Source organism: Hippoglossus hippoglossus, chromosome 3 (assembly GCF_009819705.1).
Source record: "Hippoglossus hippoglossus isolate fHipHip1 chromosome 3, fHipHip1.pri, whole genome shotgun sequence".
In the NCBI taxonomy this organism is placed as follows: Eukaryota; Metazoa; Chordata; class Actinopteri; order Pleuronectiformes; family Pleuronectidae; genus Hippoglossus; species Hippoglossus hippoglossus.
Genome location: NC_047153.1, coordinates 17,662,019 through 17,725,773, shown reverse-complemented (window position 1 = coordinate 17,725,773; position 63,755 = coordinate 17,662,019). Strand labels below are relative to the sequence as shown.

The 63,755-nt window shown below is 40.4% G+C and overlaps 3 protein-coding genes across 7 annotated transcripts; 1 reads left to right on the top strand and 2 right to left on the bottom strand.

Moving 5' to 3' along the window:
* Positions 1-4,459: 4,459 nt before the first annotated feature.
* On the bottom strand, positions 4,460-29,323 carry tspan15 (tetraspanin 15). Its single transcript, XM_034581861.1, has 8 exons — positions 28,942-29,323; positions 21,606-21,791; positions 21,057-21,131; positions 18,487-18,582; positions 10,498-10,614; positions 8,149-8,199; positions 7,278-7,394; positions 4,460-5,826 (listed from the first exon to the last, which is right to left on the bottom strand). The coding sequence occupies exons 1-8, from the start codon at positions 29,029-29,031 to the stop codon at positions 5,665-5,667; spliced, it is 894 nt and encodes a 297-aa protein (XP_034437752.1). The 5' UTR covers positions 29,032-29,323; the 3' UTR covers positions 4,460-5,664.
* Positions 29,324-32,734: 3,411 nt separating this feature from the next.
* tacr2 (tachykinin receptor 2) lies at positions 32,735-44,393 on the top strand. 5 transcript variants are annotated; one of them, XM_034575267.1, is made up of 10 exons: positions 32,735-33,093; positions 34,929-35,221; positions 35,858-36,013; positions 36,401-36,696; positions 39,159-39,353; positions 40,323-40,473; positions 40,676-40,795; positions 40,882-40,958; positions 41,044-41,369; positions 41,410-44,393. In XM_034575267.1, exons 3-9 carry the CDS (start codon positions 35,879-35,881, stop codon positions 41,354-41,356), a joined length of 1,287 nt encoding a protein of 428 aa, XP_034431158.1. In that variant the 5' UTR covers positions 32,735-33,093; positions 34,929-35,221; positions 35,858-35,878; the 3' UTR covers positions 41,357-41,369; positions 41,410-44,393. The 5 variants fall into 5 exon arrangements, with proteins under 5 accessions (XP_034431158.1, XP_034431140.1, XP_034431120.1 ...); XM_034575249.1 differs by having other exon boundaries at positions 35,861-36,013; positions 41,044-44,393; XM_034575229.1 differs by having other exon boundaries at positions 41,044-44,393.
* LOC117755419 (hexokinase-1) lies at positions 42,954-62,813 on the bottom strand. Its single transcript, XM_034575220.1, has 21 exons — positions 62,438-62,813; positions 55,110-55,272; positions 52,160-52,308; positions 51,943-52,062; positions 51,585-51,680; positions 51,367-51,466; positions 51,041-51,224; positions 50,330-50,485; positions 50,085-50,172; positions 49,737-49,882; positions 49,342-49,534; positions 49,135-49,246; positions 48,885-49,033; positions 48,249-48,368; positions 48,045-48,140; positions 47,851-47,950; positions 47,570-47,753; positions 47,295-47,450; positions 46,978-47,065; positions 46,354-46,499; positions 42,954-44,802 (listed from the first exon to the last, which is right to left on the bottom strand). Exons 1-21 carry the CDS (start codon positions 62,498-62,500, stop codon positions 44,655-44,657), a joined length of 2,757 nt encoding a protein of 918 aa, XP_034431111.1. The 5' UTR covers positions 62,501-62,813; the 3' UTR covers positions 42,954-44,654.
* Positions 62,814-63,755: the final 942 nt, after the last annotated feature.

Below are 63,755 nucleotides of genomic sequence, written 5' to 3'. Positions count from 1 at the left end.
TTTTTTGACTGCCTGACCATTTCAATTCGTGTAGGTTCACAGGAGAAGGATGTAGGTACAAGACCAGACTGGACAAATAATGTCTTTATCTTCTGAAAGCAAAGCTGAAGATGCATCTCTGATTACATGATTATTTGTTGTGGGCCCTGAGACTGTTGTTGCATCTGAGACTCAATCTATTCCCACGGTTGGTTTATTGAGTGCTGTCGTCGGTGTTAAATGCCAGCATCAGATCCCACTGATTGCCAGACGAATAAATGAGTCGCACATGATATTGGTTGTTGTTGTGCAGTCATCTGGTTGATACATTCAAAACAGTGTGATTGTATCTACTGTGCACGTGGCGTTCACACATTCACCGCCACGCTCCACTGGATGTTATTCCTAATGTGGTGTTTGTATGTATTTGTTGGCGCTGACTGAAACCGTTCACTACTGAGGGGAATAAAGAGGAATGAGTAACATCAGGATGTGTGGTTCTAAAGATCGTCCTCTGTGCTCCTGCTGCCGTCCACGCTGAGTGATTAGGTTCGTTTGTTGGGTTGTGCAGGGCTAAATGTCAGCATCCGACCAGACACAGGACTGATGAAGGACCGGGATCCTCCCACACAATATTGGATCTGCGACATAGTCACTGTGTGTGTGTGTGTGTGTGTGTGTGTGTGAGGTGAGAAAAGAAGCGCAGATAATATATCTGTGCAGACTGAGGAGGCTAATGGATTTACTAATAATCTGAATGCACCGTGGTTTCTGATATTGAAAATTGAATATTTATAGTTACACACACACACACACACAAGACTCCGTGTTTTTCAATGGTGAATCTGAGTGTTTTGTTTTTCTTTTCTCCTTGAATATGTGTTGAACCCCCCCCAAAAAAATCCTCTCCTGTCACTGGATAGTTTAGTTTTTATCAGGCACAAGCAAATAGTTAAACAACATATATACAAATATATACATTTCTGTGAATGTATGTGTAACTGAATTTAGATCCCAACACCACAACCAGGTTGGTGACACATTGGTCATCTGATGTATAGCTCAGCTGTGTGTACATTACCTAAACATAAAGGTGTGGTACATTATACATCCGAAATGTGATTATTACTGAGCTTGATGTTTTTGGTCCCTGTCACCAAACTAATGTGAAATGTTGTCGGGTCGATGTGGTGTGTAGTGCTTCTTAATTCAACAGTTTTGTAGTGATGTGAGGATCATTAACTTTTAATAAGATGCCCATTAGTAGAGGTTAAATGGGTATTAGAGGACATACAGTTCTCTGTGTGTGTGATGTTTGCTTGTTTGGCCCCATGGAAAATACTTCACGACATTTTCCGTTTGTTTGTTGTTGTTTTGTTTGTAACACTGCAGTAGCTGCACTAATGAACCATTGCAAACTGAACGGCCCACGGTCTGCAAGCCCGATTAAAGAGATGCAAAAAGCAGGAAATGGAACCGACACACTGAATAAAAATCTGAAGATTTGATATGTGATAGAATCTCAGAGGACAAACTTGTGCTGAAAGAAAAGGTGCGACACATCCGTACACTCGGCAGCACGGCCGTTCACTGGTGAATTGTGGGACTTGTGAGGAAACACTGCTTCCACATGACCAACTGCACTACGTGTGTCATTTGTTTTCATCGTGCAGAGCAGCAGCCCTGTTGCACTCCATTAGCTGCACTGCTTATCCTCTGAGGGTCGCGATAGGAGTCGGTCCCACCTGCAGCAGCGACTCTCCAAGTGACATTACAATTAAGGAGGCAAGTAGCACGCTCTGTTTGAAATGTCAACATGGGACACGAGTAGTACATGTGTTTGTAGGGCTGATCTCACACAACTGTGACACTAATTACTTAGGCCTGATGGTGATAATAATATTTCTTTTCTGGTTGTGGAGTTGCCGGAGTAAGAGCTGGTGGGTTGAGCACGAACCAGTGTCGTGTTGGAGCAACATAAGGAGGAAAATCCTGTTCTCCTCTCTGGTGGTGGTAGGAGTAAATTATTAATAGGTTCCGTTCAGCAGGAAGTCCTGGAAGCAGCAGGAGAAGCACGAGTAAGAGCAGGAAAGAGAATACGACAAGTACATAATAATCTGCTGGTTCCACATTAACCTGCATTGCAAATATGTTCAGTTGCATTTGTTTACTTTTCATTTCCTGGAACCAGCCAACAAATTCCTGAAGGAGATTTGCAAACTCGCCAGCGTAGTCAGACGAACAAGGCTCCATCTGAATGTTTCAGCTTCTCATCCCTCTCAGCACATTCACAGGCCTGCACCCCACTGTCTCTGTCAGAATGCAGCCAACAAACTCAGATGAAAAGCATCAACTTCCAAACATATTTGTCTTAGTATTTCATCCAGATGTTTGGATAACGATGCTTGAGATCACCGTTCGTCTTAATCGCAGAAAAAATCAATTGCTGTCATGACTTTTTTTTTTTTTTTTGTATGTCTGAGATGTTTAAAAAAATATATATTTATTGATTGCCTCATATTTGGCCTAAAGGCTAGTGGTTCCCCACCCCCTGGTGTATATTGTAAATTTCTTTTCTTTTTTTAAATATGGAAACACAAACAAATAAACATACACTAAATGTATGAATTTAAAAAAGATCACAGAAGAAAATGTTTTTTTTTTACATTTTATACAGATTTTCTTTTGCTACATTTAAGCTTTTGAGTTTCAAAAAAACAAACTATAATGAAATCCTTCATTCAATTGTCATTCATATTGTCCTAATTTAATGACTTAAACAAAATACTAATTATATTGAATTCTTGCAAAAAAAAAAAAAAAAAAATACAGATAAAATATAACTATCATGTGACTAAAAAAAGGTATATGCTGATAATTATTCAATAATAACCATCACTACTTATGTTGTGCAAACACCATGTCACTACTTTCACTTTAAACTAGTTTGCTTTGTTTAAATGATGTTAGCAGAGATAATTCGAAGATGTAACTCTACCATGGTTGGAGCTTTCACATACTTCACTAACATACTGTAGCATGAAAGATTTAGACTCTGCTTGTGACTCAGGTTGAAGCATGTCGTTGGAAACGCACAGTGTGAGATCAGCCATCAATTATTTAACAGCCCCCCCAACCTCTAAATTCCTCTTAACAGGAAGATCTATGCTACAGTCAGCTCATATATAAACAACAAAACGCCTCTACAACAGAATTACATCTTTATTTTCCATCCCCCACAAAAAGGCAAAATGTATAGACAACATACTTCTTTCGATAAATGTGGTTTTGTGCAACTCTGACAACAAACTTTTTCTTCTCCGTGAATTTGAAAGTTCGCAATTACAACAATGTTCTACATCTATTCTTCTAAAAAGAAAACACTGGCACATTAATGTTTAGACCCTGTGAAAATAGACTGTAGTTACTACATCAAAATCATTACTCAAGTCTCATTTTTAAACATTCTTTATGTAATGTAATATTTGGTACGTCTTTCATGCTGCACACTAAATGTATCAAATATGGAATATCTTTTGTCATCGGTATTACAGTTTGCATAAGATTCAGAAAAGGTTGAAAAAGAGCGAGGCTGCTTAATGTGTCTGACGCCTCGTTAAATAGTAAAAATGCTCCATTTAACTCATCACATTTGCATTAATGAGGCACTGTGTTTGTTTTATAAAGTCGTTTTTAATTTCAAATTAATTATGTCACAAAGCATAAAACACATTTTCGTCTCACTACAGTGAAATCAGTACAGTGTGTTGAATCTTTGTCACTGTTTATTGGGAGTGTGTGAACTCAGCTTTACTGTGAGAAGCAGGTAGTAAAAGTTAATTTAGTTAATATAGTTAATTCCCTTTCATGGAAATTTACTCTTTTCGTGCAGCCAGTCGAGTATGAACTTTATTAACCAGTTCAATTAACCTGGATTATTAGATTTGGTCTTAAAATGCTAAATATGCCAATAAGAATAAAGTGATAACGCTCCTTCAACCCTACAAAGCAAAGTGGGCTCCTATGTAAACCTCTGTAAGTCCTATTTCAGCTAATGTCCTGTAAAAAATTAAAAAAAATTAAAAAAATTAAAAAAGGCAATCATTTAAACTTGAAATGCTTGTAATTGTGTTTGAGCAGTGATGTAAGTGAAGTATTAGACATATCATTAAGAGGTGGTGGTGCAGTCGTGTGCAGCCACAAAAGGAGGAAAAGGCGGGGAGATGTGAAATTAAAATTCACTTCAAGATGGATGAGCTCTTTGGTCTCAGTTTGCAACTTCACAACAAACCTAAATTCAGAAGCACATTCATTTCACATTATTCACATAAGTCATGACAAATATGTGTCTGAAAATCTTAAAACCACTCTGGAGCTTACAGGAAGTTGTAACATGTTCTAAGGCACATGTTTCATATGGGTTTAAAGCATAATAAGGATAATGATTTGTCCTGGGAATTACTCATCTCATTCTGTTTTGGAGACCAACGTAATAACTGCCTGGATTATTTTCAGTGCAACATGTTTTCAAATTAAGAAACTTTTGCAGGAACAAGTAGTGATGAGGGGGTCTGGTACTGTAGCACTCAGACAGCATATATACGGTTGTTCCTCTGATTGGTCAGGTTTCAGGGAACAAAGCCAGTTTGAACGTGTCATACTGTGAGGTTCAAGTCGAATGTCACGAGTCACAAGGTTTTGCATTTTAAAGCACGTCATGTCTGACCAATGTAGACTTATTCCCTAAACTCCTCCCCTCACGTTGACACTCAAAGTGTGCACTCTATTAGCGTGGCAAATCAGCACACACAGCATCTGGGGAAACTTAACTAAACCCTGAGCTTCTGTCTTGTTATGGCAAAGGCACTACATTAGCATCTATCTCTTTAAAATCAACTCACAATGGATAATGTTGAGCCCTTTCTCAACATTCAGCAGGGAGCCATTGTTAAGACATCTTGAAGGTTCAGAAGGTTCAGTATGGTCATAGAGGAATATGCAGGCAGGGTATGATGCAGAGTTCCATTTCAAACCTCAGGGTGTGTTCAAACATACAACCAAGGAAAGGAGTCCTACTTTCAGATGACAGACAATGTGTATTTAGCACTACAGTGTTGCAGTGTAAACAGTGGTGTTAGTATTAACGGAGCAGAGTTTGTATAAAGCAGTCACAAAGAGTTTAACTGGTGGTAGAAAACCATCAGTGAACACAGTTAGTGCTGTAGACTGTGTTTGTGTAACTGAACAGATACATTTCAGGATATATAATAACACTAAGAGCAAAAGTGGTTATGTTGGTTTCTGTGTTTATCCCTGAGATTGTCTGTGGCACAGTGCAGCTCATCACTTAATGAGCTCTTATTTCCCACTCAGGCATCAGTACACTGCATGTTAACAAAGTCATTCAAAACGATTCACTTTCTTGGATATATACACTCAATTTACAGTAAAACTGAAAAAAAAAAAAAACATGAATATTAAATTCCAAACAATGAGGATGCAAAACAATTCCTTCTTCCCAATAAAAAAAAAAAACATTCCACATGCTGACGTGCACTTGTATTGAGCCGGCAGTTCGAGGGCAGACTCCTGCCAGTGGTTGCAACAGTCTCTGCGTCGACTCCAGTGCTTTAACCAGCTGTGAGCGTTGACTGGAGTCCATTAGCTGCCCTCTGCTCAGCTCCATCAGTCGAAGTCGGGCATACACTTAAACCATTTGGACACACGGCCATGACTCTTGGCTGTTCTCCCCTGTGGGCCCAGTAGCCCGTCCACGGAGTGACCGTACTCACTGATGGAATCTTCAACACGCGTGATGTACAGCCAGCTGATTATCACACCAAAGAACTAGAGAGAGAGAGAGACAGAGAGATAAGCCAAGTGCCGGAAAGGAAGGAAGGAATGTCACCGTTGGTGCTTGTCATTTGTTGATGTTTCCCTCACTTGAATCCTACCCCCAGGTCTTAGTCGTTTCCAAAAGGGACGCGAGGAAGAGATATGACATGGATGCAAAGAACTGGAGACATCCACATTAAAATCATCACCCAGATCTGGCTGATTTAAACAGACAACAGAATCTTCCTATGACTATATTATTATCCATGACAGGGATAATAATATGGGAAAATGATCCACAATGAAAAGAATCTATCTCATGAATGATGAACGGGAACTGCAGACATCTTTAACGATGGTGAACCAGATACATTTTTTGTGTGAGGAGACATGAAATTGGCCAATGAAGCCTGTTATGCTTGTTAAAGTCCTGTATGTATGTAGATACCCTCTTAGATTCATTGATAGCTGCCAGTGAGTGTGTGTGTGTGTGTGTGTGTGTGTGTGTGTGTGTGTGTGTGTGTGTGTTATGTGAATTTAAATGAGAGGGCTGAGACAGAAGTGACAAGATGATGGAAACTAGCTTTCGTGTCTCTCATTCCCACATCCTCTAATGGATCTTATGCAGGTTTGGAAGTGTCACAATATCTTCTGGAAAATGTTTTTAACGCTAGAAAAACAAAAATTTTCAAAAATCACATCGCTTAAATGTAAGATATATTTTTCTCAATCAGTTTATGTATCGAGAATTTCGCCTGCTTTATTTGAAACTTCAATGAAAAGACCAGCATGCAAAACGTTTTGTGAAAATTGCACTGCTTATTTTCTCCCTGGGAACGTGGAGCATGGAGTTGTCAGATGAACCCGAGGTAAAGCAATTTACAGTTACTGGTGCGTCAGAGTTGTTTTCATCAGACAGGCTGTTGAATATGGATAAAGGTTTTTCGTGCTTCTGATATTCACAAACATTCTGGAACTAAAGATGCACCTGTTCCGTCATTGTGAGACTTTTAGCAAATATTTCGGTGAGTCTTTGATACCTATGACGGTTCCCTTCTTAAATGTTTGCTATAATTATCCACCCAGGGACACAACAGAGGAGAGTAGCCCTTACACCAGTACAATAAATCTTGAGATGGACTTAATCCCTTTCTCCTCAGGCAGACCAGTAAACCTGCCTGTTTCTGTAACTAATGGTCTTGTATGTAACAATGCACTCAGGGATTAGTGGCTCCTCAGTGTGTGTGTGTGTGTGTGTGTGTGTGTGTGTGTGTGTGTGTTTGACAGAAAACAATGACTGGTGCTCCTCAGGCATACCCATGAGCCAATGTGCTACCGCTTTTGTGCTTGCATGCATGACACATGCACTGGACCCCAGATGAAAAATTAAAGCAATAGCCCTGTAGTCTCACATGGTTCCTCAGCGTGCGTGCGTGCGCGTGTGTGTGTGCGTGCGTGAATACCTGCGGCAGTAGGATCCCTAACAGCACTCCAGCCATGATCTTATAGTTGTCTAACAGCCAGATGAAGAAAGCATCAGTGCAGCCTCTGATGTGAATGACTTCAATCAAGTCCAAACGCTACGAGAAACACAACACTTCTTATCAGCTAGGTCCATTTTCACAGTTTTATAACATTTACACCTGAGAAAACACAACAATAATATATTTTACCTGTGTGCTGAGTTATCAAACCCCAACAGCTGCACAAATATGATGGGTAATGTGTTCTGTGTGGTTTGGTTTGTATTTTTATTTTCAAATTCTATTTCACATTTTGTGTATACTTGTAGAATAACTGAAGGCGAAAATGGCCTGGGGGGGGGGCGGCGGCTTTTCTCGGCTAAAACAGAAAACCTTGAATTACATCCTGCTTCCAGTAATATTAAAAGCTTTATTTCCTCTGCTATTTTTTTTATATATCTGTGCTTAAATCAATCATGAAATGCTTTTATTTGTGAGTTGCTGAAAGGCTTTGCTGCAGAAATGGTGAGAACCACAAAGTGCACATAACAGCCACAGACGCACTGTGTCACTGCAGGGAAAACATCCTGCTGCCAGAGAAAAACAACCACCACCATCACATAAATCTACATAAATACACAGCATGTGTCCGACGTTCTGACACTGCCAGCGAACATTATTATGATCTGGCTTTTAAAGCAAGCGCCATAATTTAAACTGACTTTAAAACAGAGGGGCACCTGTGACACTTTTTAACTCTGAAATCGTGTGAATATCCACACAATTATATGTAAACTTATATAACCTGTATGACAATAAACATGTCCAAACATCTATCTTGTCTTAATTCAGTCATGTAAATCAGTCTTACCTCTTGTTTGAGCACATTGCAGCCACACATAGTGTTGGCCACTTCATTAGGCTGCAGGAGAGAGAGGCAGAGAGAGAAAGACAAGAGTTAGAAATAAAAAGACAGTGAGAGACAGACAGTAAAAACACTGAATAGTCATGAGCATCAGGAGTCCACAGCAAACAGAGGGAAATATGCAGGGTTGCAATCAAAAGCTGAAAACATCATAGACTAAACAACTGAAGTTTTAAGCAACTATTGCAAGACTTTGATTCGTCACTGGAGCTCATGCTGTTAGGTCAATGATAATGAACAATGCACTTGCACATGGACCTCATACATGAACTAAATATGATTTAAATGAGAATTGAAGTGACCCTTTTACCAGAATGACTATGAAACTCAATATGTGAAAGACGTCACTGGTATCTATTTTACATTTGTACCAATTGACTACAGTCTAAAGAGTGCACATGCATTTTACTGTTCATATAAGAACATAAAGACTGTGTGTAATTCCAGTATTTTCCTATGTTAATAGAATAAGCATTATAAATAAATCACAGTTGTCAATCAGCTGCAACAAGATGTGATCAGTTTGAGCTTCTGTCCCCGCCATGTGTCGTCTCTGGCACACAGAGCTGTGTCATTTGCCAGATTTTCCCTCCATCACCACATGTCAAGAGCAAATTGAACTTCTGTGATCTGTGAGACACTTTTTCTCAATATGAGTTTTTTTTTCTGGATACATTTATGTAGAAATGACAAACGCTGCTGGCAGTGGATCTACATATTTTAATAGTAATGACGGATAAATTAAACTCAATGTGAATAAAAAAGTTAATAAAGAGAACCCCCTCTAAAAATGTATTATTGCTTCACCACTGTCCAATATCTTGACTGTGATAAAAGCAGGCCTGACTACAGTAAAAATATTATTGGCAGCCATTAGGTAGCTGAACATTGTTTGAGCCCAAGCAGCAAGAACTGCAACTTCATTAGACACAATACGATACTTAAATAACGGAAGGAAAAACAAATTACAAGCACTGACAGGATAAAAACAATTATAGACATAACATGTAGGGTAATAGGAAATCAAATCACTTTATTAATTAAACTTTTCATTTCAACTGACGTAATAATGTCTGTTGTAATAGACCAAAAGACTCAATAATGCAGCATTGTGAGTCAGTTGAGTTAAAATCTTAATGCATAGCTCTGGTAACTGAATTAAATATTGAGGACACAGGATAAAGGATTGGTGAGTTCAGTTATGAGGGATTATTCATCAATTTAGTTGTCTGAATAAAACCTTTTTGTTTGTTCTCTATGAACTCTGGGAGAGTGTAGGTGTATAAATTACAGGGGAACATGTGATGTTTTGTGTGGGAGAAAATCATCTGTCTTTGTGTGTGTGTGTGTGTGTGTGTGTGTGTGTGTGTGTGTGTGTGTGTGTGTGTGTGTGTGTGTGTGTGTGTGTGTGTCAGCGCACAGATTTAATCACCATCATCGATATGGATGGTATTCACAGCTACAGTTAATGCGGATTACAACAGTATTTATTTAGTAAGTAAGAACCATACCAACCAAAGGAAAACTACAACATTCAATATGCATGAATAAGTGAATAATGAATAAGACACTGAAATAAAAAGCATTTTCTGATTACCTTAACCTGAATAAGGTTATACTCTGAATAAGAAATAATCTTATTAGGACTCGTAAAGTATTTTGACATTAGTCACATTACGTAGACATTTAAACATCTTCATCACATTATAGAAATTACAGCAGTTACCAACTGCTTGACCAATCATGCTCTAGGTTTGAGTGTAAACAGGATGGAAAAATATGAGGAGATGAAGCTTTTGCAAAATTGTGCATTTAAAATTCTGTTGATGTGAGTCATAATCAGATGTACGGAATATGAATGTAATATTCTATAAGTAACTCATGTCCAGATAGATAATAAAAAAATTGTCAGAATAAGGTTAATAGCAAGATTATTTGTGTCCATGTAAACATAAGTGAAATATAAAAATCTGGACATTAGTGTGCATGTAAACATTCAAACCCATCGAGCTCATGATGATGTTCAGGCCTTGTTTTCTAGGTTTCTAGTGCTGTGTTGAGAGGTACATGTATAAGTACAATATAGTTGTACCACCTACTATGATTGTGTACTAGCAGCAGTAGTAAAATAACTGGTTTAGTTGTGATAGCTGAACCCAAGCTGAAACGGAACAGATAACACTGGGATTCTATATTAGTAGTTTAGCAGTAATAGTGCCAGGAATGGTGTCAGATATTGTCAGCAGCAGTTAGTGTTGTGATAGTAGTAAGAGTTAAAGTAATTGTGGTACCTACCTTAGTAGTAATGCAGCAGGTATACGGGACACCGCAGGCCATTGGACCAGGTGCAGAACAGTTGTGGTACATGTTGACCTCCCAGTCGTTGTACTCCTGAGCTCCACAACACTTAAACTGCCAGAGATGAGACAAATGCAGAGATGAGACAAGTGCAGGGATGAGACAAGTGCAGAGATGAGACAAGTGCAGGGATGAGACAAGTGCAGGGATGAGACAAGTGCAGGGATTGGAAGAAGGAAGGAAAAACAGAGATAAAGAACGAGATGGAGAAAAATGTATAAGGTGAGGAGGAGATAAGAGTAGAGATGGGGTGGGCAGGAATGAGGGGAGGGATAAAAAGTAAACAACTTTCTATTTCTTATTATTTCTGCTGTGCTCAGGCAATGCCAGTAACATTTTGCAATGATATGAACCATAATTAATGATGATTTGCATGTAATTACGAGTCTGTTTTTCAAAGTGTGCGTTTGTCTCCCTCCTACTTTACCTCAATCTGTGGACAGGTGGTGGTAAGGCTTAATATTTGCTCTGAATCACTAATTTAGACAATATCAGTTTGGAAATGATATATGATAATCATAATAAGAAAATTATATATATATATAAGTTATATTGTTTGGTGCATCATGAAGCATTTGGGTAATTACATGCAAATCAATAGATTTGAGAACATTTTCCTTCATGATTGTTTTGGATTCGCTTCATACTTTATGTAAGTAATGGAATCATATCCAACGAGCAATGTGCAAAGATTTCAGATTGTATTTTCTTTAGATTTTTAGATACAACCGGAATATTGATCAACCTGATCTATATAACACATTTCATGACACAGTTACAAAGAGCTTTACAGGAACAAAAATGTTAACTAGAAGGGCCCTCAGAGAGCATCTACCTCCAACAAGGTTAACGTCCTATCTCACTGTGGTAAAGAAAAAAGGGAATCAATAATTCTGGATCTTGCGGTTTATCAAGATCCATTCCACAATGTCATGGGTTCTTCCTTGGGTCGTAACCCCCCCCCCCCCCCCCCACAAACTTTCAGTGCAGTAGTTTGAGTAATCCAGCTGACAGACCGACGGCATGAAACCATGACCTCCTTGGCAGAGGTAAAATGATGAGTTGAAGGCAAACAATAGGAAACAATGAAAAGCAATTTGAAGATCACAGATAGAAATGTCATAAAGTAAAAATCCTACAGATGAGATAAGAGTAAAATAAGATAAATGTTACTGCAAATTGATGAATGTTAAATTCTTTAAAATTTGAGGGGAATGTTCGACACAATAGACGGCTTTCACCTCTAAAATGGTTGGCCAACAGTTACACTGAACCACGAAAGACCATTTCAAATCATTATTTATAGTTGTCATATATAGTATAATTAAAGCCCTTTCTTAGCAAGGACATCAAATAATTAAATAAAGTTTCTCACCTATATAAGTGCATAGTGCTCTTGCATGACAAAGTGCACCTTAAAACAATACTAATCATCAATGACCAACTAATAAACAGGATAAGTTGAGGGAATTTGGGATAACTTTTGAAAATATTTGCATTGTTGGGTGCAATATCATCAAGTATGACACAAATCCAACATGGTCAGTCAGGAGGCCTCCGTCAATTTGACCAATGATTAACTTTGTCCCCCCCTCTTCAGGGATAAAATACATAAATAATTAGCATGTTATGAAGATCAAGACCACATCGCTCTATGTTCTCTTACTCACATTAACAAATAATAAAATCCAAAATTCATATTTTTTTCCAATACACAGGCTCTCTAACTTATCGTAAACACTCAGGCAGCATTTGAAAGCGGCAGCCTCAAAGACCAAAGTGTTTCCCCCAGAATCAATCTCACCTAGGGACTCCACTGATTCGTGCCAACCTCCTGCTGTTGGTTTACGGGCACAAAATAATGTGACAGCAACCAATTACATTTATTGTCCTCTATTCCAGCCATTACTGAACAAACCTTAAAAAAATAAAAAAAAACATTATTTCAAAGGGCCAATAAACGAGGCTGGAGCAGCTATCTATAGAAAGATAATTATTTTTGCTTTCGGTTGAGAACTTCTGAGTCACAATGACTGAAACATGGTTTCAAACAACTTCATTATTTGGTATAATTGACTGTTTCTGACAAATCGTGCTGTTTGTAAAAACTGCTCTGTCCAGCATCCCTGATTATTTCATTTTTATTGAATAAATAAAAACTGAGATAATTCATTCTGATGCAAAACACAAAGACATTTGTCATGGTCAACAGAACTCCTCAGGGCAGTTAAGGCAAAGCTGTAACAAAGAACTCTAATAGGATGCAGCTGTTACTGATGTTATTAGTGATGTAGAGGTGGGGAGATTTCTCGACTCTCAGATGCGTCGCGCTGCGGACATGGAGGACTCTGCATCGATGCAGAAACAGGACAAAATTGATTCATGTTTTGCGCTACTTTCATTTCTTTAGCGATGTCCTATAACAAGGCTGGTTTAAACTTAATGAATGTCAAATCAATGTGGAGAGCACTAACCACTGTTACAGACTGACTGGTGTTGTCTGATTTTTTAATTGAAAACCTTATTTTGCAAATTACAGCACAATTGTAATAACAGTAACATCTGAAATGTTTTAATCTGGAATCAGTTCCATTTCTATTTGATTTGTATTTTCACTGGGGAGAGAGCAGCTGCAGAGCTGCTGCAGAGAGTAAAGACTAAAAAACCCAAGAGTCACCATAAGCTGTGCTCTGCGGTCATTTAGTGAGACAGATACTTTCTTGGGAGGGAGGAAGTGAGTCCAAAAGGCAGTAAAAGAGAAAAAGAGGACAAACAGGACAAAGGGTCAGACTCAAGAGAGACAGTAAGAGAGGATGAGACAAGAGATAAAGAGGAAAGGTGAATAAATGAATAACAATGAGTTGGCTCTTTGGCAGACAGTGTGATCATGATGTCAGGCTGCCAGGAAGTAAATATTTCCTCCCGATGGTGTGACAGCAGAGAACGCCAACTCTGGGTCAGGACCCACACAAAGGTCGCAGTGAGGCAAAGCAATTATGATGTGATTCATATCTGTAACTGTAAGGTATTAAATCAACAAAACATTACAAGTTCACACAGGCAGAGTAACAAGTAGGTGCAGCTGTACAGTACAATGCAATTCATCAGTCATGCAGTTAATAATCACTTTGGGAAGAGTCATGTCGAGTGCAGTTTTTAAGATCAACCTGAAGCTCCGATCTCTCAAAACACCGGCCAACACCAACGAGACTGCAGAAGATGACTGAAGTACCTCTCACACTATAAACTCTCCCTGCAGTCACTTTGCAGACGACTGTTGACTAATATTAAAGCAAAATATAAAGTACGTAAAGAATTGTGACCAGTTATTCTAGTGTTTTCCTTTATTTTCATCTCTGTCTTAATCAAACACTATTTCTGTTAGACCCTAAAACAAAGGGTAATGCCTTATATCACAGCCCGGAGTAATTACTCCAGAGTTACAGTGCATACATGTAGTATATCTGAGAGCTGAAGTTATGGATTAAGGGGGTAACAATTTTGGGATTCTAAAAACAATTATTTATACTGCAGTTATATTTGAAGTACTGGGTACCTATTCTATTACTACAGGATTTGTGGCTCAGGAGGTCGACTGGGTTGTCCACTAATCGGAATGTCAGTGGTTCGATCACAAACTCCTTCAGATTGCATGTTGAAGTGGCCTTGTGCAAGATACTGATCCCCAGACTTTACCAGTGTGTGAATATATGTGTGATAGAGACTCACTGTACCAATGTGTGTATAAGTGTGTATGTGTTTAAAATTTGTCTTTAACATTATTGCATGCTGATTGAAGCTAAATTAACAATAATGATATCGATGGGGAGTTTTTGATGCTGACCTGTTACGTTTCGATACCTGATGAAGTTCCTGTTTTCAGTAAACAAGGTTTTACCGGCACAATGGTCCACTGTGGGGGTATTAACTCTGCAGCAACTGCTTCAGCATTCAAATCAGCCTGACATTATTTGATTTGCATGAAGCGTGACTTTCATATTGAAATGTTCTGTAAAAGTTTAATATGTTAGTATTTTATTTTCATTGTGTTAAAAGTTAAAATGTCATATAAACAACCTCTACCGTTCCTAGAGTAGTAAGACGTTAAGTTAATAATCAGCCTCTTGTTTACAGCTGAAGGTGTTAGCATCCCTCCATGATTGAAAAGGACACAGTGGACAACAACAACAACCAGGAGGTAATCAGTCAGTGAAACACTGGCAGACAGCTAGTGGCCACGTGATGATAAGGAGGAACTCTTATCTTGTTGTAAAGCAGCAGAGGATCTGGAGTAACACAACCTGACCGAACAATCAATGGCTCCAAACGAGAATGGACTGTTCCTGCCGATGTTAAGCCAGCCTCCTATCTGATGGATGGATACAGTCTTAAAACTGAGCAATCATCAATCAATAGATAGATGGACAGGCGGAGTTACCGATTGGTCAGTTTTGACAGGGCATCATTGACTGGATATTTTAAATAGCTTCACTACCACTACACTTTGATCGCCTCTTCATTTCATAGGTTTTGTTAATACATTTTTTTCCTAAGGTTGCATGGTTCAACTAAATATATTTAATACTCACGTGACAGTCCGGTGGAAAGAAGAAGCTGTTTTACCTCATTTTAGGGTGTGACTGTTTAGTTTAATAAGACATGAAGCCCAAGCATATGCTCCTCTCTGACTGTTAGTTTGTTTATGGTTTTATATGGTTTTTAAGGAATATTTATGGACAGGATTTGTGAAAATCACGTGAAACATTAGATTTATTATTTATCTTTATACTAACATTGTAAATATGACATTCTGATTCTGTATAATCAAATCAGAGTTTGTTATTTAATGGTTTGAAGACCCTCAGCTCCATCTCTACTGCACTGTTTAACTGTAAAGGCCCTTGAGAAAGAAAGAGTCTACCCAGTAGCAAACAGGGGATGGAGCCGTGGTAGAGAGGTGTTTATATATACACATTTTAAAAAAGTTAGTTGCACTTCGACAGAAAATGTGCGATGTAAATAAAATGGCCTTGACTTGCTTTGACAAAATGGCTCTCGTGATGAATCCAGAATGAACTTATAAATATGAATGATCTCTTTTGTGTCACTCACAGCAGTAATGAAGTCAGCGTCCGTCCAAATGACGGAACAGCTTTGTTGTTTGCAGTGCTGTGAAACGTGTTGATGCAAACCACATAATCCCAGAAGCTGTGAGAACACTGATAGCTGTAACTCCTGATTAAAAACGATCTGGAATATTTAATCTGTGTGGTGTTTGTGAGGATGGGCGTCTTGATTCGCTAAGGTGTCCTCTGACAAAGCAAAGGAAAAATGAAGCTTATTGCAAAAAGGCACAGCAGTAGTCAATATTATTATTAGTGTTTTGAATAGGCAATGTAATTGTGCTCTTTGCTGTCTTTCTCGGTGTTGAAGACAATGGAATCGTTTCTGGTGTAATAAATGTCAAATTCCCATTACAATACTGAGGACTCATTAGTATTTTGAATAACTAGGCAATGTAATTGTGTTGGGGGGAAGCGCTTCACTGTCTTGCAGTGTTGAAGACAATAGAATAATTTCTGATGTAGTAAATGTCATATTTCCATTAGAATACTGAGGAGCAGTGGACGGAAAAGGTCAGATTGGAATTAATTTGATACAGGATATGATGTGACCTGCCACTGATCCATGTGTTTGTGTTGTGGTCAGAGGATGGGAGTTTTCTCATTTCCTGTTGTTGAAAACCTGATATGTGTTTTACAGCTGGATCCAAAAGCTTAAAGGTGTCTTCTGTAACTGGAAAGACTGAGTTTTTTTGTGAACACATCTACGAATTGGCGACACGTTTACAAACTTCAATACATTTGAATACAGATTCGAGTTTTTTTTTTTTTTTTACATTTGGCACACACACACACCACATTTGCAGATTCCTGTACACATATCAGAACAATCTGATTATGCACACAGAATGAGGTGATACAACACAAGTCTCCACTCACAGCTCTGCTACAAATGCTTATAAATATGAACCTGAAACCAGAGAATATTCTACAATTTTGCAATAAAAGGGACAAATTATATATTGATTGGTGATTGATTGATCAAAGTGGCTGCCACACAGGTATACCACAAAGTATTGGGTTCAGTATAAACTTCTTTTATTTGCTTTTTAAATGGTGTGTTCCCTGAACAATTCCCCGTTTACAATTAGGTGTTTGCCCTTTGTACACGTAGGTTAAACTGAAGACCCACATGTTTTCTCAGCCTGTTGATTGTCCATTCTTAGCCTTTTATTTTATCTTATTGTATTTGTGACAAGGCTGATTCAAACACTGCAATGTTGATTAGGAAATATTAATGAAGAAGTGGGAAAATCTAAATCAATCAACAATCACAGCAAACAAACATGGACTGATACTCTCCTCTATGATAGGATATGACATGTAATTATATTTTTTATAAAACACCTCCTGTTGAATTTACACTTCACATCGGTCCTGTTAGTGTTAGGGTTACAGTTGACATCCCTGATCTCAAACTTTATCCATTAGAGTGATGTCCCCAGTCTGGTTATAAGGCTGCCCAAAGCTGATAAATCACAATATTACAATGCACATAACACACTAAAATAAAATATACTTGGTCAGGTGATATAATCTTCAGGGAATAGGGGAATAAAACATCTGTAAATGTAGGTTGAGGAGGTTACAGAGCACACCCAAACGGAAACAATTGGCACTGATGACAGAGTCTCTCAATCAACCAAGACATTCATGAATGTCTTAATATGAAATTATTTGTTTGGCCCCTGAAGCTTTGAACACATCCCAGATTTAAAATTTTGACAGATTACCATGAAATTTTGTGGAAGGATGTGGTATGGGTCAAGAAAGAGCCAAATACATTTTGGTGCGGATCCCGACAAAGCGACAGATCTAGGATTTTCTTTCCACTTTCTTTAACAATGTGAGAAGTTGTGTTTTTTGATATTTTAACTAATTTCTCTATGAATAATACATGAATCTTGATTAATTGACATTTTTTGTGGACTGATCTCTCTGTGTGCGTTCAATTTGGCGCAGATCGAAATACAGATGCAGATATAGCGGATTCAAATGTTTTTTATAAGGGGATTGTTGAGCGGGGGCAAAAAAAGGTGCTATAGTTTCATTCTAATTTCCATCTGAGCTCAGTCCCACAAACCAGAGAGAATAAAAAAAAGAAATCTCTCATTCCAAATATCCACAGCTGATCTAAATCTGACAGAAAATTCAACAAGTGCATCTTGATCATAGAAAGAAACAGATATGAGTGGTAGCCTCACCACACATTGGCACCTCAGAGTAACGTAACTACAAGCTGACACAGTTCCCCAGATGAGGAACTTTACCTGACTTTCAATTCCTAAACCTTTATATCTCACAACCAGCTAAGTAACTACTTATGGGGCTTCAATCATCCAAACTATCATTTGATCAAGTCACAATCTGGTCACTCTGCGACACGGAGTGACGCCTGCAGACTGAAGGAGCATTTGTTGTTTCTCTTCTATTAATGAGAGGACTTGCCGGCTGCTTCTTAATTTCACTGTGTGATCAGTCTGACACTGCATCACTGTGTACTTGCTAAAAGTTGGCAGTGAAATCCTCAGCTGCTGTGTGTGTGGCAGGATGATGGACTCTGGGAGCAGGTGTACAGTGTTGGCTTGGCACATTTCGCTCAGTATTTTGGACACGACTTGCTGAGGATTATCCAAGTTCACTGATGGTAGTTTTAACAGACCTTGAATCAGACGTGTGATGGTAACCATGGTTGCTGTCTGTTCTGTATGTGCATTATTTGAACGTGACCTTTAAATTGAGTCTTTTGTTGACAGGAATGTTTTGGTGAAATGACAGAAAAGTAGGAGTGGTATAACCTTACCTTCTTCTGAACAAAGTCCATGATATTTTTGAAGTCCAGGTCATCATAGTAGTTGACTATGCCCTTCCGGATGTTCTTGTTCAGTAAGTCCACCGTCTACGTGTGTAAAAATACAAAATACAGTTAGGGTGTGTTCAAGGGACAGAGGGGGGTCATGCTACCTTGTTGTTTATGTCAATGTCACAGCTGATGGACCATCAGTGTGTCACACAGGCAGCTCAGCTCTGCAGAGGAAGTGCTGTGACTAGTCAAGGTGACTGATCCACTGAAGTGGAATATCAAAATGTGTTGAGCATCAGCGAACATCTGTCACTGACAATCTGGTGCCGAGGGGTCACATTAGGTTAATGTGTCAAACTATCCACAGACTGGAAATACATATTTGCAGCTTGGAACTCCACTGAAGTAAACTCGTGGAAAGTTTGAATTTAGGAAGATGTTAATTTATTCTAATCATTTACTACACTGTACTGTTTGTAATTCTTTAGTTTTAAAAACTCTGCAATGGAGGTTATGCTTTTGCCCCTGTCCATTTGTATGTTGGTTTGTTTATTGTCAGTAGGATTATGCAAAAACTGCTAAACTAATATCCATAAAACTTGGTGGAAGGAGGGGAGGAGGGCCAAGGAAGAAGTCATTCAATCTTAGGGTGGATGCAGACTTAAAGAAATGTTAAATTGCGAAATAGGGCATTTATAGACATTTTCACAGAATTTTAATGCATGGATATTGATGAAAAATATATTTATATTTAGGGGACTGATATCCAGTCAAAAATCCCAATCTGGCTGATTTAAATGTGGTTTCATGGGGGTCTAGCTGTTGTTCAGTAACAAATAGGGCGAGAAACCTACATCAATGAGTAGCTGAGATAATCTGGATTTAGTGGGAATCAAAAATTGATATGCATCTTCAAGAGAAGAGAACAATGTTCAAATGAAAATTACAGATTTGGTGCAGAATTAAAGGAGACTATTGGGCCTCGTCTGAGGTACGTGCTCTACTGAGAGCTATTCTAGTTTCTAGTTTGTTAGCCTCGGATGTGTTTTCTTATTCAGGTCTAGCAGTGCTCTGTCTTCACGTCTCTTTGATGAATTGAGACTGCTACCCTCATGAGATTTAAGCAAATGAGCTTTTCATTTGATTTATTTTCTTCCTCCTCTGAACATACCAGGCCCTCACAGTGAATCTATTGGGCGAGACATTGCCTTTTAAACCACATTACAATAAGCGACTTTATAGACATGGAGTTAATCTACTAGTTTCCCTTTGAGACAGATGACACTGAACCATTATTAAAGAACTCATCACAAGATCACTTGGTATTTTCATCTTAAACATGGCAGTCATGGAAATGAGCAATAGAGAAAAACCTGTCTTTATAAAACTCTACTTATTTGGCCAAATGTAAATGAGATAATGGTAAAATAAAGAAAAGACATGCAAGCAGCTGGACATTTACATTCAAATGCATTGCAGGACACTATTTAAAACTATTTAGAAACTATAAAAGTTAATTTAAAAGAGGTAATTATTAAGTTTAAATTTGCAGGGAGGGGGATGTGTTCCACAACTGAAGACAGAGGCAGCCTAAAAGACTAAAGGAGAAAGAAATGAAGAATTTGAAAGAAGGATTAGAAGGAAGAAATGTGTGAGAGAGAGAGACAGAGGATTAAATACAAAGACAGGTCAAGCATACCAATATCACACAAACAATAATCCTATCTCATCTTGAGCAGGTTCATTCTGATTATGGAGTCCCTGTACATTTCCAGACCAGAAATATGTGCAAATAAGATTTCAGTCTGGTGTCATAGTCCCCATTTAATAAATGTACCACCTGCATGGTTTAGTTCATTATTTGTTTAAAATATGCAGCTGACATTGATATGGCATTAATACTTTTTTATTTATTACCAAATTTAGCTAGACCATTTCTATTACCTCGCCTGATGTATGCAGTGATACTGAGACCATAGGACGAAAATGGAATGTTATTTAGATTTATTTTTCTTTGGTTCGTATCATGTCCTTATGAACAGCAGCAAACCAGTGTCAGTTTACTGATATATATAAAGCTTTGCTTGTTATCATGTTCCCTCATGACAGAGCGGCAGTACAAATAATCTGTCCTCTTTCCAGGTCTTCATGGTGGAGGGGACGGTGTGTAGCTGAATCTATTTTTCAAACTGTAATCTCAATTTCCAATATCTTATATATAATCTTAATGCTTTGGTGTATTCTGTACAATAAATACAAATTTTATTGCATGTCTTAATGTGTTTTCTTAGCAATTTTTCACCTGTAACCGATTTATTGGGTTGTTTTTCTGTATCCAGTTGCAAGTAAATAGGATGTTGTAACTCCTCAGATTTTAAAGCCTTTGAGGCAAATTTGTGATCGATCCATCCACTATCTATGCTACTTATCCACTGAGGTTCACGGAGGGAGCTTGAGCTAATCCCAGCTGACGTCAGTAGAGAGGCAGCTATCTAAAGATAAGTAACGTGACTTAGCTGAGGATGGAAGTGTTTCTAAAAAATGATTGATCAACACCAGGGACAGCTCACCTGGTTGCGGAACACCAGCGCCAAGATTCCTCCGAGCAGCTCCAGGATCAGACAAACTGACAGAGTGTACATGAACTGTGATCAAACAGATAACAGAGAAAAGAACAATTATATACTTAGACATGTTTATCTTTATACTATTAAAATAAAATTCACAATAAACATAAATAAACATAATACATACAAAAAATTACAAATTCAATAATTTGTAGTTTAGAAATTATACATCAGGGTTTTTCAACACTGTCTTAAACTATATCTGTTGCCAAAGAGGCAGACATCTGTGCTCTGTTTGTTTGTGTGCTCTGAAAGACATCAGTGCAAAAGGGGATGTCTGTCTGCATCACTGCAAGAGCATCACTGCTAAAGAGATGCTTTATAAACAGATTTTAGCTCATATGAATTAAAATGAAACACTATGAAAAACACAGAATTAAACATTTACATACAATAAAGTCTAAAGTCTTAGTCTTAAAGTCTTAAGTATTAAGTCTTTTACTAAGAATCTAGGGGCCACGTACATAACTTGTGTCCAAGAACACCACTCACCACTTTCAGTAGAGTTAGATTATCTCTCAGTGAGGCCAAGACTCCAATCAACGAGACTATAAACATGACAATTCCCAGGACGATCAGGATTACAGCGGGGGCCAAAAACATCCCCTCCAGCGTCTTGAAGCGTTGTCTCTCCACCTCAGCATAGATACCAATGGCAAGGAGAAATCCACCTATTAACTGGAAACAAAGAGGAAGTAGATAGCGAGGCTTAGTCATCAGCTTTGACATAATGGGAAACAGGTAGAATTTGTGAATTATTATTATTTCAGCAACTTTAAATATTCGTAACACACACACAAAGAAGCATGAAGCTTTGTCTCCAGGTTGACAAATGTAACACACACACACACACACACACACACACACACACACACACACACACACACTTTAATTAGAATCATTGGAGTTTGGTCAAATCTAAATTCAATATTAAATTAGCTAATTAAATCAAAAATAATTTCTATTATCAACTTTTGAAAAAACACTGAATTCTTTAATTATGCTACATTAGTTAATAGTATAAGATATAACACATGTTTATATTGTAGTCTTATAAGTTCATATGTTAATTAATGGTTAATGTAAAGAATCACTAGGATGACCATAATCAAATAGAGCTGTAAAAATGCAGAACCTGCAACATGTTCATTAACTTTCTTTTGATTTTATTCCTATTTAAGCCTCTTGTATTTAAGCTGCTATCCCCATTTCTCTGGATGTTGGTCTGTGAGTGGGCCACAGGAGGATATCTGGAGGAAACCACAGAACTTCAATCAGGCGACCCCCTGATTCTTCCTCTAGTGCCACCAGAGGCAGAAAAACAATGATTCAGTCTGTGAACTTGACTCCAGCTCGGCCACCAGCTCATTTTGTAGGCTCATCCTATTTGATTTAACTGTTACCAGGCTAATTATAAACTTGGCCACTATGTTCACCGGGGAGTAAAGTTTTGCATTCAAAAAATGTCCAGATAGGGAAAAAAAAAAGGTTATGTTCAATTGATCATGTTGAGAGCATGCCAAACTGAACCACCAGGAAACGGACGATCTGCCTCCGAGTGCCACCATGAGGTGGATATTTGTGGCTTGGATCAACTCACATGAAATTTGTTACGTACATTTATTATTATCGGAATGAATTGCAATAACCTGGAAACCCACCTGAGTTATTGAAACCTTTGTGCTTTCTGCCAATTAGCAAAATGCTATCATGCTAATTGTGCTAAACCAATATGTTGAACATGGTTGTACCTGCTTTACCTCGGCATGTTAGCATTGTCACTGTGAACATATTAACATGCTTGCTTTAGCATTTAGCTTGAAGCACTGCTAGGCCTAAGTGTAGCAGCACAGTGCTGTGCTAGAATGGCTGTAGACTAACCTTGTTTAATCTTCCATGGACCAACTCTATCTATGAAAAGCTGAAACTGAAAACTGACCTCTCTGAGCATTGGCCTGTCTGTAGGAATCTCTACAGCCTCGATAGTATGAAACTTCTGCTGTGAGCCCACACAGAGTAATTAGTCTAATTATAATCTGCATTTTCATCCGACTGGAGAGGACAGATAATGTAGCATTATTGTTTATAAATGACAGCTTTCTTTAATTAGGTTCTCAGTAACACTTTGTTTGACACACACACACACACACACACACACACACACACACACACACACACACACACACACACACACACACACACACACACACACACACACACACACACACACACACACACACACACCATCTGACTCATAGTCAATTACTCCAACTTAATTCAATAATCAATTGAAGCCTGACTTTAATATTTTGAACTATCAGTGGTGTGAAGCAGATCATTTGTCTAGACCGCACGCACGCACACACACAACTTTATGATTCTTTCAGTTGCTCAGTTTTTCATCTCTTCATCCATTTTTCTATTTATCATGATGAATGTAGGCCTGTGAGCAGGCAACTGAAGTAGTGACTGATCAAATCCCAATGAACCAGAGTGCCATCAATTAATTTGTGTTAGGTGGGTATGTTTTCTGCCTCACATGTAGCTTCACATTAACCTGTTGGCTGCTAAACTCAATACAAACACAAAGCAATGGTTCACCAACATTAGAGCTTATGCTTCTTGCACAAGGAACCAGAGGAAGACAAACTTTATATATATATTTTTTGCTTCCTATTGATAACGCCTTTTGAAAATCAATAAATAAAACTGAGAGGGTCTAGACGCCATTTACAGCAATGCCATGCGCCATTCATTCATCTTCACACTTCAAACTCACTGCGTTGGTTTTTACTCCACACCTTGTCTTAAACCTTCCTTGAAGCTCTAATGACTTCCAGGAAAAAACACACACACACACACACACACACACGCACGCACGCACGCACGCACGCACGCACGCACGCACGCTCTCTGTCTCACACACACGCCACTCACACAGAGCAGTGGTACACATGTTGCTATTGAAAACACCTCGTTCCTCGACACATTTGCTGCTAATTGCTAATGGTGCAGTCAGCCTCCACATAATCTTTCTTCAGACAGGGAGGAGAGGAAGAAGCAAAGGAAGAAAGACAAATCTGAGTTCTAAAGGTCCGAGCAGTGTTTACACTCCACCATGATGTCTTTCCCTTACATGTCCCTGCTTGCTGTCTGTTATGGTATGCCAGCCAACCCCCCCCAAACCTCCCTTCCGTTCAGCCAAGAGCATTTTAAACAGAGCAAGTCTAAATTTCTGCCAACAATAAAATATGTCAACACTGATGAGTGATTATCTTTACAAAGAGTCTTGTGAAATCATTCAGGTTCATGTAAACCAATCTTAACTGAAATGGCTGAGATAATACAATAACACAGGCAGCGCTGTGTTTATCCACATGCACTTAGCTGCAGATGACTTGGTGACAATATCAGGGCATTAGCCAACACCTCAATAAAACAACTTTACAGAGCTGTTAATGTGCTTGACCAACCGCTATGAGGGTACGAGAGGGTACAGAGCTGAAACTAAAATGTAGCTTTGAAACCAGAATACAAACTGGTACACAGTTAACTGGAGCCTCAGCGCTGTGAGGCTCCAGTTAACTGTGTACCAGTTTGTATTCTGGTTCTGGTGAGACACTGTTAGATAAACCTTGAGTGAGTAAATAAAAGTTAACAAAAGCTGATAACACCATGCAGCGGGCTGAGGCTAAATAAACCCACAGCAACAAGACAATCAAAATGCAGGTTTTCTTGCGTTGCTCTGAGATTTAACTGAGAGGAATAAACAACTGATGGCAGTCAGAACTCATTTTACACACCGCTAATTATGTCCCAGTAATCAAAAAAATAACTTCTGCTCGGCCTACTACTGAATGCACTGTTTGCATTATGTCTCTACACAGAGTTATGGAATAGAAATGTATAGGTTCCCAATGACTGTAACACAAGACCTGTGGAGTTCACATCGCTCCCATACTTGGTTTTAGTTTTAGTTTTGGTTTTAGTCTTTGTCAACTTTAACACATTGGATCACACACAACAAAGCTAGATTAGATTAAGCTATTGTCTTTCTATGACTTTAATTATTTTCCACATTGAGAAGGAAATAAGTCACATTCTCTTACATTGTTCGTCCAACATATGCAATGTTGCTCAACTGTTTGCAGCTGTTCTCTGGCCCAAGGACATCCTGTCCTCTGCGACTGAATCAGTGTGAAGAACAGGTCATTAAAAAAATGGATCTTAAATTAGGAGCCAATAATAATATTTTTAACTAATGTGTATGTGTGTGTGTGTGTGTGTTTGTTTATGTGTATGCGCGTGTGTGTGTGTGTATGTGCGTGTGAACATTTGCAGATGTCTACATGTGACAATAGGAGGATGTGACAATATGACGTAAACTGCCCTTTGTTCTTAACAGCATGGTGCTGAGATAAACACGTACTTCAGAGACAGTGGGCTGTGAGATTGTGTCTTTAACGTGACTGAATCAATAAAAAAGTAAATATCACATTTTAATCTGTCTCACCCCCCCACCACACCCTTTCATTCTCAATAATAAAACCAATACTGACTCTTCTGCTTGTCTCTACAGCACCATCCCTCTCTCTCTCTCTCTCTCCTTGTATAAGGATTTTATATAAGTGATTTTCTTTAGCGCGCTGACTGTTGTCTCAATCAGATATACAATCTGCCATGTGGTCTATATGTGAAGGAGCTGCTGCAGGGTTTGGCTATGCTGCACAAAATCTTTATTCTGACAGAATGTAAGCCCTTAATGCATCTTGTTTCAGTTATCAAAATAATTTTGCTGGTGTCATTTCCTGGAGTCACATTTTATTCTTGCCATTTGAACACAAACTAATGTATGCAAATGATTATAATTAAAGAATTCCATGTGGTTTGGATATATATATATATATATAACATGGAAGTAGATTGTTTGGATATACAATATGTCTACTCACTTATGCTACTATCAATGGCTATATACCGCTATAACTACAACTGCTGCTCCCTTCATCTCTTAGCAGTCATACATTTTCTTATTTCTATTTATGTTAGACACTGTCTCAAATATTGTTATTTGCACTTATGTCCATCCTGTTAGGAGCCCCCCAGCAGCTCTCTCTGAGCTCTCTCCGAGGTTTCTCCTTTTTTCCCCTGTTAATAGGTTTTTCTTAGTTTTTCATTACTCTTGCTGGGGGCTACGGGCAGAGAATGTTGAACCTTGGTAAGACCTGTGAAACAAATTGTGATTTGTGAAAATTTGATTGATTGAAAACTTGAAAAATACATAACTAAAGCAGACTGAACCACTCATGATTTTACCGTGACTTTTTACACTAGTGCAAGATTTTTTAGTGCAGGAAGAGTTTTTCTTTTTACATGATTTTATTTTCCTACAAAGTCATGGACTGGGAAAATATGAATTCTGGGTGAGTTGGTTTGGAATAAACCTAAGTATGTTTTTTTTATTCATTTAATGATTCATCCAAAGTAGAAAGGATGAGAAGTGCTCTTCAGGCAACACTTCATTTCACCTCTTAACTGCCTCAGAAATCAAATACAGCCTCTTATTCCTGTGTAGGTGTCTCTATTTCTCCTACGTTCTCCTTGAAGAAGTCTGGATCTACATCTTAACTTCAGCTTCTAGGGCCTCTGATGGCACTTGGTCGCCGGACATCGGCCCATTGTCCCTGTGAGTAATCCCGACGTTTGGTGGCGGCACAAAGTCATCAGCTTACAACTATCTCCAACATAATTGATCAGCAGATAACTTCATATTCTGAGAAGCCTTGTTGTGTACATTGCCATATACATCTCTAAAAGCAGTGGGTGAAATAGGGTTTTAAAAATGCTTACTTAATAAAAAAAAAAACACTTTTGAGAAGATGGTAATACTTAAAGCTTGAGTTCAAAAATGACCAAAATAGTCCGTTATAGAAAATGTATAAAGTCTTTAAAGACTTTCAGTTACTCAACCTTGTTCTCCCCTTTACTGTACTCTACTTACAAAGCAGTGGCACTTGAATCGTGCATTTCACAAGCACGACAACATCCTGTGCCGTCGTCATATTAGGGACACAGTAATGAGTCATGAAGACGTGGGCTTATGCTATTCTACAGCAAGTTGGCAGTTTCCTTCTGCGGGTCTATTAAAAGATGTAAGTATTCAATATTACCAGTACCAAGGAATTGCCTGGTTAGCCATTTTATTCGACACTTCCCTTTTCTGTTTATTTCCTCTTTTTCGGTATCGAATGTATTTATTTATTTGTCTTACACATGCTGGTCATAGATGCCCCTCATTTTTATCTCAATTGAAAAATACACTTTAAGCAAGAATGAGAATCTTCCTGCACTTATTTTTGTTCTGACTTCCTTGTTTAAGTTGCATTCAACCCAACACTACTTCAAGTCCAATGCATTAATGTTGTGTGTGGAGATGTCCCAATACTGCAGAAAATGATGTAAAATATGCAGTTGCTGTACTGTTTTTAGAGCAGACAGTTTTTGGCAGTACTTCACACAGGAAGGTCCTACAAGTAAAACAGCGACATGTTATGCAAGACGTCAGTGTCGTGCTATTTAAAGAAAGTAATTGCTGTGTATTCCTTAATGTATTAATTTGTGCTCTTTTTGAAACTGACAGTAAAACTAGATAATTAAAGAAGATGTATTCTCTGTGTATTTGTTTTTCAAGGGGTTAAACCCGAGCCAGGCCATTCAACAATATCAGCAATCATTACTTCCATACAGGATTAATGTCATACAACACTTATAGTACAGTTTGGTTGTTATTCTTTTTTTAATGCACTGGTCAGTACTCAGTATTGGCCGATAAACAAAGTCCAGCTATCGGAATTGGTATCGAGGCAGGAAAAATGGCTTTGGAGCATCTCTAGTTGTGTGCCTCCTTGTGTATTAAAAAAAAAGGTATTTCATCTCCAATATTTTAGAAATATAAAATGCCTATAATTAATGTTAGGCTGTATATGCAGACAGAGTTGTATTATTGGGCTAAAGGACTGAAACCGTATCGGCCTAAGTGTCATTTACAGCACTAGACTGCGGTCATTTCGGTTTCTTTTTTGTTTTTTCCATTTACTGACGACAGGTTGCTGACTTATCATGTGGTGCGTGGCCCACACGTGACTCATGTCGTGATACAGTCACACACACGGATGTTAAATACGGATTTGAAGACTTTTTTGAACACATTTTCAAATCTGTTTACACACACACACACATTCAGACAAACACACATAATCTAAATACTGTTTGCAGATCCATGTACACATTCACAAATCTCATTACGCATTTGGAGATTCTTCTACACATTCACCAATCTGATAATACACAGACGGATTGAGACTCACATTTGTCAATAGTGTTGCTACAACAACGGCCCCATACCCAGATACTTCTTAGTCTGAATCTACTGTTCCTCTGTCTCCTCCTTCTTATCTGCTCTCTCTCTCTCTCTCTGTGTGTTCACAATGACAGTGTGTAATACCAGGTAAGATCAAGGTGAAGGTGCACGGAGGAGGGTGTGGTCAGCCTGCAGCATACACACGGTTATATGGTGTCATTCCACTCCTGCAGAATAACAGCTCTCCAACAGGTACAACACCTGTCGCTCACAGAACTAGACACTGAACTGTGCGCTGTTGTTCCTCGCCATAACGAGGGTCGCTTTTATGGAGCGGAAACACACACACACATACACATACATACACACACGCACACACGCACTCACTCACTCCCTGCCTGTTTGTCCCAGAGCTGTGTCCAGGCGCAGCAGCACGCGCCCCTGTAAGCGAACACGGAGGTTACTTACCCACCAGACGATGGAATACGCGAACAGGGTGAATTTGAGGACGATGTAGGAGAACCTGTGGCAGTATCGTATCTCATCGTTGTTGGACATGTTGTCAGACCGAGCTCAGTGGACGCCAGCGGCTTCCTACGCTGCTGCTGCTGCTGCTGACTGAGCACTTCCGCGTTGTCTCCACGGTGTCCACACCTGGAAGCGCGCGGCGGCCGGATGGAGGGATGATGGGAGGTTGGTGGCCTGATGTAAACTGTGGGTGGGAGACGTCATAGAGTTAAAGGCCCGAGCACCGACTGTGTTAGTCCGGGTTTTTAGGGCCCAGAATTCTCACGCTTCATCAGAGTCCCGACCTGAACAGATCTATTAGTCTTTAGGTACTGGTCGTGATAGCGCCACCTACTGGTACGCCTCGTTTTGCAACTTTAATTCGATCAACTTGATGGCGTGGACCGTGATGCGTGATTAGTGGGCGTGGTTCGGCGTTGCGTGACGGACACAGTTTATCCTTCCCGCGGTGCACAAAACGCACGCAACGCTCTATTCGTTGTCCATACATACCTAGCTGTGTATCAACCCTCTCATTCTAGTGAACACTAATGCTTAAGTTTTTTTACACTGACAACTTGAAACCCTGTGAATATAACCATTTTCTACCACATGAATTACCTCTTGTATTTTCTCCCATAATATGATGAATACTCATCAGCAAAGATCCCAATGTCACCCTGAACTTGAGAGAACACATCATTAATCATAATGGAAAACAATATTGGACTAATGACACTGCCCTGAGGAGTACCTTTTCCCATCCTATACCTTCCTGATAAAGCTGTCCCAATTCTTACCTGAATAAACTTATTAAATATAAAGTCTCTGATCCAATTATATGTCCATCTACTGTTTCTTCTTCTTCTTCTTCTTCTTCTTCTTCTTCTTCTTCTTCTTCTTCATTCCCTGTTTTCCTTCATGACATGTCAAAGACTGTCAAGGTGTCTTTGATATTACAGCCATCTAAGTCTATATAAAGGCAAATAAAGCGACCTGTTAGATAATGTTAGACGATGTTAGATACTAAATGTGATAACCACAGTTTTGGTATAAACTGCAAGAAATTGTGATTAAAACAGTTAAAATTAATGATGTATCACCTTCCATCCTATGCACAAAAAGATATACACAGATAATTACTTCCGCCAAGGAGGTTATTTTTTCAACCACGATTCTTTGTCTGTTAGTTCGCAGGATTACGCAAAAACATCTCATGTGCATGACCTTGTCAAACATCTTATTTTTGTTACAAGGAAATCGATGCCATCTAGAAATGCATTCATACAAATTCCATAAATTAGTTCAGAGTGGTTGAAGGGAAAAAAATATGAATTAAAGAAAACAGAATTAAAATTTAAAATAAAGGTGAAAAGATTTACCTCAGAGGAGGGGATTAACAGCTTCTTAAATGTAGCACATGTGTATATAAAATAATAAAGTGATGTGACTGATGAAAGAAGTAATAATATAATACGTTCAATTCTAAAGTCCTTAAATCATATTGCACAACTCAATATGCAACATAAAGCAGTATGGTAAACATGCGTAACTGAAAACTAGTGTGTACAACAAGGCACAAGTTACAATACTAAAGTGCTTTTTTTCTTAATGAATTATTATGGGGTTCTTAAATGACACTGAATAATAATATAGGCCGTGGATGCCTCTCCACTGGGCCCGTTCCCCGACCGCCCTCCCCCGCTGCCCCATCAGGTCCCGGGTTCGCAAGTGCTCGGGCTCGCACAGTGCTGCTTGGCATTCGAATCCCCATCAAAACACAAGGTTCTTGTATCTCGGACATACATGGTCCAATTGACTCCAAACCGGACATGTTTGACAAGAGTCCCCAGCCTGATGACATCTACACAGAAATCATGACTTAAAAACAATGCTTCTACAACAAATAATACGGAGTAAATTTTTCTCTTTAAATTGGGGTGTGGGTTCTCTTTAATAGAATGACGTTTTCCTGATCTGGTTTCAGTCTGCTGAAAGTAATGATTAAGATTTACAAACTAGCTTGAAGCACACCAGATATATTTAATATAGGTTCCATTTGTGCAATCTTGTATATGAAACAGCTAATGAAACATCTTTAATTGATCAATTGTGCCCATACAGAACTGGTATGACAGACTTTATTGATTCCATAACCATTTAAAACCATCCACTTTCTATGCCCATAACATGTAATTTTGCCCCCTGGTGGTGAATTATAATAGAGGCACAGAGAAACATCCAATAAAACCCTCAGATAAAAAAGCCAAAATGTGCACTTATTGAATTTCTGACTTCCACGCGTTACACTCACCAGCTGCTCTGTTACTGGTAAATAGAATAATACTTCTGAATCCCACTAATCACACATGGATCAATAAAACACATGCACCATTAGTACATTGCAGTGTTATGGTGCAAGTTTTGCCCTGAATTCTGTGCAGTATAAAAGCTCACAAATATAAATCTAGTGAGGTATTTTGATAGGGTTGTGTTTGATTCGAACGCTGTTTAGTTATATCACATGTAGGTCCGATTCGAACAGAGTGTGCAAAGTGTTATGAATATACAGCCATAGACCACAAAAGACATTTTATGGTCCTGGTACAACCAAACGACTGGCAGCATCACTGGGCTGTGTATAGCCAGGGGCCTCCCTTACTGTGTCTCCAGCCAGGAGCGTTGAAGGGATTTTAAGGCAAAAGGAACCTGGAGGGCCCCACATTAAACCACCACACACATGTTGGACTAATGACACTGCACACACATTTAGACATTCTAGTCTTCAACCTAACCTTTACCATTATGAAGCTTTTGGGTGAAAACTGTGCCATGGGGCCTCAGTAAGTGGTCTCTGACCACAGTGTTGATGCAGTCCTCTGTACAAAGACAATCAAGGAAATTAAGGGGGTTGTCAGACACAAACATATTAAAATTGCCTCCTTTCCCTACCCTGTTGCCACACCCGTGTCTCCACCATTGGCTAAAGTCAACTCTCACCAGCAGCCGTTCAGCTGAGGACACATGTTGTGTTGGTGAGTTGCTGTTCAGTCACTTGAATCATTGTTTTCACCCAGTTAGTGCAATTATATCCTGTTTACCATCACCGCCTTCTCTTATCTTCTTCCAAAGGGAAAAGACCTTGGACTGACAACAACAATGCAACGCAAAATTGAGTGAACCAAAAGAGTTTCATGTTTCATCACACTTAATTCTTAATTCTGAAAACCTAACGAGACTGGTTATGATTAACATTGACAATAATATATATAGAATTGTTGTTTTAGTTTGTCTTTCAATTTTTCTGGACGAGGTACCCAGTGACCTGACTAGTTAGTATTCGCAAAATATTAATGCATGTCAGAAGTCTGATGTGTTTTTTTTGTAGTGTATAACTTTTGACCCAAGATATGGAGCAGTGTGAGTTCTTGCAGCCATTTGTCTTTGTTAGAGCGAGTTAGTGGTAGACAAGATACGTCACCTCCCTTCCTCATCAGGCGATGAATAGTCAGTCCCCACTGTCCCCACTGTCCTTTAACCACAGCGCCTCAGGAGGCAGCATTATACCACCTTGGTAGAAACTTTGAATTCCCCTGCCTTTACCCTTCAATGTGCCCTTCCCCAGGGCCCTGCTGGCCAGTAAAGGTTTGTATGCATGTGAAAGTACACACATGCAGTTCATACTGTACACACACAACAGAAAAAAAAGACAGAATGAGCCCAGCTGAATGAGATCAGACTGCCGCTATCCACTCTTTGCTGTTCAAACACTTGTGAACACAGGCCACATGCTGATTACCCCAGAGAGGGAGGTTCACACAGAGCAGGAGGGAGGAGACACACAAAAAGAGTACAAATGTAATGTACAACAGAAAACAAAGTGGTAGTTGGGTGAAATATAAAAGCAACAGAAAGTACAAGAAAATATATAACAGTAGGAAAGAGAGGTATCGGCAACAGCTGTCATTTCTAGACTAGCAAAGTGTTATTGTTGCTCTTGAACCAGTTTTCCTGGCCGAGAGCTGGGATCTCTGGCTGTCGAAACATGAAGAACTGGTTTGAGATTAAGCCCCGGCTCTGAACCAGACCTCGAGCTGTCATGGTTGAAGTGAGGTAATTATGCCGGGGGGATGTCACATATACAAATAGACACAGAAAAGGCACAGACACAGACCAGCCCATCAGCCTGACCAGCAGGCCCAGAAATGTATTGCTATGAGGTGGAAGAGTTATCCACTGGAAAGCTGAGCCCACTCTCCCCTAACTTCATTCTCTTATGAATGTCAGTCTGGGCCTAACTCTAGCTAACTAGACTTAATATTATAAGAATGACAGTGAATGAAGTTAGGGGGCTTGGCGCTGTGCTAAATTCAGACCAGTTCTTTAAAGAAGGAAACCACTCGCTCCCTCACTCTGCAGAAGAATTTTCCTTCTTCCAGTGGGCTCCATCAGGGCCAGTCTTTAGGCCATCAACGGGTCTGATGGTGGCTGCATCTATGCTGTTTAAAGAAATGGAGGCTGAAGGTCTGTCTTGGCAACAGGCAATTAGTGTTTGTATTATCAGTACAGAATGTAGAAGCAGTGGAGAGTAATGTCTCTGGCCCCATCATGACAGTCAGTTGCTGCTGCTGGTGCGGGTGGATTGTCATAGCTGCTAGTCAGAACATCAGCATAATTACCACTGGTGCTCTTCGCGCCTGAACGAGAAGCATTCTCATCATCATTGTGATCAATCTCTCATCTTCTGCACAGAAGATCTGCGTCATCACCACCAAAACTGCCATTAATTTAATGATTTTCCTCAAAACCCTTTGCAAGTCAGTTGTGAAAGCACTATTTGTCTCTACTGTGATAGACCACAGGGTCTGATTCTTTATAACCGTGGCACAGAGAGCATCTAACAGCTGTGGGGCTGAAGGATTTGTCAATCAATACATAGAGACGACTGAGTGATGTCCTCAGTGCTGAAACCTTTGGCAACCCATTATTTCTGCTTTTTGTCTGAAGAAGTGGGTTTACTGGATGTTTTCGTAGGCATAGGCTTGGTTAAGGTTCTATAGATATAGGATAGGATAGGATAGGAAGGATAGGATAGGATAGGAAATAATTGGATATGGGTAGGGTACACATATAACACGTATCAACAGGACACAGACACGTGGAGTTAAATCACATAAACACATATTTTAATACCTTTATTTATCTTCACAGTGTTTTGTCATAATTCACGGCTTAACCAACAGCACAGACACTAGCAGCTTCTCTAAAGGTGTGACTGCGACTAACTGAAAACACATAGGTGACTTGATAATTCCCATTTTCAGCCCTGCTATCAGTTCACATCTGTAAAACACCCAGTCTGTGGGAAACATCCCAGCTCATTTCGATGTCAAAAATATTGCTCCACTGACCACCTCTTTGCTGAGTGTCTGAGTGTCTGAGTGTGATCGACAGAGAGAGAATTGAGTCGGCTATAGATACCGCGCTGATTCCAGTTGGCATCAAGCACAACCTCAGAAACATCCACAGAGGCCTTCAGGGATCTTGTAGGAGCTGGAAAAGTGGCAGTAAGAAATAGAAATGACTCCACATATAGAAGTGACTAAGGCAGTTTCACAGGTAAGAGCCACAAAACTGATTCAGATTTCAAGGAGAGCTGGGAATCCATGTCTGCAGATCTCATCACCTTTCTCTCATCACCTCACTAATTTAGTCTCATTCTCTCTTCATTTCCTTCTTGTTTTAGACGGAGTCATGCAAAACCAATTCAATTACATCTCTCTCCTCCAATATTCCATTGACTATTTTTGCATTTTCTCACATTCTCTCTCTCACGTTAACACGCCAACAGTTATTTTTGCAGCATTTTATAAGTGGAAACCGAGGGGCCAACAGCTACTCTCCTCTTCCTCTCTCTCTTCCTCTCTCCCCCCCCTGTGTACGTGGAGTTGGCGCAGCTCCACGCGCACAGTCGCGTGCCTGTTTGTGCGTCTCCGTCACTCTTAGCAGCTTGTGCCACAATAAGCAAGTTCCACATTCCAGGAGAGAGAGAGAGAGAGCGAGAGAGAGAGAGAGTGTGCGTGCGTGTGTGACGGCGGGAGAGAGAGCAGCGATGTCTTGATGGATTATTGGATGGACCTGGCTGTCCATGGCGCAGAAGAAGTCTAATATTCGGACATATGCTGCGGTGAATTGGACAAACTGATGTTGCAACTGACCACTCAGCCGCGTGAATAGAGAGGTAAGGCACAGTGAAGTGATGATATTGTCTTTGTGAGATATTATCCCCTGGGTTCTCCAATGCATGGATTTATCACTCGTGCCACACTGTTGCGCTCACTGTACAGCCAAACTACCCTGTTGTTGCGAGTGTGCCAAATGCATGGACTTTGTGCACGTTGGGTTATAAATGAATGTTTCCTTTAATAACAGTCATTAACGCACAAGTGTGGCGAGCTTTATTTGATGTACTAGGAAAGCGTTTATTGAAACTGTAAGATAAGGTTATCTGGATACTGTGAAACTTGCCAAAGAGCGATATGATGCATGATTATTAACTTGAGTCTGCTGATGCTCAGAGAGCCAATTGCCTTAACAGAGAAAATGAATACCTGACCTTAAATCTGAAATGCAGGCTTCAAGAAGGTTAAAATAAAAAAGAATTAAAGCAACTCTTATATGAAACCCCAAAAGAAAAATAGCCTATTTCACATACAGTGGAAGAATATGTCACATAGAGGTAATGTCTGTTGTATACTGTCTTTTTTTGCAAGGTAGAAATACACGCCACATCTTTATACATGTATAAGATCCACCAGTCAGTCTCATTACGCATGACGCGCAAAGTACATCCAGTCATATAGAAAGTTTCTGTCAGCAGGTGAACAGGGAGGAAAACATGGACGTCGACAGTCTTATTCAACACATTGAGCGAGACACGGAGGCCACTTCATTTCCCTTATCAGTCACCGCCGACTGGAGGGAGGACGGGAACGAGACCACTGGGAATCAGTTCCAACAGCCAGACTGGCAGGTGAGAGGAACACAGAGATCACAAGTTGAAGTCGGTTGGATATAGTCCTCAAATGTTTAAAACCTAAAAAGCCTGTTGTCTATAATCTAGCTGTGACATAATGGGAAGTGGTGAAATAAATTAAATTGAAATATAATGAAGTCCACTTTGAAGTTATTTTGACAAACACTTGCAGACTGATTTGTCTTAAAACACAACCAGTGATTTTAAATCTACAATCCACAATTTAGGACATAATGTTTTATTGTTATCTTGTTGTCAGAGTTAATTTGGCAGTTTATAATTTTGATTGTCCTGCTGCCCTTTCCTGTCCTCCTCTCCTCTCCTCTCCTCTCCTCTCCTCTCCTCTCCTCTCCTCTCCTCTCCTCTCCTCTCCTCCTCTCTCAGGTGGCTCTGTGGGCTATAGCCTACTCCATGATCATCCTGGTGTCCATCACTGGAAATGTCACAGTCATCTGGATTATCCTCGCTCACCGACGCATGAGGACCGTAACCAACTACTTCATCGTCAACCTGGCCTTCTCCGACGTCTCCATGGCAACCTTCAACACCCTTTTTAACTTTGTCTATGCACTTCACAACGACTGGTACTTTGGTCTGGGCTACTGCAGATTTCAGAACTTTTTCCCCATCACTGCAATGTTTTCATCAATATACTCCATGGCTGCCATCGCAGTGGACAGGTAAGAAAGATTGTGCAAAGACCATAACAACTACAACTTTGAATTGTCTCAAATAGAATTACATTACCATTAAGCTGATACTCTTACATCCAGAATGACCTCGGCTCCAACAACCCCCCATTTAGTAGCTGCATTATGCAAATGGTCAAAAAGGGCTGGATGACCAGCTACTCAAACAGTCAACCCAGCAGTACGGAAAACAAGCTGTATTAACAAATAACCCATTTAACTATACTACATTATCTTTACTGCACCATCTGCCATTGCTCTGTCTGTGGATTTCAATTATAGAGTGCACTGTAAATGTGCTTTCAGTAATATGTGATCGATCTGACATTTAATTAATAGTTAAACAACAACTCCCTGTGAAGTGGCCAGTCATTCAGACACTCCAGCTTCACTTGAAGCATCCTCAGCTGCAGGAACTGTCCCCCCCATACAGATGAAAACGCAGCATGAAGGAGATACAGTATGGGTCAACAGGCAGCACAAGATACAGATGTCATGAATGCTCAGTGGAGCTTGAAGTTTCAGTCTGTAACACGGGACTCAGTTAACACTTCACACTCAAACGTGTACGATCTGATGCTACAAGCTACAGCAGGTCAATAATATGCTCTTTATGATGCTTGTGTTCATTTTAGAGGCCGCTACATTCGACGGCAGGTGTTTACAAATTTATGGACCACGCTCATTTGCATGCACAAAGGGAACTTAAAGTTGATATATTTCAGTCCCGCACAACAACAGTAATTATAGCCTCACAAAAGACCACAGAGTTGAACCTCACTTTTCCCGACACAAACTGAAGCTTTTAAACTAGAGAGGGATGATGTATGAGGCTGCATTTCAATCCAAAAACTTACTCTACATACACTGTGATGTAGTTGTCTCAGAGGAGAGAGTTTCATGAGATGATAATACTATTCTATTATACGTGTTCCTGACAGACGTTGTTGGCTCACTGTGGCTCAGGGCAGGTGTAGTGATGAATGTGCCGCGACATGCAGGAATCAGACCGGGTGGGATATCTGGTCACAACGCGACAATTCATCCCCATTAATTTCCAGTTTGTGGAATCCTCACTTTACGTGACTTTATTGAGCTGTAGTGTGTCATCAGCTGCAGGAGCAACTGATTCAATCACACAGTAAATAGGTAAACTGTGAAACATGATCCACATTCATTAAGAGACATGAGACGTGCGTTGACCGCTGCTGCAGCAACAGCAACCCTGAAGGGGGGTTTCCAGATGTGAGGCTGATGTGACAGGTGCCAATCGAAACACCGCGAGGTCAATGGAAGTAAGAGAGAAAAGGAGAAGTGAGAGATAAGGTTGATGTAAAAGCAAGTGAAAGAGATTATCAGTGCTTATGTGATACAGTGTTTTTCTGATTCATGGTTTATTATTTCACTTGCACTTGTCTTATACATTATTAATATTTTTCATTTGTGATCTCTTTAGCTGTTCTAACCACATCAGCCAGAAACGATGCTGTAACAAATTTGAATTTCATCTTAAATGAAAATCATTCTATGCAAGATCACAGTATGATTATCCATAGAAGTACAAATGAGATAACAGAGGAAGAGCATTTCAAATGTATCCATGCTGTCAGTCCTGAATAATTCAGATGAATGATTCATAGTCATGAATCATTTGACTATAATGGTGATAACACTGAGCAATGATGCCAAGCAAGTATTGAATTACTTTGTCTAAAATTAATGGTGAGTCACCATGGCCATCAGGATTATTGGTTTATTATCATTATTTCACTTAACCATTTGATGCAAATGACCAATGAGTATTTGCTTTAGTTAATATCAGTTTCAGGATTATTCAGTCTCTTCCTCTTGAAAGTTAATTCACAAAATAATTTCTCGGAATCCATGAAAATCACTATGATAAATATGCAGGATGTGTTTGAGAGAGAGAGAGAGAGAGAGAGAGAGAGAGAGAGAGAGAGAGATGGGCAGATAATAAATCTTTAGAATTTTTAATCAAATGCAGATTTATGCATGATTATGTCTCTGCTTGTTGCCCATTCGATTCTTCAAGTGCCTTGAAACAATCGACTTTGAATTAAAGACAAGAGACCTTTCATACATCGTTATTAGTTTGAATTACGGGATATTTATTTATCTTGACGTCATTGTAAAGCTTATTAGTTTAAGCAAATTATCTTTTGAATACACAATATGAAATATAACACAGAAATAACTTTAAATTGCCATAAGTAAAAATATTAGATTTTTAAGTTGTTACCTCCCATCATGTCTTGACTCAGCGTGGTAAAGAAGTCTTTTTACCACCTGTGACACAGATTTCCAAGCAGCCATAGGGTGTAAGAGTCACACTTTACATCTATTCCCCTGAGTTCCATCAGATATCTGACTGTACGTCTGCAGACAAAGACACACAAACACGTACACAAATAAACCCTTCGTTGCTTTCTTAGGTATATGGCCATCATCCACCCTCTGAAGCCCCGCCTCTCCTCCACCTCCACAAAGGTCGGGATCGCTCTGATTTGGATCGTGGCGATTTCATTGGCCTTCCCTCAGTGCTACTACAGCGTGACCAGGTTTTATTACCCCAGGACCGTGTGCATGGTCAACTGGCCTGATGATTACGGAGGAAAACATCAACTGAGGTGAATAAACAAGATTAATTGAAAGAAACTGTGACATTTACAACAAGGCCGATCTATAACATGAAATAACAAGCGGTCTATTTTCCACACATGCATACATCATATATCTGCTTGTGAGGGAAGACACATTTACTGACATATTTACTGTCAATATGACATGATACATTTTATTTATATATATATATATATATACTAACTCAAATAGCATTTATAACATAACACCTGCAGATCAGTGTACAGCCTGTCATATAGGAGAGCACAGTTATTACATTTGAATGGTTCATGTCCTCTAGTGTGCCTCTTTAGCACATAATGACTGATACTTCCTGTTACAGAGTGAGTACACTTCTAAAAATAAGAAGTATTTGTATGCAGTTATGTCTGCACCTGTAAATGTCAGTCCAAGTCAGCACATGGAGTGGGTTGTTATTTCAGCTGAAGACACTTATTAAACATTCACAAAATGTGGGATGAAAATATGAAACAATTACTAATGAACCGTTCTTGTTTTACAGACTCAAGAGTCCAAGTATGCAGGATTATTAGAAAATCCAACGATGAAGTGCTCACAGAGAGACATGAGCATCGACAAGCACAAATTGGAAATCACACAAATACAAAAAGATTCCACTGGTGTGAATGTACAAAGTGCATTACATAATAAAAACATAACCCCTCCATAATCCACCCACAGAACAAGATGAGAATAGGATCAATAGCACAATAACAAAGTATTTTGTTTTCATGTAAAATGAATAAAAACAGAAATGAAAAGTAGGATATTAGAAGGAAAACTTAAATAAAAATAAAAATAGAGTAAAAGGATATCGGCATGCCGCTGATGATCAGTGAGGACAGAGTCCAACGTCTGAATCTATTGTTTATTTGTTTAAATCAGTTTCCATCTCACTCTCTCTTTCTCTTTCTCTTTCTCTCTCTTTCTCTCTCTCTCTCCTTCACCCACTGTAGTTACCAGTTTGCATTGATATTGCTGATCTACGTCCTCCCTCTGCTGGTGATGCTGGTGACCTACAGTTTGGTCGGCCAAACGCTGTGGGGCGGACACATCCCAGGGGAGGCGACAGAGCATTACCACAGCCAGATCACAGCCAAGAGAAAGGTCAACACACACTTCCATTTGTTCTGCTGTTGGAAACAAGGACTCTGCCCTTTTAATGTGTCTCTTTGATAAAAATGCTCAGACAAGCTGGAATAGATTTAGCTGAGCTGAAGAAAAATGAGATGCCATGTAAACAAATAGCTGAAAATGAAAAAAACAGCAGTAACATGGGTATGTATCATCAGTCTGTGATTCTCTATAGGTGGTGAAGATGATGGTTGTCGTGGTGATGACCTTTGCCCTCTGCTGGCTGCCCTACCACATCTACTTCATACTGGGATCATTCAACAGAGACATTTATAAACAACATTACATTCAGCAGGTCAGCAGCTGCCCCCCTGCCTGTTATCCACACTATACAATCTGTGTTGTCTTTTTACTGGGCTTCATGTTTCCTCTCCTCTCCAGGTGTACCTGGCCATATTCTGGTTGGCGATGAGTTCCACCATGTACAATCCCATTATTTACTGCTGTCTAAACCAAAGGTAAAACAAAATTAGAAAACCTCAAGTTCCATCATCCCCCAAAACAGGAAGCAGAAAAAAAACCCACTCTGCCGTCTTTCTGCAGGTTCCGTGCTGGTTTCCGTCACGCCTTTGCTTGGTGTCCCTTCATCAAATTGTCGGAGGAGGACAAGATGGAGCTGCAGCACACACACACCTTCAGAGTCACCATGACACGCAGCCACCGCAACGACGCCTCGTACACACGCGCCTCGTACTCACGCTCCTCCATCAAGACAAACGCCCCCGACTCAGACATCAAAACTGAGCTGAACCCGGAGAGCGACGCTTGTGTGCGTCTTGACAAATGCACGTCAGCGTACAACACACACAGGGTGACGAGTCCGGATGACACAAAGTCAGCAGCTGCCAACCACTGAAGTCATGATGAGGACACCCTTAGTGGGAAGACAGCAGGGCTCTTCTGCAGAGCTGAACTCCACAAAGAGGCCACCGACAGCCAATCAGAGCTGTTCAAACTGTGGCAACGTTCATCCACCTGGACAGGAATGGATGTGTTACTTAACCATGTGACCTGGGACTATGAACCTGTTTTTATAACAGAGATAAACGACTCTATGTGAATTAGAAGCTGTTGCTGTTAATGCCAACGTGGTCATATCAACATGTGAAAATACATCTGCACACTGATTAATAAGAACATCTGATTCTGGCATTGTTGGCGTTTGCTGCTGGGTCTGTACATAAATCCGTCCATCTTTCATCTCTTTCTCTTGCACCTCCCATGCTCCATCTTCTAAATCCTTCCGTCACTGTTGCTTTTCTTCTTCCCTCTCTTTTAAAGAAAAGCTGCTAACTATGATGTTCTATTGAAAGTGTACAGTTCTTCTTAAATGTGTGGTTACTGGATTTCTACTGGCATCAGCACCAAGCATTATTGTTGTTGCTTTTCTATGTTTTTCTTGCTTTTGGCTGCCACTGAACCCAGAACTGTATTTTCCCTTTATTTCCTGTTTATCTCCATTCGTCCTGCACATAGTGATTCACTGGTTATTCACTTTAATGAAGAAAACTCTTTTCAACCTTTTAAAATTCTCTTTAAAGTGCAATACGTCTTTGAAATCTCCTTCACGTCGTCTGGGGTCAAGAAGTGTGTCTCGCATATGTTGTGATTTCACTGGTTCAGACATCTGTAATATTTCTCATGGTCAGTGTCGAGTCCTGATTAACTGTTAAGTGCTGCTACTGAATCTGATGTGAAATGTAACATTGACATCTACTGAGAATATTCATGTGAAATATGCTGATGAAGTGCAAATGTAAATATATGCAATTGGTGTGATGGTTGCACATTTACAGTCAGGTCATTATCTAAATAAAATAAAATAATAAAATAAAAGAACACAGCCTGTCAGTGTTTCAGCGCTAACATTTCAGATTGTAATAAAAACGTTTTGATTCCTTTTAACTATATCAATATAATATAATAATACTTTAAACTTTCAAAATACACACAGTGACGATGTAAAAGATCTTTATTCAACATGAAAATATAATATTATGTGCTTAATAAATGTGAAGATGGTATTAACATTGCAATGCTGTGATCACCGAACAACTTTTTCAGTATCCAGGAGAGATCCCATTAGAGTTTTGTCGTTTCGCACATGACTGCTCAAATTTAAACTGTGGTAATAGCCATTTTGTTAACGTCTGTTGCCCCCAGCTAAAAGAGCATCAGGGGTCTGGTTCAGGTTTAGAGCTGGAGCAGTTTTATCAACAACATGTCAGACTAATGATTACAGACACGAGGGCTGGAGCTCATGTTCGTCTTACCTCCACCAAGGAGGTTATGTTGTTGTCTGCGTTTCTCTGTTTGGTTGATTGTTAGCAAAATTACACAAAAAAATGCTGATATATGCGAGTGTGTGAAATTGGGTTTCATAAGCAGACTGTTGGGCCTTGGCGGAGAGATGCACTATACTGAGAGCCATTCTAGTTGAACTTACAAACACCATCACCAAACAGAAAGCATACATGTATAAGTGCTGATTCTCTGGTACAAAGAACGACAACGTCAGTTTGACACAGGTTTGTTTTTATTTAATGACTGATCGACTGACAGTGTTGGACAGTTAGTCCGGGTTTTGTGAACAGAGGCAAAGAGATTAAAATGTGTGTGTGTGTGTGAAGGCAGGGTAGCTCAGGACCTACCGGAGAGGCTGACCTTATTTATCTACACAGTATATTCAAATTGAACTAGCTTGCAGTTTTATTGCTTTAATTTATTGTAAGTATTAGCTTCAGGTCAAACTGGTGCTAACTTTCCCCACAAGCCAGAATCTGAACTGTAGTCCGGAGTATCTTTATGTGAGATCTAAAAAGCAACCAGCCTACACTAAAAATCAAATGAGCCCATCTCTCAAAGAACATCATATGTAGCAGTAACTTGTCTGATTAATTAGACGCATTTATTAAAGAGAAAAATAAATATTGAATTTGTAAGAACTGTGCTACTTGAATGAGCCACACAGTAGTTTCACTAAAACACCCTCCTGACTTGTAGGAGCATATGGCAAACAGGGAGTGAGTGTAGGAAAATGCTTTATTTCCAGAATGTTTAAAATCCCCTTAAAGTTTCACCATTGCAAAGTTCTTGTTATACAGATTGGCCGTTGTTGTTCCTCTGGCATCTGTGTTAGCACCTCGTTCCTGTTTTCATGGCTGGTGAGCCATCGCCGCGATGATGAGCCAGTACTTCTTAAAGCGAATGATCAAAAGCTGCGATTAGTACCAACAAAAGCATTTCTATTTGGTAAAATACAAGAGCTCTTTGGACATAATTTACAGTAGAATACATTAAATAGGATTAATGCTTTCAATCAGGACAAATGTGCACATTCAGCAAGTACGCGACACCTCGAATGTTCCCTCCAACATTTACAGGACAGGTACCGTCTGAGGGCGCTGGCGAGGACAATGGCTTCCTTTATGTGCATCATTATTGCAACAGTAACATTTTTCAACACATCCCAATATAAAAATAAAATAAATAGCATCAATGTATGTATAACATATTGTATTATATCTGGGTAAAGACGTTCAAATCTTTAAAGCCAAAAAATATTCCCTTTCATCTCATTACACATTTATATATCACCTCATATGCCTTTTTACAGTGTGTGAGTGGCCGACAGCAGACACACGTTGGTGACTTTGGTCTAAAACAGTGTTTTTATATCCCGGCAGCGACTGAACAAGGATTTTGAGTTTTTTCCTTTTCTACTGCAACTATTGTGCTTGATGTATTGCAACAGATATTGTTACCAGAAGTTATCAGAGGGATCCTCCAGATGGCGACATAGGAGCATAACAGGAGTGTGCAAAGTCTTTTCTTTCCGCCCTACATTCTCAAGAGTTGAATGTGCGTGTTTTATCTACGTAAGTTTAACCTCAGAAAACCAAAATCTTAAGAGTTTGTGTATTGTTACAATCAAAAACAATCTAACTACCACATAGAGGCTCTGCTACTTTACACAGTGGAGAAAGCGATCTCCTTCTAGCCCTGACACGCGGACAGACTAAAGCAGCTACTGGAGCGCGATACATTGAGTGGACTGGTTTCATTTGGGAGCGAAAAGGAGACAATGGGTGAGAGAAAGAGTTAAAGACAGTGGAGGTGGGGGGGTATAACAGTGAGACACGAGGAGATTTTTTCTATTTGCTGTTCAGCTCTTGTCTCAGCCGGCAGCCCACGGCTGTGATGAGGGCAGCTCCTTTCCCGCTTCCATCCTCAGACAGCAGGAAGTTGACGTTACACTGGGGAGCCAGTTCATTCACTGTCTGGTGCATGATCTGGGAAAAACTGGACAGAGACAAAAGATTTGATGTGATGTTATACAGTGAAGTGAAACATCCATCCATCCATCATCTATACCACTTATCCTCTGAGTGAGCTTGACATTTGGCGAGAGGCGGGATACACCCCGGACAAGTAGCCAGCGAATCGCAGGGCGAACATACAGTATAGAGACAAACAACCATTCACATTCACGCCTACAGTCAGTTCAGAGTCTCCAATCAACCTAACCCCAATCTGCAGGTCTTTGGCCTGTAGGAGGAAGTCGGAGTACCCAGAGAAAACACACAGACACGGGGAGAGAACATGCAGACTTCACAAGGATGGCCCCCAACCAAACCGGGATTCAAACTGGGAACCTTCTTGCTGTGAAACAACGGTCATAACCAACACACTACTGTGCACCGAAGTGACAAATGTGGTACCAAATTAGACAAAACGGAGCCCCTCTAAATGTAAATGTAACACTGTACATGCAATGAGTCAGTGAGTAACACTTCACTATGGTTGGCCTGAATCTGTCTGCAGGTGGAGAAGCCAAAGCTGCAGAAAACTCCCCTGATACATGTTTAACATCTTTGAATGCAGGTTCCGGAATAACTGAGCTCTCTGGTCAGAATATAGGACTTCATTAGTTCCTAATGATTTTGCCATTGAATGACCCATATCAATTCAATTATTTTGATAAATAATGGTTCATCAATGAAGCGTTTGAGCAGATTGCATAGAAAACAGGTTGAGTGGGTATGTCTTGTCTTGTGCAACACCTCATATTTCGTTGTAACATAACTAAAGCATGACTCAACACGATCAAGATGCAGCAAAGCACGAGTCGTTTCTGCTGAGAGAATGTAGTGAAATGACTTTTTCTCTCCATGTTATGAACTGTTTTACTATTCATAACATGATCATGTGGCTTTTTGGATTTCTTGAAAATGAATCATACGTTGCTTAAATGAACATATCATTCAATTAGCTGTTTTCTTTATTCACAAAGTATAAAGCTAGCAAAGAAAATCTGTTTCGCCTCTTTCAAGAATTAATCTTTATCAACTCTCCAAATGTAAATGCACAGTGTTCAGATATAAATCCATGTTGTTGTGTGAAGCCACATGGTAACAGACAACAACAGTCTGAAGGATCCAGCTTCCTCTCTTCCATAATGTGATCACCGGGATCTTTTTAAGCCAAATTCTTTGGCAGACTCAACAACAATACAGTTAAAATTGTCATGACATGCTAAGTAAGAAAAGCGTTTTTACAATTTTAAAAAGTGAACAAGAACATATGTTTGGCAAGGTTAGAAAGGCCTGAAGCTCTTCTCCTCATAGTTGTCCACAGCAGGTGGAGTCTGCCCTTCTTTGTATTTGCTTGTTTTCTGCACAGTCCTGACATTCATGAAATAGACTTGTCATGCAAATAAGGCGAATGTGTCATTAGCTGTATGACCAAATGACCTGCTCATCATACATTATACATGATATCTTACCTTAAATTCTAATGCAGTTTAAAAGACAGTCATTTTTGTAAGAATAGTTACTGATGAATTTAACTTACTGTGGGTGTAGTTTGTAGAGCGTCCCATCCACCCCTACAGTGATCTTGAGATGGTCCAGTCCTCGGTTCTCTCTGATCTTGTCCACCACTGCCGCCATTCCTGCCCCGCATATCTGAGCTGCACGATGAGACACTACTCCACACACCTACCAATGACAAACCATTATCATTATAGCAACAGTTAACCAACTGTACAGGCCACAGTTTACTGAGCCAGAACTCACTTTCACAAAAATAAATATAACTCAAAAGGTCTTTTCCTGCTGGTCACATTTGCCTCGCTCTCTTTCACAAAGTAAACCTGATAACAGTGTATTGGTGTATTGTGGGGCTCAGGCTCTTTCACAGTGTTCATGAACCAGTGTATACACTTAGTTACCATTTTATTAGGTACACCGAGCTCAGACTAACACAGTCTAGAACAACAGCTCTGCAATAGAGTCTACAGTATATTCTCCCCAAACACCATGTGTGGTGCACAAATGAGATAGTGTTGATAACTGCAGCTGGCGTATTATCAGGAGTTGAGCATGAGACCTCATTGACATGCATGCAACGTTTAGATTGTGTCCACATTTGAAAAACATTTAAATATGCTTTCTACTGTTTCTCGCTTTATTTTACCTCTTTGACGATGATACTGTCATCACAGGAGCTGTCTAGTCCTAAGTGTTGCAGGATGGATCTGACCTGCAGCAATGCCAGTCTGTCACTGGAGACAGACAAAGAGACACACACACACAATACTGAGTCGGATCACAAAAATGCAAATACATCTTTAAGGGCCGTTAACCTCAGTGGCCCAAAACAGAAGATAAAGACGCTGTTCTACAAGGGGTCCTAATGGGAGTGCAGACTACAATCAATGAAGACAGAAGTCCAGAATACTTCCAATCAACTCGACACAAACACAAAACAAACACTGGGCCCATTTTTCGTACCTCTCTATCTGAGAGAGGAACTTTGTTTCAAAGATGCCTCTGGTCTTCAGTGTCTCAGAAATCTGTCCTCTGAACAGGAATCCTCTCTTGGTCATGTCGATGAGGATGTTTCGCACAATTTCACCGAGGTACATGCCGCTACACATTTTCTCATATCTGTAAAACACAAGGGGGGAAGAAATACACATGAATAGACATGTTAACACTGGAAGCCGTTTATAAGGATATGAGTGCAGAAAGTGAAGGGTTTCTATGTGTGCGTGTGGGAGGTTAACCTTTGTTTGCCCGGGTTGAGCGACAAGTCATCCACAGCGCGGTCATACTCTGTCCTGATGTCGTCAAGGCATCCATTGTCTCCGAAAGCGCCCCACTCCATGTTGACACACATCTTTCCCTCATCTCCCTCGATCATCTCGATGTTCCTCATCTCCTCCATGTAACACGCATTACTCCCAGTGCCTGTGATCAGACGGTCCAGTCACATTAGATGTACAAAGCAAAGAAAAGTGAATATTTATATATAAAAAAAAAAGAAGAAGAATTGATATAGACTAACCAGCAATGAGTCCGATCTCACAGGTGGATTCTTCGTAGGCACAAGTCATCATCGTTCCCACGGTATCGTTCACCACAGCCACGACATCCAGGTCAAACTCCTGGAGAGAAAACACATGAGGTGATGCAAACATTACAGTTTAACACAGCACCATGTTTAACGGCAGGATGATGAAGATGCTCCTCATATTCTACCTCTCTCCTCTTGATGGCCTCCCTCAACAGTCCCACCACATCCTCTCCTTCACAGTCTGTCGCCTTGAAGCCTTTGGTCCACGTCACCAGGATGCCCTGCAAACACACACAAGTGAAAATGGTTACGTCTTGCATCGGATGCGTTTCTGTCTTTGGCCTCATGAAATGTTGCCAAGCTAGAGGAAGGAAGCGGACTGCACTCACAGCGTCAAGGCTGGTCTGTCTGCAGGGGAACGAGAAGGTGAAGCCCAGAGGAAGACGAGTGTTCTTCATCCCCATGTAGTCCAGGAAATCACTGATGCACTGCACAATGTGATCAAACAACTGGAAGAAAGAGGAGGCTATGATGATAAGAATTGTTTAAAACATTTGTCGCAACCTTGACTATCAGGTGTTTTTGTCCGGTTTTGGGTGGAGATGTACAGGGAGACGTGTGACTTCACCAAACCACATACATGTAAATGAATAAATGTGATAAAAGGAGCATTTTAACATATACACCACATGCTCTGACGGACAGAGTAACAGGTGGAGGAGGGGAAAGGCCAAAAAGTCACAGACAGGATTAGCCTAAGCCAATGCACAAGTTCAAATCTATGTTTACAAAGACTCTCAACTCAATGCTGATCTTGATCAACAGTCAACCTATTTACCTGTTTACCTCTAACCTTCTATTTTCTTATCGCTAAGCCAACAAGCTTAGCTACCTAACCACCCTAAACTTTACACTACCACTTGAGGTAAAGTTCAAAGCTTTTCCCCCACATGTCCGACTTTCTTTCTTCTGTTCAGCTTGTGTTGTTTTTGACTGTTTACATGGATAATGGATTATTCTCTCACCTCCTCTCCTGTGCCCTGCATCACCTCCAGAGGAATAGCGTAAATCTTGTTGTGCATCTCCACCGTTCTCCTCTTGCCAGAACGAATCTTGACCAACAGAACTCTGAAGTTAGTTCCTCCCAAATCCAAAGCCAGGAAGTCACCATGCTCTGGATAATGTGAGAGGTAGAGATAGAGATATTTAGCTGCTTAATATTCCAAACAGACGCACATGTGTAGTCACAGGTGTGTGTGTGTTTGTGAGTGTCACCTGTGCCATCGGGAGTGCTTTGTACGAAGGTCGGCAGCATTTTGACAGTTGCAGTGTCCTGAGTGCTCTTGGAAAGGCCATTTTGGATCTCTGTCCTCATTCGTTTCTTTACCTACATATATCAAGACAATTTCAATCGGTAAGTAAGACACAGTGAAGGATGCAATCTTACAGACACACACACTACAGTCTCTCTCCCTCTCTCACCTCCAACAGCTGTTCATTCGTCAGGCGGAATTCGGACAGCGTTTCGGTGATTTGTCGTGATTGGTCAGCGAGCCTGTAGGCCACAGCTGTCACCATGGCAGCCCCCTTTCCACTGCCGCTCTCTGATAATAGGAATCGGATGTCAGAGTCCGGCACCAAACGACGGACTGTCTTATGGAGACGGCGGGCATACCTGAAGTAGGTGTAGAAAGGAGGAGCTGACATTTTTAACAGTTCATACAGACTGGTAACAAACAACATAATGTAGTTTATAACCCGCTGACAGCAGTTCTCAGTGATTATGGTGGGGAAATGAAAAGCAATAATGAGATGCATGATGATAAGAGAAATCAAACAAATTAAAACAGTGCAGACAAATTTATAATTTTACTCACTGCGGGTGCATCTTGTAGAGAGATCCGTCGATGCCTACGGTGGTTCGGAGTCGTGCCACACCTTTGTTTTCCTTTAGCCTCATGAGGATGGCGGCCAGCGTTGCAGCTATAAGGTTGGCAGAGCGGAAAGACACAATGGTGCAAACCTGAAGGGAAAGGAGAGGTGAGAAAGTCAAGCAGCATATTTAAACTTTGCAAACAACACACCTCATATGTTAAGTGCTTTTTTACAGCACAACCTGCTTTAAAACCTCAGATATAATAGTTGTCTGGTACTATACATTTCCTTGTAATACTTAAATCTAAAAAATGCTTTAAAGAGTGTGTTGTTTCAGCAGCAGTACGTACATGCTGCACAGCGATACAGTCCTCATTTGACGGCTCCACACCAAGTTTGGTTAAAATCTCTCTGGCTTTGCTCAGTCCTTCCTTACTCCTAAACAGGACACACACACACACACACACACACACACACACACACACATAGAGGGACACCATCACCGACTAGAAAATGATATGATTACATTTTGAATGATTTTTAGAAGTAATTGATTAAGCAGGTTTATTTAAAATGTTTGTAACTATTGACTTACTTCTCTATGGCCGAGACGTGTTTGGTCTCAAACGTCTCTTTAGTGAGCAGCTCAGGGGTGATCCTCCCCTCGAACAGCAGACCCTCTCTGGCCATCTTCACCAGAATGAGACGAACCAGCTCCCCCATGTACATACCACTGACCATCTTCTCAAATCTACAGCACAGCAAGAGCAAAGAGAACGGAGTGAAACAGACATGCAGACACCTCTTAGGTTAATACTTTTTACAACAGATGGTTAAAGATGTCACTATTGGTGTTTTTAGCAGCAGTAGTAGGAGTGACGACTTCAGCTGCAGCTGCAGCATCAATGCAGTTCTTTCTCTCACGCAGGAACTTTTCTTTTACTCTTTAGTCTGCGTACCTGTCACTCTGAATATGTTTTGCATAAGAGTGACCTTCGTGGGTGTGCACATGCGTCATAGATTGAACTATTTCTGTGGGAAACATACGTCATATGACATCACGCAGACTTTGGACATTTTTCATTTCGCAGAACTTTTACTTACATGAAAAACCTAAAACACACTAAAAGAAAATAGGATAAAAATAGTATAATATCTCTTTAAAAAAAACTTTCACATATTTTTTATATTTTCCAAATTGCATTAACACCAGCAGCAGACTGAGAAGCTGACAGCTAATCATCTGTTTCCACTGCATCTTAATCTCAGGGATGAATGAGGCTCTGATTGTTTTGTGTTGACTTACAGCTGTTTGCCGGGGTTGAGAGAGCCTCGGTCTATCTCTCTGTCAAACTCTGTCCTGATGTCTTCCAGTCTGCCGTCGTCTCCGAACGCCCCCCACTCAGTGTTCACACACATCCTGCCCTCGTCTCCCTCCACCTGGTCGATGTGACGCAGCTCCTCCATGTAGGACGCATTGGTGCCTGTGCCTACAAACACACAAACACATTCAGCACTACAGCTTTACCCAATTTGTATTATACTCGTTTGATTCATATTGTGAACATTTGAAAATACATTCCTTAATGTGATTGGGCCTTTAACTATTTAAATACACATTGCTTTTAGTACCGATGATGATGCCGACTTCACAGCGTTGATCATCGAAACCACAGGTCATCATCGTTCCAACTGTATCGTTTACTACAGCCATGATGTCAGCATCGTAGTCCTGAAATTATTTACACACACACATAAAAGGAAAAATGATTAAAATGTTTCAAACTCTTTTAAACCAAATTCATGAGGATAAAAAGAATTGTTGACTCAGACGAAGACATGAGACTCACCCCTCGTTTCTTAATGGCTTTGGTGAGCAGCTTGACAACGTCCATCCCCTCCACGCCACCTGCCTTGAAACGCTTTGTCCATGTTATCAGATAGCCCTGCAGGCCAACAGAGAGAGAAACGTAACAGAGTGATTCAATCATTCATGGAGACATGGTTTCATGTGGCAGCTGTGGCAACTCCTAGTGTAAACTGGACTTTCTGACAATCTTCAGATATTTGGATATAGTAGTGCGTCATAAGCAAGTCAACTACACAGGAAAGTATATATATATATAATATCGATATATGTATAAGCAAGAAAGGTAAATCTGGCTACAGCTTGACAGCCTTGATTGGCTGATGAATGTGATGCGTTACCTCATCTAGTTTGGTCTGCTGGCAGGGGAACGAGAAGGTGAAACCCACTGGGAGTTTCTTATCTTTGATGTTGTGTTTTTCCATGAAGTCACCGAGACATTCTGCCACATGGTCGAACAGCTGGAAGAGAGAGGGAGGGGCGTCTCAGGTTAAGCTTGAGCGAGACTGTGTGTGTGTGTGCGTGTGTGTGTGTGGGGGGCGGGGGGTATGAACCTACCCTCGTTCCACTTCCATGAATGATGTCCTCTGGTGTGTCGTAGATTTGACTCTCCATCAGAACTGTCTGTTTCTTCTCATGGCTCACTTTGACGCGGAGGATCCGGAAGTTGCTGCCTCCCAGGTCCAACGCAATGAAGTCCCCTTTCTCTGTTGAGACAGAAAGAAGACAGAGACGGGGAGAAATGTCATCTTGCAGTTACATGGCTATAGATTTATACATTTGTAGCAGAAGTCTTCCCTTCACTTCATTGTAAGGGCCAATGTTTCAGCACACAGATAATAACGGAAGCTTTGAACAGGACATGCATTATCGGTACATCTTCCTCCTGTTAGCTTAGCAAACAAATACAGATCTCAGTATCACTCTACAGTGTCACACTATAAGCAACATGGAAAATAAGTTTGTATGGAAAGATAAAGCTTACAGACATAGCTTTCATTCAAAGTTATGTCTTCTCTTTGGGCCAAAGATGACACCTTTAAACTCCTCCAACTACTGTATGTGTTTCTTCGTGTATGTATGTGTTTGTGTGTGTGTGTGTGTGTGTGTGTGTGTGTGTTTTGCTTGACTCTATTCTGTCCTGCAACTTCCTGTATGGTATTGGTTAATGGTTGCAAAAAGAAACCTGCATCATAATCTCTAAGAAAACACTTTGGTGTCTTTACTCATTTTAAATCCCATAAAAACCTGGTATAGATTTAATATTCAACACGGTCTCCTGACAACAAGAAGGGATTCTATTTCTGTCTGAATCGGATCTGAATAATAGGACTTGTATTGCGTATTGACCATTGATATGAGGTGATACCGTCTGCTTCCTTCCTCTTACTCCTGTTTTACAGCTTTTATTCCCTGGTGATCTCGTACAAACTGTAACCTTCACCTCAACTTCACATTTAGAAAGTACTGACAATGCGTCTCACTAGGTCAGAAGGTTCTTGGTGCTGCTGCTGCACACACACAGAGTAAAGAACCCACTGATTAGTATAACAAACTTAGCTAGAGCCGTTGTTTACCCACTTCTCAAAGATTACAGGCAACAATTATTACAGATAATGATTTAAAATGTCAAAATGCTACGTTGTGTATTACTCCGAGTAAAGGTTCAATGAAGATTACAAAAACTTTGTGTTGTAATTTTTCAGATTATTGCGATCCTGTGCTGGAACATTTTGTGCAGATGAGAAATGCAAGGTCAGGTCAGTGTAGCTCACTTGGGTCAGAGTGACTGATAATGTGTCTGAAAGGAATGTGAATTCAGTAAAGACAACCTGTCAATCTCTGTTGGTAACTGTGCACAGAGGGGAGTGAGCCAAGGATTAAAGAGTTATTTTTCTCATGGCTGTGCAGTGTTATTTTATATAATAAACATGCTGCAGTGGCTCACAGGGAAAAGATCAGGTGAACAACACACAGGCTAATTTCTGCCCTCACTAATCAGACAGAATAATCCCATCCCTTTGAATCTCTGCCAGTCTGTGAATCTTGTCTAATGTTGCGTAAACAAACAACACTAAGAGCAGCTTTAACAAATGAAGACTGACATGCTGAATTGCCTCTTGACAGACATGTTGATTATAGGTTGTATCACCTGTGGTGTGCGTTCATCCATAGATACCTGCTGTATCATACAACCCTGATAGTTCAATCAGTTCATTATCCAGAGCAGGCTGCTGCTGCTGCTGCAGTTGGATGTACAGTATGAGGCTCAACATTTAAATACATACTTATGTCATATAAGTCTATACGTATGCATTGTTGTTAGGAACTAATATCTATGAGTGCTGAAGGAATTTCACTTACACTGTCTTCGCTAACAATGGCAGCAGGATTTGTGTGATTACTGCTAATCTGTGTGTGTGAGTGTGTGTGTGTGTGTCTGGACGTACAGCGTTCACGTTGTAGATTAAATTAGATTTTCTTTGAGAGGGACAGAGAGGGGGGGTAATAACATCCATTTCTGACAGACACCCTCTTCCACGAGTGCATTATGTAAAGGATATAAAAAAAAAAAACATTCTGACGCACATTGACACTTAAAGGACAGAACGACTGCAGTGAATCAGTATTAGTCAGCATGCAGCAGACAATGACATTAGGGACAGAGAGGCATAGATATATTCACGTCCACATACACTTCACTGTTTTGAGCTCAGCTTATAAACACACAAGACATCTGATGTGCAAAAGATTAAGTGAAAAGTACTGTATGGTAATTTTCTACAAGATAAACATTTTTCTGCCGGCATGGTTTCAGGACTATTAAACCAGAATAACTACTTCTCTTGTCGTCATCACCAACAAGACCTTCTGCAGTGTTCAGCTCTGTTGACTCACAACTAGACACAACGGTGTTTGCCCTGTATGATGTTTACATCTGGTTTCCTCCCGAAATGACAAAGACATGCAGATCAGGTCAAGTGGACACACTTCGTAAATGTCAATGACAGTTTTTGACTTGTCTTCTGAAAGATGAGACGAGGTGCAACTACTTTAATTTTTAAAAAATACTGACTTTTACCATCCCTCTCTCCATGACAATACACATGGTGAATGCATGACTGAGCTTTAATGCTGAAATATGATCTGTTATGACTGTAACTCTGTAGAGCTCAGTGGCTTTGATTAAAATGCATTTGATTTAGCTTCTGTGACAAAAATAGTCTTTCCTGCCTGTGCTTCATCCAAATGATAAAAGGTATTGATACATCAGAGTTAGACCACATGAAATTAAAGGCCAAGTGAAGACCAGACAACATTTTTTAGTAGATCATTTACTTTTCATAAAATTCTCCAATTTTGTATCAGAGTCCACAGCTTTATGTTCGCAAACACTGGGTTTACTGAGGTATTCTGTGGACTCTCGTTCATACAGAAAAGTCAAACTGTCGTCACAGGAAGTGCTTGACCCAGTGGACTTCAGACAATGAGGGCTGGAGATGCTCACCTGAGCCGTCAGGGATCGATCGCACAAACGTAGGCAGCATCTTTAGTGCAGCGGTGGGGTTGGTGTCCCGACCCAGTCCTTTGGACAGCTCCCTCCGGAAGCGCTGCATGATTTCCACCAACGTCTCATCAGAGAAACGCATGGAGTACAGGTACTTATCGATCTAAAATGAAAGATTAGACACAAAAACTGAAGCATTAATCTTCTTAAGCTGGACTATCAATCATCCACGTTTTAAAATGTACAGAGTCCATTCAAGTAAATGGGGAAATGGTTTCAGGTGACTGGACCCCTCTGTATACACAACACTAACCCGTGAGATGGCCTATGATTAAATTAAAGTAGCAGATATTTACATATAACATAGCCTTTATTTTCTATAAGCATAAGGAAGTGAATATGACTAACTCCTGATCCCATGATGTTTCAGTCACCCATGGGACAATCTACTTCCTGGTTAACTGACCACAGGTACTGTTTAACCCAGAAATGAATCACATCCATATAACATAGCTATTTCTAAATTTCTTTATTACAGAATTATGGAATAAAAGTCTTTGAATACAGCAAATAAAGTGAAAAGCAGAGCATCATCAGTCCTGTTTTCAAGGCCACATGCCATAGGCCATATTTGTATGAAAGTGATACAAGTAGGGGATATACACAGGAACGAGTACAGAAAAAGACAAGAAGGCCATAAATTATTCGACTAAGGAATATTCACAAAATCCCAGACATTGCACAGGTCCTTAAATCAGTCAGTCAAAACTTCTCAGTGTGTAACACAGCAAACAACAGTCTGAGCTTTATGACCTTTCAGGAACAGGATGTTAAACAATCCTGGTGAAGTCCACAGTTGCGTCACACAGTGTGATGAAGCAAAGAGCTGCTTTATGATTCAAGTGTGAGACAAACCCAGAGCAGAGGATTATACTCAAATGTCAGGTTCATTGCGAGTTGCTCTGTAAAATGACAGCGGGGCTAAGCAGGATTAACTCCTCCAGTCACCAGTGGCTCATAACTGGATTATCACCAGTCTGCTTCTTAACAATCAGTCCCAGAATATGCGAGGTATGTATATACAGTATGTATATGAAATATATAACACTCACAGGGTCACACAAGTTCACACAAGCATGACTCATTTTTAGTATCCACACACTCATAATGGGTGTGCGTGCTGTGACGTACATTATAGCCTTGTGCTGTAATTTACTGGATCTATACTCATTGTAACCGGCACAGTTGGGAATTCTGCCACTTCCTGTGTAAGGGGTCACTCATTAACTGTATTTCCTGCATTTCCTGCATTTCCTGCATTTCCTGCATTTCCTGTGCGCTCTGTTATCTGCTAACTGGTTCAGGAGAGTGTCAGTTTGGGTGTGAGAGTTTACAGGGAAGGATTTTGCATCTGCTGGCCACAGAAATCACCTGTATAATGGAGCAAACATCTGACACTGAAGGACAAAGCCAGCATATGGACGTGGGCCACTTCAGGCAATGATGAAGGCACTTCTGGGCTTCTTGTGGCCCGGACAAAACAGATGTGAGCCTAAAGTGGCCCACTTGTAAAATAGCAAATGTGGCCCAAATATCCCAAAACAAATGCTGGCCTTCTATGGCAAACATGTGGTGCTCTTGACAAGGTGTAATCTGGATGTGAATCTAAAGTGGCCCATGTGTCAAATGGTGAATATGGCCCGATAGCACAAAACAAATGTTTACCTTTACCTTAATGTATAAACAACTATAGTTTGATTGCAGATAGCAAATTATATAAACTCAAATTATAATAATGAAGACAATCAAATAAATGTATACAAAGTGAAATAGAACATGATAATGTGTGAGTGGGCGGTGGAGAAAAGGGCATGATTAGTCATGAGGTTTTGGCTCCTGTACATGGTCAGCCTAGATTTTATGATACAGTAGCTGGGTGTTAACAGGCAGCTGAATAATATAAACAGGCTGTGAGCCAAAATGGCTGCAGACTCACATACAAGAGAACAACACTGTCGAACATTTAACTCCTCTACCGGTGTTACATTCCCTATATATTGTCTACATGTGGAATGAGTCTGCCTCTGGGACAAAAGCTCATTAGCACATGCTCTGTCAGACAGGAGTCCGCAGCTGAGACATCTGACCCTCAAAGGCTCAGTAAACGACATTTGTAGTGGAAACTGCTGGAAAATGCCATAAAAAAGGTCAACAACCCAAGTCTGTAATTTACACTGAAGTCTCGTCTGTGATTTGAAGAGACATGTCGGTGCCTGAAAACTCCTCATGAAGCTACTGTCAGTCCTCAGCATCTGTTATTTCTATTGCAAAGTTAACGCTTCCCCTACACAACTCTTTGAACACAACAACATTACAATCTTCCTTTTAAACACTTAAAAGGAAGATTATTATCATTACTATTATGGTTGTTAGTCACCCAGACAGTGTGCTGCAAGATGTAGGTGCATTTTTAATATATTTTTTTAAACTTTGCCATGTATTAGCCATACCAATAACTGCTTTTTCTTACACCAAGAGTGTATTGGTTTATATAAAGATCAAAATCTTCAGTCAAAACTTTGAAGACTGATTTAAACTTTTGATTGAAGTTCTGTGTGGACAGAGTACGGCGAGCACATGACAAACATTTGATGGGTTTTACACCTCCTCACTGTGCTTGCAAAATGCATAAGAATTAAATCGACATATATTGTCGTTTTTGCTATTGAGTGAAATTATATTGCAAAAATGATTGATATCGTTTGAAACTATGCACAAACTAAATGTCTCGGTATATAATATAGATTTATGTAGGTATGCAGATACATAAGAAGCTTTATCAAAAAACACAGTCTAAAGTATTTGAATGCATTTAGTCAGTCAGCTTGTTATCCTAACATCCTGTATGTTTGTCCTGACGTGACATTGTGTCCTTATGGTAAAACAGCTTGCAAACGAAAACAAAGAGGTCGTTGAATGTTGTATGTGTATTTATGAAGAATCAAAAGCAGATTTGAACAAGAGGTATTGCCCCACAAACGTCTGCTTGAATGTTTCCAAAAACAACATCCCTTACAGAATGTAAAAGTGAAAATCCTTAACGTTTATGGCTGAATAATGTAGTGGGAAAAAAAAGGTTGCATGGTTCTGTAGTGAAACATTTGAGCTCCTCTTTAAATGAAACCGTATTAAAGTTGTATTAACACTGGGACAAACTAATTATGTTAATGTGAAATTGTTGCTGGTGAATCTACTGGCAATCAATTGTCTGTGTAATTCATTTATAAAGTTCAGTGGTGTTTGTGGCTGCTTCCATCCACCTCTTCTCCAACTCCTCTGACTTTGCATTATTTAACAGAATCGGTTAAATAACACTTAGGCCTCGTACCAGCGAGACCTTCATTCAAAGCAGCAACATCCAAAATTTATTTAGCAATTCAGAAAACCCAGAACATCACTCAGTACAGCGCATACCTCTGCAACAAATTCCACACACTAATACACACAAATATCAGCCTAACATGCTTGATTTTTTTCATGAAGATCCATTCATTTCTTAAGTTGTTATTCTAAAGAAAGGGGGGAAAAAATCCTGAATAAGCCCCCTGATCTGGATCCTCACCAAAATTTAATGGGTTCTTCCTTGACCCAATCCTTTTGTGGAAATCGGTTAATTTATTTTTTGCGTAGTCTTGCTTACAAACAAACAAACCAATAGACGAATGGACGGGGGTGATAACATAATCTCCTTGGTGGAGGTCATAACACTATTTTCACCTCTGCAGGACAGACCACCTGTGTTCTGAGTTGAGTGCGGATCATGTAGGTCATGCTGTGTCAGCTGATGTAAACAGATCCATTCAGTTTGGGTGCCTCGATTCACAGTGATCCACTGAAATTGATAACACATCAGTGTGCACACCACTGCTGCTCCCTATCTCCCTCTGCTCACCACCCAGCCTCCTCCTCCTCTTCTGCCATGAATCAATGCTGATGACGGAAACTGTGCTGCATCATTTGTTTAACATACATAACTGCTCACTTTATGAGTTTATATAAAGTGTATATGTCCACTCAGCTAACATGGATTCTTATTCAAATTGCTCTGTTAAAATAAGAATGAATTCCTCATTAGCCAACTGAAGGAGGATGAGTTCTTAGTTCTTAGCTTGGTTTGAATAACAATGTGCCACGGCCTGGATACAAAGGGGAGGATTAACAGCAGACATTGTTCTCCACAACAAACTAAGATAAATCCACTGAACCCCTGACTAGACTCAGTTCATGCCGCAGGGGAGAAAAAAACAGCGCCGTATTATGACTCAGCGCTCTGCGGATAGAAACCATGTCTAAGCACTTTATGATAGCAGAGCATGACTGCACCTCACTCAGCTCAGATAAATATATCTGCTGTAGGATTTATTACTCACATGAATACAGACAAAAAAAAAAGAAATGATTCGTCCTCATTTTTCACAAATAACTTCACTTCATCAGTCTAACAACTAGAATGGACTCATTCAAAGATATCACTCCCTAAATAAACCTTTTTGACCGAGGGGAACCTGGTGCTCGTGCTGGTTCGGAGTTGGTTTAACTTGCAAACTTTTTAAGGACCAAATTGCGTTTCCATGGGCTACAGTCAACATCAAGCCCACGTCATTACATCACTGTATACATTACTCATACGTCTCTGATTACCCAGCGACACCGTCGCAGACTTCAAGCACAATATCAACAATGGCGGACAACAGCTTCTCTTTTCAAGTGAGACTGTGTCCTCCACAGACCACTGTTGCTTCACTTTGTCTCCCATATTTAAAATAATTAAATCGCCTTTGCAAACTACACTTATTCAAATGGAGGTCACAATAATTTGGTCCAGGCCCAGTTCTTTCTTCTCAACCAGAAAAGTGTTGGGGATGGAGTTGAACAGTTTTTGTTCTGGCCAAGAACCAGTTTGTTGGCTGTTGAAACACAAAGAGTTGGTTCTAGATTAGGCACTGGCTCCAAACCGTCCTTTAAACTTCCTTAGTGGAAAAGGGCTCAATATATTAAATTAAGTGAAGAAAACTTCTTGGATCCACCCCCTGATCCAGATCCGCACCATAATATAATGGGTTCTTCCCTGACCCATACCACACACTTCCACCGAGTTTCATGGAAATCCACTCAATGAACTAACCGACAAACAGACTGGGGTGAAAGCTTCTCCTTAGGCAATTGAATTATACAAGTTCTGGCCCAAAAAGGAGTTTCTACTTTTTCCAGTAATGTTGAGCAAAGTAACGTTCCCCAGTGAGGAGACATGAGGCCCTTGTCGCCTGCACGCATGAGTCAGTAGAGGCCACATTTTCCCCAAAACACACCTCTGACACACAACTTTCTCTGACACCAGCAGCAGCATGGTTTGAGTTTCAGGGAGAGATCACACCCTCTGCCTCTCCTTCCTTCCCTCCCCTTCTCCTTGTCCCTCCTTCTCCTTTCTGTTCGCATTCCACCTCTTAACAATGCCCGGCTCTCCTTGTCCCTGCGAGGTGATGCAGGGGGACGCACTGAAACCCGACTCCTCTGTGTGTGTACATGTGCACACGCACGGCCTCGCCATGTGGAAAAACACTGTCCTCTACACTGCCCTCTCCTGCACCTTCCTTCTTACACCTTATGCACACACACACACACCCACACAGATTAAAACACTGCTCTGGATTCACACTAACCACCCACAGTGTATCAAGGACCTGGCCAAGGACAGTGCGGTGGATTGAGAGGAGACGCACTCAGCTGACTGAGGCGCTTTGCCAACTGCAGATTCCACCCGAGGTCGTGACTAAATCCGCTGAACACTCTCACTCATCGCAGCTTGAAACCTGCGCCATGTGTTGGAAGTTGTTTCTCGAGTCCTAGACTAAAACCTGCTGTTTGAAAAAGCCACACAATAGGTACACAGCTGGCCCTGAGGGTATGAATGTGTGTGTGTGGGCGTATTTGTGTATAAGCCTTCTCCTCCTGACACCTATGGTCACATGGCTCAAAGCTGGCCTATTTCAGGGAGAGAAAGTCAGCGGGAGTGAGGAGGGAGGTAGATGTGTAGCATTACATCAGATCCTTGCAGCTGAGAGATGTATTTCGTCTTAACAGATTGTGACATTGGCACAGCAAGCACAACTGGGGCCGACACTCCTGTGCGTCTCTGTGTGCGATTAAAGAGTGCACCATGTAAATCAGAGAGCGGAGAAGGACAGGGGAAGAAAACGGAGAGAGGAAGTGTGGCAACGTTTTTCATCTATGCAGGAAAAAGACCAGTGTTTGATGCATGATCTGCAGTCGGTGATGACGCGTGACATCATCAGCAGGAGACCTTAAAGGGCCCCTGCATCATGTGTGAACTAAACGGAAACATGTTGCGAAATTTCCTTTGAATCATGTTAGGTTTAAGCAAAATATGACGACACTAGTGGGTCTGGAAGTATTTTACTGTCCTCTGACTCAGTTATATTTATTCGGACAACCTTAGATTGCAGCATATGACTGTGTTTGTTGCCTGACAACAGGATTCTTCCGGCACAGTCGATCGAGAGGCTACACGAGCAGGTCTGAGTAACAGGAAAAGCTCGACCGACACACTCACCTCTCAGTCTGAGGGGCGATCAAACGGGTCCAGTCAGTTTTACACTGGAGGTCTTACAGTGGGGGGCTGCTCAGCTGAGGAGTCATGAAAGACTCACATTCATGGTGTTCACCTCATGTCATTCTCCCCCCCATTACAAGCTGAACTCAAAACTTACTGAAAAGAAGTTACACGAGTCAGGTTGAGTAACTTAGGCCTCTTAACTTGTTCTCCTTTTTCTTATCCATCGAGTTCCTCTCAAGGAAGTGAAGGTGTAAGTATCATTTTGACAACATCATTAAAAAGTCAGTGACCCCTAAAATGACTTTGCTCCTTCATGCCAACCTCCTCCTTCTCATCCCTCTGCTTATCTGTCTTCCTCCCCTCTGACCGGCTTCCTTCTCCTCGCCACACCTCTCTCAACTGACACCAATAACTCGCCCCCTGTGTAATGTCTCCTTACACATCCTACTACACCAAAACGGTCACGTACCACATCAGTGATTCATGCAAGCGCCCTCCCCACATGGTGAATCTTTTCATTCACTTCCTGAAAGAGACATCTCTACATTTCCTAATATGTTCTGCACTGGCAAACTCTTCATGGCAAAGTTGTGATGGTGACCGTGTGGGTAAACCCAATGACCTCTACAACACATGCTCTCCTTTTCCCTCCGACATCAGAAACAGAGGCTGATCACAAACACAGATCACTCACCTTTTTAACCTGGTCATCCTTGAGTTCGGTGAAGTAATAGGCAAGTAGCTGGGCTGCAATCATTCTGCTCCTCTCTCCTCTTTCACACACACATGCAGGCTCACTCGATCACACACACACTGTGTCTCTCTGTAACACACACGGTGAGCCACAGTAAGTTGGAGGCAAAATCCCCAAAATTAAAAAAATAAAAGTAAAAAAATAGATGGATAGTCTTTGCCCTGGCTCTTCCCTGTGCACACACTCAGTCACACGCTTCTGGAGATATAAATATAGTCCAACACAGAGTGGTTTAAAATAGACAGAGCAGCTAAGACTCTACAGCTCTTCCTTGTCTGTGCATGTGAGTGTAGCCAGGAAGCATGAGTGAGACAGCAGGTTTAGCTGCAGAGAGAGAGAGAGAGAGAGAGAGAGAGAGAGAGAGAAAGGGGAAGGGAGGGCCTGGACATGAGTCCTGCCCACATAGTGTGATCTCATTGGCTGTTGAGTGTGTGTGGTTTAGGCGGGGTGGGGGTGAGTGCCACATCCTCTCTACTCCGATTGGCTGGTCTGCTGATGCCTTCGGGGCAAACCCAGTGATGGAGGAGGAAGAGGAAGAGGAGGAGAGAAAGGGGGCTGCCTAATTACAAGCATGGAGGAGAAGCAGGGAGGGACATATGAGAGAAAGAAAAGGGAAAGTGAGGTGAGGACAAGGGTTATAAAGTTATAAGGAATTTAGCCACATGGCCGTGTTATCTCTCAGAGCTCCACTGAGCAGTGAATGTGTTACCTGGCCGAGGGGGCAGAGTGTGGGTTTAGGTGGAGGGTACTTTGCCCATACCTGCATCTCTAGTTCTATACTACTACTAATAAAAACTAGGGCTGCGATCAGCACTGTGTGGGCCAGAGCACTTGTGATCTCGGGACCTGAGGCTCCACGTTGCGTGCGTTTTGTGCATCACTGGGTTTACTGCTTGTGTGGTGTCATCTAAGCCCCGACATTCATATTCGTCAAAATAAACCTCATCGGAAAATATCAGCGGAAATTTAGGCTTTAAAACACGGTGTAAATGACACTTTTCCGAGTCGAATATGAATGTTGGGGCTTGCGGATACTTCACTACGGAACACATCCATTTCACACAGCTGCTTTTGCACATCTGATGCATGAAAGTCTTATTTAACAATCAATTACTAGTGAGAAATAGAAATATGTGCAATACTAACTAGCTGTTAGCTAGCTAGCTTCTTTTCTGGTTAGCTAACCATAGCTAGATTAACTCAATAAAACTTGAAATATCACAGTATATACTTAATAGACTGATTTATATGCATTTGA

Coding starts and splice junctions, on each gene's coding strand:
- tspan15 (XM_034581861.1), bottom strand. CDS start 29,031: ATGTCCAACAACGATGAGATACGATACTGCCACAGGTTCTCCTACATC. Junction 21,792..28,941: donor CGTATTCCATCGTCTGGTGG/GTAAGTAACCTC, acceptor CTTTGTTTCCAG/TTAATAGGTGGATTTCTCCT. Junction 7,395..8,148: donor GCAATGTGCTCAAACAAGAG/GTAAGACTGATT, acceptor TGTTTCTCGTAG/CGTTTGGACTTGATTGAAGT.
- tacr2 (XM_034575257.1), top strand. CDS start 35,879: ATGGACGTCGACAGTCTTATTCAACACATTGAGCGAGACACGGAGGCC. Junction 39,354..40,322: donor GGAGGAAAACATCAACTGAG/GTGAATAAACAA, acceptor CACCCACTGTAG/TTACCAGTTTGCATTGATAT. Junction 40,474..40,675: donor AGATCACAGCCAAGAGAAAG/GTCAACACACAC, acceptor GATTCTCTATAG/GTGGTGAAGATGATGGTTGT.
- LOC117755419 (XM_034575220.1), bottom strand. CDS start 62,500: ATGATTGCAGCCCAGCTACTTGCCTATTACTTCACCGAACTCAAGGAT. Junction 49,535..49,736: donor CTCTACAAGATGCACCCGCA/GTGAGTAAAATT, acceptor CACCTACTTCAG/GTATGCCCGCCGTCTCCATA. Junction 49,034..49,134: donor AAGCACTCCCGATGGCACAG/GTGACACTCACA, acceptor CACATTATCCAG/AGCATGGTGACTTCCTGGCT.